General features: G+C 38.4%; 4 protein-coding genes and 2 pseudogenes across 4 annotated transcripts; 3 read left to right on the top strand and 3 right to left on the bottom strand.

Moving 5' to 3' along the window:
- The first annotated feature begins 13,175 nt into the window (after positions 1 to 13,175).
- LOC131843089 (uncharacterized) lies at positions 13,176 to 14,852 on the top strand. Its single transcript, XM_059191683.1, has one exon. The coding sequence runs from the start codon at positions 13,176 to 13,178 to the stop codon at positions 14,850 to 14,852; it is 1,677 nt and encodes a 558-aa protein (XP_059047666.1).
- A 2,017-nt stretch (positions 14,853 to 16,869) lies between these two features.
- LOC131843088 (uncharacterized) lies at positions 16,870 to 17,852 on the bottom strand (annotated as a pseudogene).
- Positions 17,853 to 30,112: 12,260 nt separating this feature from the next.
- Positions 30,113 to 34,524, bottom strand: LOC131843090 (uncharacterized protein K02A2.6-like; annotated as a pseudogene).
- A 1,914-nt stretch (positions 34,525 to 36,438) lies between these two features.
- Positions 36,439 to 38,817, bottom strand: LOC131843086 (uncharacterized). Its single transcript, XM_059191682.1, has one exon. It carries the CDS (start codon positions 38,815 to 38,817, stop codon positions 36,439 to 36,441), a length of 2,379 nt encoding a protein of 792 aa, XP_059047665.1.
- Positions 38,818 to 43,284: 4,467 nt separating this feature from the next.
- On the top strand, positions 43,285 to 44,076 carry LOC131843085 (uncharacterized protein K02A2.6-like). Its single transcript, XM_059191681.1, has one exon. The coding sequence runs from the start codon at positions 43,285 to 43,287 to the stop codon at positions 44,074 to 44,076; it is 792 nt and encodes a 263-aa protein (XP_059047664.1).
- Positions 44,077 to 44,194: 118 nt separating this feature from the next.
- On the top strand, positions 44,195 to 45,325 carry LOC131843084 (uncharacterized protein K02A2.6-like). Its single transcript, XM_059191680.1, has one exon. It carries the CDS (start codon positions 44,195 to 44,197, stop codon positions 45,323 to 45,325), a length of 1,131 nt encoding a protein of 376 aa, XP_059047663.1.
- Positions 45,326 to 50,808: the final 5,483 nt, after the last annotated feature.

The raw sequence follows: 50,808 nt of genomic DNA, 5'->3' as shown, positions 1-50,808 counted from the left end.
CTCTCAAACTGAATTTCCTAAATTGCCAGACAGTTTTCTTGGTTCCTTATCCTACCAGACCCATTGAAACCGTATATTGGGTAACAACGGTGTATACAATTTCATATCAAATACGTTATTTTAAGATGCTCCATTTTTTCACATATTGCTCATAACAGTATTATAACTTGCTCTGCTCGTTGCCAGACCCTTAGTGTGGTTCCAACCCCCCGCCGGACCCCCCTAAACTATACTATTTTAGAAATAAACTTAAGTCATTTTAATAAAGCTGAAATTTATATATATTATTGAGTGTTCTCTCAAACTGAGTTTCCTAAATTGCCAGACAGTTTTCTTGGTTCCTTATCCTACCAGACTCATTGAAACCGTATATTGGGTAACAACGGTGTATACAATTTCATATCAAATTCGTTATTTTAAGATGCTCCATTTTTTCACATATTGCTCGTAACAGTATTATAACTTGCTCTGCTCATTGCCAGACACTTAGTATGGTTCCAACACCCCGCCGGACCCCCCCAAACTATATTATTTTATAAATAAACTTACGTTATTTTGATAAAGCTGAAATTTATATATATTATTGAGAGAACTATTAAACTGAGTTTCCTAAATTGCCAGACAGTTTTCTTGGTTCCTTATCCTACCAGACTCATTGAAACCGTATATTGGGTAACAACGGTGTATACAATTTCATATCAAATTCGTTATTTTAAGATGCTCCATTTTTTCACATATTGCTCGTAACAGTATTATAACTTGCTCTGCTCGTTGCCAGACCTTTGTGTGGTTCCAACACTCCGCCGGACCCCCCTAAACTATACTATTTTAGAATTAAACTTACGTCATTCTATTATATTGGGTAACAATGGTGTATACAATTTCATATCAAATTCGTCATTTTAATAAAGCTGAAATTTATATATATTATTGAGAGTTCTCTCAAACTGAGTTTCCTAAATTGCCAGACAGTTTTCTTGGTTCCTTATCCTACCACACTCATTGAAACCGTATATTGGGTAACAACGGTGTATACAATTTCATATCAAATTCGTTATTTTAAGATGCTCCATTTTTTCACGTATTGCTTGTAACAGTATTATAACTTGCTCTGCTCGTTGCCAGACACTTAGTGTGGTTCGAACCCCCGCCGGACCCCCTAAACTACACTATTTTAGAAATAAACTTACGTCATTTTAATAAAGCTGAAATTTATATATATTATTGAGAGTTCTCTCAAACTGAGTTTCCTAAATTGTCAGACAGTTTTCTTGGTTCCTTATCCTACCAGACTCATTGAAACCGTATATTGGGTAACAACGGTGTATACAATTTCATATCAAATTCGTTATTTTAAGATGCTCCATTTTTTCATATATTGCTCGTAACAGTATTATAACATGCGCTGCTCATTGCCAGACACTTAGTATGGTTCCAACCCCCCGCCGGACCCCCCTAAACTATACTATTTTATAAATAAACTTACGTCATTTTAATAAAGCTGAAAGTTAATATATATTATTGAGAGTGCTCTCAAACTGAGTTTCCTAAATTGCCAGACAGTTTTTCTTGGTTCCTTATCCTACCACACATTGAAACCGTATATTGGGTAACAACGGTGTATATTGCTTGTAACAGTATTATAACTTGCTCTGCTCGTTGCCAGACCCTTAGTGTGGTTCGAACCCCCGCCGGACCCCCTAAACTATACTATTTTAGAAATAAACTTACGTCATTTTAATAAAGCTGAAATTTATATATATTATTGAGAGTTCCCTCAAACTGAGTTTCCTAAATTGCCGGACGTATTGAAAGCGTATATTGGGTAACAACGGTGTATACAATTTCATATCAAATTCGTTATTTTAAGATGCTCCATTTTTTCACATATTGCTCGTAACAGTATTATAACTTGCTCTGCTCATTGCCAGACACTTAGTGTGGTTCCAACCCCCCGCCGGACCCCCCTAAACGATACTATTTTAGAAATAAACTTACGTCATTTTAATAAAGCTGATCTTTATATATATTATTGAGAGAACTATTAAACTGAGTTTCCTAAATTGCCAGACAGTTTTCTTGGTTCCTTATCCTACCAGACTCATTGAAACCGTATATTGGGTAACAACGGTGTATACAATTTCATATCAAATTCGTTATTTTAAGATGCTCCATTTTTTCACATATTGCTCGTAACAGTATTATAACTTGCTCTGCTCGTTGCCAGACCTTTGTGTGGTTCCAACACTCCGCCGGACCCCCTAAACTATACTATTTTAGAAATAAACCTACGTCATTTTAATAAAGCTGAAATTTATATATATTATTGAGAGTTCTCTCAAACTGAGTTTCCTAAATTGCCAGACAGTTTTCTTGGTTCCTTATCCTACCAGAGTCATTGAAACCGTATATTGGGTAACAACGGTGTATACAATTTCATATCAAATTCGTTATTTTAAGATGCTCCATTTTTTCACATATTTCCCGTAACAGTATTATAACTTGCTCTGCTCGTTGCCAGATCCTTAGTGTGGTTCGAACCCCCCGCCGGACCCCCTAAACTACACTATTTTAGAAATAAACTTACGTCATTTTAATAAAGCTGAAATTTATATATATTATTGAGAGTTCTCTCAAACTGAGTTTCCTAAATTGCCAGACAGTTTTCTTGGTTCCTTATCCTACCAGCTCATTGAACCCGTATATTGGGTAGCAATGGTGTATACAATTTCATATCAAATTCGTTATTTTAAGATGCTCCATTTTTTCACATATTGCTCGTAACAGTATTATAACTTGCTCTGCTCATTGCCAGACACTTAGTGTGGTTCCAACCCCCCGCCGGACCCCCCTAAACTACACTATTTTAGAAAGAAACTTACGTCATTTTAATAAAGCTGAAATTTATATATATTATTGAGAGTTCTCTCAAACTGAGTTTCCTAAATTGCCAGACAGTTTTCTTGGTTCCTTATCCTACCAGACTCATTGAACCCGTATATTGAGTAACAACGGTGTATACAATTTCATATCAAATTCATTATTTTAAGATGCTCCATTTTTTCACATATTGCTCATAACAGTATTATAACTTGCTCTGCTCGTTGCCAGACCCTTAGTGTGGTTCCAAACCCCCGCCGGACCCCCCTAAACTATACTATTTTAGAAATAAACTTACGTCATTTTAATAAAGCTGAAATTTATATATATTATTGAGAGTTCTCTCAAACTGAGTTTCCTAAATTGTCAGACAGTTTTCTTGGTTCCTTATCCTACCAGACTCATTGAAACCGTATATTGGGTAACAACGGTGTATACAATTTCATATCAAATTCGTTATTTTAAGATGCTCCATTTTTTCACATATTGCTCGTAACAGTATTATAACTTGCTCTGCTCATTGCCAGACACTTAGTGTGGTTCGAACCCCCCGCCGGACCCCCCTAAACTATACTATTTTAGAAATAAACTTACGTCATTTTAATAAAGCTGAACTTTATATATATTATTGAGAGAACTATTAAACTGAGTTTCCTAAATTGCCAGACAGTTTTCTTGGTTCCTTATCCTACCAGACTCCTTGAAACTGTATATTGGGTAACAACGGTGTATACAATTTCATATCAAATTCGTTATTTTAAGATGCTCCATTTTTCACATATTGCTCGTAACAGTATTATAACTTGCTCTGCTCGTTGCCAGACCCTTAGTGTGGTTCCAACCCCCGCCGGACCCCCCTAAATTATACTACTTTAGAAATAAACTTACGTCATTTTAATAAAGCTGAACTTTATATATATTATTGATAGTTCTCTCAAACTGAGTTTCCTAACTTGCCAGACAGTTTTCTTGGTTCCTTATCATACCAGACTCATTGAAACCGTATATTGGGTAACAACGGTGTATACAATTTCATATCAAATTCGTTATTGTAAGATGCTCCATTTTTTCACATATTGCTCGTAACAGTATTATAACTTGCTCTGCTCGTTGCCAGACCCTTAGTGTGGTATCCAACCCCCCGCCGGACCCCCCTAAACTATACTATTTTATAAATAAACTTACGTCATTTTAATAAAGCTGAACTTTATATATATTATTGAGAGAACTATTAAACTGAGTATCCTAAATTACCAGACAGTTTTCTTGGTTCCTTATCCTACCAGACTCATTGAAACCGTATATTGGGTAACAACGGTGTATACAATTTCATATCAAATTCGTTATTTTAAGATGCTCCATTTTTTCACATATTGCTCGTAACAGTATTATAACTTGCTCTGCTCTTTGCCAGACACTTAGTGTGGTTCCAACCCCCCGCCGGACCCCCCTAAACTATACTATTTTAGAAATAAACTTACGTCATTTTAATAAAGCTGAAATTTATATATATTATTGATAGTTCTCTCAAACTGAGTTTCCTAAATTGCCAGACAGTTTTCTTGGTTCCTTATCCTACCAGACTCATTGAAACCGTATATTGGGTAACAACGGTGTATACAATTTCATATCAAATTCGTTATTTTAAGATGCTCCATTTTTTCACATATTGCTCGTAACAGTATTATAACTTGCTCTGCTCGTTGCCAGACACTTAGTGTGGTTCCAACCCCCCGCCGGACCCCCCTAAACTATACTATTTTAGAAATAAACTTACGTCATTTTAATAAATCTGAACTTTATATATATTGTTGAGATAACTATTAAACTGAGTTTCCTAAATTTCCAGACAGTTTTCTTGGTTCCTTATGCTACCAGATTCATTGAAACCGTATATTGGGTAACAACGGTGTATACAATTTCATATCAAATTCGTTATTTTAAGATGCTCCAATTTTTCACATATTGCTCGTAACAGTATTATAACTTGCTCTGCTCGTTGCCAGACACTTAGTCTGGTTCCAACCCCCCGCCGGACCCCCCTAAACTATACTATTTTAGAAATAAACTTACGTCATTTTAATAAAGCTGAACTTTATATATATTATTGAGAGTTCTCTCAAACTGAGTTTCCTAAATTGCCAGACAGTTTTCTTGGTTCCTTATCCTACCAGGCTCATTTAAACCGTATATTGGGTAACAACGGTGTATACAATTTCATATCAAATTCGTTATTTTTAGTTGCTCCTTTTTTTCACTTATTGCTCGTATCAGTATTATAACTTGCTCTGCTCGTTGCCAGACCCTTAGTGTGGTTCCAACCCCCCGCCGGACCCCCCTAAACTATACTATTTTAGAAATAAACTTACGTCATTTTAATAAACCTGAAATTTATATATATTATTGAGAGTTCTATCAAACTGAGTTTCCTAAATTGTCAGACAGTTTTCTTGGTTCCTTATCCTACCAGACTCATTGAAACCGTATATTGGGTAACAACGTTGTATACAATTTCATATCAAATTCGTTATTTTAAGATGCTCCATTTTTTCACATATTGCTCGTAACAGTATTATAACTTGCTCTGCTCGTTGCCAGACCCTTAGTGTGGTTCCAACCCCCGCCTATTTTATAAATAAACTTACGTCATTTTAATAAAGCTGAAATTTATATATATTATTGAGAGTTCTCTCAAACTGGGTTTCCTAAATTGTCAGACAGTTTTCTTGGTTCCTTCTCCTACCAGACTCATTGAAACCGTATATTGGGTAACAACGGTGTATACAATTTCATATCAAATTCGTTATTTTAAGATGCTCCATTTTTTCACATATTGCTTGTAACAGTATTATAACTTGCTCTGCTCGTTGCCAGACCCTTAGTGTGGTTCCAACCCCCCGCCGGACCCCCCTAAACTATACTATTTTAGAAATAAACTTACGTCATTTTAATAAAGCTGAAATTTATGTATATTATTGAGAGTTCTCTCAAACTGAGTTTCCTAAATTGTCAGACAGTTTTCTTGGTTCCTTATCCTACCACACATTGAAACCGTATATTGGGTAACAACGGTGTATACAATTTCATATCAAATACGTTATTTTAAGATGCTCCATTTTTTCACGTGTTGCTCGTAACAGTATTATAACTTGCTCTGCTCGTTGCCAGACACTTAGTGTGGTTCGAACCCCCGCCGGACCCCCCTAAACTATACTATTTTAGAAATAAACTTACGTCATTTTAATAAAGCTGAAATTTATATATATTATTGATAGTTCTCTCAAAATGAGTTTCCTAAATTGCCAGACAGTTTTCTTGATTCCTTATCCTACCACACATTGAAACCGTATATTGGGTAACAACGGTGTATACAATTTCATATCAAATTCGTTATTTTAAGATTCTCCATTTTTTCACATATTGCTCGTAACAGTATTATAACTTGCTCTGCTCGTTGCCAGACTCTTAGAGTGGTTCCAACCCCCGCCGGACCCCCCTAAACTATACTATTTTAGAAATAAACTTACGTCATTTTAATAAAGCTGAAATTTATATATATTATTGAGAGTTCTCTCAAACTGAGTTTCCTAAATTGCCAGACAGTTTTCTTGGTTCCTTATCCTACCAGAGTCATTGAAACCGTATATTGGGTAACAACGGTGTATACAATTTCATATCAAATTCGTTATTTTAAGATTCTCCATTTTTTCACATATTGATCGTAACAGTATTATAACTTGCTCTGCTCGTTGCCAGACCTTTGTGTGGTTCCAACACTCCGCCGGACCCCCTAAACTATAGTATTTTAGAAATAAACTTACATCATTTTAATAAAGCTGAAATTTATATATATTATTGAGAGTTCTCTCAAACTGAGTTTCCTAAATTGCCAGACAGTTTTCTTGGTTCCTTATCCTACCAGACTCATTGAAACCGTATATTGGGTAACAACGGTGTATACAATTTCATATCAAATTAGTTATTTTAAGATGCTCCATTTTTTCACATATTGCTCGTATCATTATTATAACTTGCTCTGCTCATTGCCAGACACTTAGTGTGGTTCCAACCCCCCGCCGGACCCCCCTAAACTATACTATTTTATAAATAAACTTACGTCATTTTAATAAAGCTGAAAGGTATAGACATTAGTGAGAGTTCTCTCAAACTGAGTTTCCTAAATTGCCAGACAGTTTTCTTGGTTCCTTATCCTACCAGACCCATTGAAACCGTATATTGGGTAACAACGGTGTATACAATTTCATATCAAATTCGTTATTTTAAGATGCTCCATTTTTTCACATATTGCTTGTAACAGTATTATAACTTGCTCTGCTCGTTGCCAGACCCTTAGTGTGGTTCCAACCCCCGCCTATTTTAGAAATAAACTTACGTCATTTTAATAAAGCTGAAATTTGTATATATTATTGAGAGTTCTCTCAAACTGAGTTTCCTAAATTGTCAGACAGTTTTCTTGGTTCCTTATCCTACCAGACTCATTGAAACCGTATATTGGGTAACAACGGTGTATACAATTTCATATCAAATTCGTTATTTTAAGATGCTCCATTTTTTCACATATTGCTCGTAACAGTATTATAACTTGCTCTGCTCATTGCCAGACACTTAGTGTGGTTCGAACCCCCCGCCGGACCCCCTAAACTATACTATTTTAGAAATAAACTTACGTCATTTTAATAAAGCTGAACTTTATATATATTATTGAGAGAACTATTAAACTGAGTTTCCTAAATTGCCAGACAGTTTTCTTGGTTCCTTATCCTACCAGACTCATTGAAACCGTATATTGGGTAACAACGGTGTATACAATTTCATATCAAATTCGTTATTTTAAGATGCTCCAATTTTTCACATATTGCTCGTAACAGTATTATAACTTGCTCTGCTCGTTGCCAGACTCTTAGAGTGGTTCCAACCCCCGCCGGACCCCCCTAAACTATACTATTTTAGAAATAAACTTACGTCATTTTAATAAAGCTGAAATTTATATATGTTATTGAGAGTTCTCTCAAACTGAGTTTCCTAAATTGCCAGACAGTTTTCTTGGTTCCTTATCCTACCAGACCCATTGAAACCGTATATTGGGTAACAACGGTGTATACAATTTCATATCAAATTCGTTATTTTAAGATTCTCCATTTTTTCACATATTGCTCGTAACAGTATTATAACTTGCTCTGCTCGTTGCCAGACACTTAGTCTGTTTCCAACCCCCCGCCGGACCCCCCTAAACTAAACTATTTTAGAAATAAACTTACGTCATTTTAATAAAGCTGAAATTTATATATATTATTGAGAGTTCTATCAAACTGAGTTTCCTAAATTGTCAGACAGTTTTCTTGGTTCCTTATTCCACCAGAATCATTGAAACCGTATATTGGGTAACAACGGTGTATATAATTTCATATCAAATTCGTTATTTCAAGATGCTCCATTTTTTCACATATTGCTCGTAACAGTATTATAACTTGCTCTGCTCATTGCCAGACCCTTAGTGTGGTTCCAACCCCCCGCCGGACCCCCTAAACTATACTATTTTAGAAATAAACTTACGTCATTTTAATAAAGCTGAAATTTATATATATTATTGAGAGTTCTATCAAACTGAGTTTCCTAAATTGTCAGACAGTTTTCTTGGTTCCTTATCCTACCAGACTCATTGAAACCGTATATTGGGTAACAACGGTGTATACAATTTCATATCAAATTCGTTATTTTAAGATTCTCCATTTTTTCACATATTGCTCGTAACAGTATTATAACTTGCTCTGCTCGTTGCCAGACCCTTAGTGTGGTTCCAACCCCCCGCCGGACCCCCCTAAACTATACTATTTTAGAAATAAACTTACGTCATTTTAATAAAGCTGAACTTTATATATATTATTGAGAGAACTATTAATCTGAGTTGCCTAAATTGCCAGACAGTTTTCTTGGTTCCTTATCCTACCAGACCCATTGAAACCGTATATTGGGTAACAACGGTGTATACAGGTTCATATCAAATTCGTTATTTTAAGGTGCTCAATTTTTTCACATATTGCTCTGAACAGTATTTTAACTTGCTCTGCTCGTTGCCAGACCCTTAGTGTGGTTCCAACCCCCCGCCGGACCCCCCTAAACTATACTATTGTATAAATAAACTTACGTAATTTTAATAAAGCTGAAATTTATATATATTATTGAGAGTTCTCTCAAACTGAGTTTCCTAAATTGCCAGACAGTTTTCTTGGTTCCTTATCCTACCAGACCCTTTGAAACCGTATATTGGGTAACAAGGGTGTATACAATTTCATATCAAATTCGTTATTTTAAGATGCTCCATTTTTTCACATATTGCTCGTAACAGTATTTGTCGGGAATAATTCTGTGTTTTTTCGCTAGATGGCGCTAATTGTACTTTTGTTTAATAGTTTCCTAGATTCAGCGGTGTTTCATTTTATAATAAGAAAAATCAGTAATTAGAAGGTCATAGTGGTCTTTCGAGAGGGATGTTCTTGTGTGATTAATTAAAAAATCTCCTATATTCAAGCAAGTGTCAGTCATAATTAGTGTCAAAGAGAAAAAACAATATCGAACTAAGTTGACATGCGTTTTTCCTAACCTAAAAAACTATAGTGAAAAAAGATTACAAAAAATAAACAATTTGGACATTGAACAGTTCTGTGATTTAATAGTGTATTCATATTAAAACATTTAAAACCGTTTACTACAAAAACAAATTACAATTTAGTGTAACTGGGACTTGTGAACAATTTGTGTTCTTAATATCGAACTTAGTAAATTTATCTAAAACTTTAACTTGTGTACTTAGTGATACTTATCTTTTGCGTCTCATTTATTTGATAACAATGGAGAAAATATCACAATTACTTAACGTACAAGAAGAAAGATGTGAACAAATTTCTAAGGGACAACGAAATTATCACAAAAGTCCAAAACAAAGAATTACATTGAGCTACTTAGAAACGCGTTTGGAAAGTTTAGACAAGACATGGCAATCATTTAAAACCGATCATGATCAACTAATTGCAGAAATTAAAAGGGAAAAACGTAATGAAATTGAATACTTTAAGAATGATATTTACAACCAATGTGAAGAAATATATATCGAATACAAGGGAGATTTACGAAATGAAATACAAAAATTGTCACCTAAGAATGAAAAACAACCAGCAGAAAAACAACTTAAAACTACCGAAATTACCTTACCGACTATCAAAATTCCTATATTTTCAAGCAAATACACGGATTGGCAATCCTTCCATGATTTATTCAATACATTAATCCATTCAAATAAGAACCTAGACAATGTTCAAAAACTTCATTATCTCAAAACATCTGTGACGGGTGAAGCCGAACAGTTACTTAGAAGTATACCTATAACAAGTCAAAACTATGAACAAGCTTGGACTACATTGAAAAATAGATATAATAACAAGAAGTATTTATCAAATTGTATTTTCAAGAAACTCTTTAATTTAAAAAATATATCATTTGAATCTGCATTTAATATAAAACAACTGAGTGATACAACCATTGAATGTTTATACTCATTGAAACATCTCGGTTTGCCTACCGAGTCATGGGATAGCATTATGGTCTATATGACAGTCACTAAATTAGACCCTGAAAGTCGTCGGCTATGGAAGCAACATACTTCACCAGACCAAGAGTTTACAACATTTAACCAATTGCAATTATTTCTTGAAACAAGATTCAGATCATTAGAAATGTTAGAACAATCAAATAAAATATTGAAACCAAGGACATTTTATTCAACAATAGATAACAAAACAATAATTTGTTCATTTTGTAAAGGTGATCACTACATATATATGTGTAAACAGTTTGCAAAATTATCTTAAAAAGAGAGAACAGACTTTGTACAAACTAACAAACTTTGCTTCAATTGTTTGATTCCAAATCATTCTGTAAATAAATGTTTACGGAAAACATCATGTCGTGTTTGCCAGAAGAAACATCATTCATTGTTACACCCTGAAAGAAAGGAACCTGTAAGAGGTGAAAGTCATGAAGATCAGACAAACATAGTGTCACATTTTGTAAAACAACCTGGTCAAATCTTATTAGCAACTGCACTGGTGGATGTGACTTCATGTCATAGTAATATACACACCTACCGTGCTCTCATTGATCAAGGCTCTCAAGCCACGTTTGTGTCAGAAGATCTTGTTCAGACCTTGGGTTTGAAAAGAGAGAAACCCAGCGGCGTGGTATCAGGATTGAGTGGAGGAATAAAATTACAAACCAAATATACAGTACAGCTTGAACTTCGATCAAGACAGAAAACAAACTTCACTATCCTTATTAGAGCGTATGTATTACGCAATATCACAAACTACTTACCTACACAGCAAGTTACGATGTCTAGTTGGCCTGCCCTTGAAAACATAACACTAGCAGATCCAGGGTTTAATATTCCGAACAAAATACACCTACTGCTAGGAGCTGAAGTCTATAGCAAAATCATAGATGTCGGATTGCTGAAGAGTCCATCTGGGTCCATTATAGCACAATCTACACATCTGGGCTGGATTCTATCTGGTGATACTAGCAACACACAACCTGAAACACAAAAACAATTAACTAATTTACATGTATGTATATGTGATAATGATATACTGGAAAAATTTTGGGAGATTGAAAACGAAGTACTTACCTCTGAAAGAAAAAATACCCAAGAAGAAAAGAAATGTGAGGAGTTATACAAACAAACTACAATAAGAACGGAATCTGGTAGATATAAAGTGCATTTACCTTTTAGAGAAGATGTAGAGCCAGCAGAAAAGTGTGGTAAAACTAAAGAAATAGCTACTTCTAGATTTTTACAACTGGAAAGACGATTCAAATACAACAATAAATTAAAACAAGAATAGTACTGTGATCAATGAGTATCTCAAACTAGGACATATGATAGAAGCTTCCGAAGATATTGATGATGCAATTTACCTACCGCATCACGCTGTACTTAGAGAAGACAAAGATACTATAAAACTGCGTGTCGTCTTCGATGCGTCGGCTAAGGGATCCAAGGGATACTCACTTAATGATACCATGATGACTGGTCCTGTAATTCAAAGAGACTTACGAACACTATTAATGGAGTGGAGAACATTTAAAATAGTACTCATAAGTGATATTGTGAAGATGTACCGTCAAGTGCTGGTGACAGACAAACATACAAATTATCAAAGAATAGTGTGGCGGGAAAGCCCTCATAAAGATATAGCCTCATACAAACTACTTACTGTAACCTTTGGTACAGCTGCAGCACCATTTTTGGCAGTCCGTACTCTCATACAAATAGCAGAAGATGAAGGACATCGATTTCCTTTAGCCGCTGAAATTGTTAAAAAATCATTTTATATGGATGACCTGATGAGTGGAGCTAATGATATTCATCAAGCGATGGAAATTTATAGACAACTGGATGAGTTGCTGAAATGTGCTGGATTTGAATTACAAAAGTGGTCCAGTAACTGTGACAAATTATTAGATAAAATCATACAAAATAAAGAAAGAAATATAAAACCATTGGAGATTAAATTTGATAAAATTATTAAAATACTGGGACTTTCTTGGGACAGATTAGATGACAAATTCAAAGTTTACATTAACTTACCTCATGTACCAGATACAATAACAAAACGAAGCATTCTGTCTGAGGTGGCACGCCTATTTGATCCCTTCGGGTGGCTATCTCCAATTATAGTAAAGGTTAAGATATTAATTCAAAAATTATGGCTCTGTACATATGGTGGGATGAAGATATACCAACAAACCTGAAAGAAGAATGGTTATGTTTCAGAAAACAACTCCCAGAATTAGAAGTGATACACATAGAAAGATGGATTCATACTTACCAAGAAAGTGAAAGAGTCGAACTACATGGATTTGCAGATGCTTCCACAGTTGCATATGCAGCTGTGGTCTATGTAAGGGTAGTTAGCAGAGATAATATTTTTGTAACTATACTAGAAAGTAAAACTAAAGTGGCACCACTTTAGTTTTAAACAAAACAGATTTCCATTGCTCGTCTGGAGTTGTGTGCAGCCGTTCTACTTTCAAAACTACTGGCAGAAGCCGCAAATACTTTAAAAATATCCAGTAGTAACATATTTGCTTATACAGACTCGATGGTAGTATTAGCTTGGATTGCATCTCAGCCAACAAAGTGGCAAACATTTGTAGGTAATAGGGTTACAGAAATTCAAACCAGATTAAACAATAATTGTTGGAGTCACGTAAATTCTATGGAGAACCCTGCTGATATCGCGTCACGTGGTGTTAATCCATCTGAATTAAAAGAAAAACAAACCTGGTGGAAGGGTCCCACTTGGTTAAGCCAAGAAATTTCACAGAAGTCAATGACAACAATACCTGAAACAAAGTTAGAAGAAAGAAAACAACATACAAAGGTTTTCATATGTGAAAAAGATGAACCGATCTGGAACAGATTTTCAACACTTACCAGAATGATTCGGGTACTCAGCTATTGTCGTCGTTTACTGCACCTGAAAACAAAAAAAGATATTAGAATGAAATTAAACACTTATTTAACTAGTGAAGAGTTAAGAATAACTTTAGATACATTAATAAAAATGGTACAACAAGAAGAATTTTTAGAAGAAATTAATGATTTAAAACAAAATAGAAAAATCAAAAAACGAAGTAAACTCTATTTCTTATCACCTTACCTTGATACTGATGGTCTTCTACGAGTAGGTGGAAGAATACAAGCTTCTCAGTTATCACAACAACACAAACATCCAATTATTATACCCAATAATACTCACCTTACAATTTTAATTATACGAGATGCTCACTTAAAATTATTACATGGTGGTGTTGCCCTTACCATAAATTATTTGAGAAGTCGCTACTGGATTATTAGTTTAAAACAATTAGTAAAAAAATGTTACCGAGAATGCACAGTTTGTTTAAGATATAGAGGCAAGACAATACAACCTAAGATGGGTCAACTACCTGCCGTTCGCGTTCAACCAGGACGCGCCTTTAAGACCAGCGGAGTAGATTTTGCTGGACCAATACAAATGAGAGCATCCAAGGGTAGAGGCCAAAAAGCTTACAAGGGATATTTGTGTCTTTTTATTTGCATGAAAACAAAAGCAGTCCACATTGAAGCTGTAAGTGACCTTACTTCACAGGGTTTTATCGCTGCCTTTAGAAGATTTGTGTCACGTCGAGGTCACTGTTCCGATTTATACAGTGACAATGGCTTGAATTTCGTTGGAGCTGCAAGAGAACTTACACAGATATTGAACCAAGCCATGATTGGCGTATTACAAGAGGTTGCCGAATTACTCAGTAATGATGGCACTACGTGGCATTTTATACCCCCGAGAGCACCAAATTTCGGTGGGCTTTGGGAAGCAGGAATTAAAATACGTAAGACAAATATTATTAAAATAATCGGCGATTCAAAACTGACCTTCGAGGAAATGACAACCTTGTTACATCAAATCGAAGCTTGTCTCAATTCGCGACCTATTTGTTTGCTCAACGATTATCCTGATGATCTTGCACCACTTACACCTGGACATTTTCTTGTTGGTGAACCATTAATTAGCATACCTGAGAAGAATGATGAGGATGAAAAATGTATTAGTCCTTTGAATAGATGGAGATTAACACAAAGATTAATGTTACAATTCTGGCGCAGATGGTCCAGAGAATATTTACACACCATGCAACAACGTCATAAATGGCAAAATTCGAACCAAATTCCGGAGATAGATGATGTCGTCATTATAAAGGATGACTTGCCCCCAACTAAGTGGCTACTGGGGCGTATATTACACAAGCACACTGGTCCAGATGGACATGTGAGAGTTGTGACACTCAAATGTAAAAATTCAACGCTAAAACGCCCTATTTCAAAACTTATTCCGTTGCCAAAATTCCAATAAATAATTCTGCTATGGTGGGCGGCCCACAGATGAAGAACAGAGTTCTTGGTGGGCGGAATGTCGGGAACAATTCTGTGTTTTTTCGCTAGATGGCGCTAATTGTACTTTTGTTTAATACACCAACACTCCGCCGGACCCCCCTAAACTATACTACTTTATGAATAAACTTACGTCATTTTAATAAAGCTGAAGTTTATATATATTATTGAGAGTTCTCTCAAACTGAGTTTCCTAAATTGCCAGACAGTTTTCTTGGTTCCTTATCCTACCAGACTCATTGAAACCGTATATTGGGTAACAACGGTGTATACAATTTCATATCAAATTCGTTATTTTAAGATGCTCCATTTTTTCACATATTGCTCGTAACAGTATTATAACTTGCTCTGCTCGTTGCCAGACACTTAGTGTGGTTCCAACCCCCCGCCGGACCCCCCTAAACTATACTATTTTAGAAATAAACTTACGTCATTTTAATAAAGCTGAACTTTATATATATTATTGAGAGAATTATTAAACTGAGTTTCCTAAATTGCCAGACAGTTTTCTTGGATCGTTATAGCACCAGTCTCAAATACAGACACCGCAGGCTAACTAGGGTGGATACAATTTCATATCAAATTCGTCAAATTTTAAGATGCTCCACTTTTTCACATATTGCTCGTAACAGTATTATAACTTGCTCTGCTCATTGCCAGACTCTTAGTGTGGTTCCAACCCCCCGCCGGACCCCCCTAAACTATACTATTTTAGAAATAAACTTACGTCATTTTAATAAAGCTGAAATTTATATATATTATTGAGAGTTCTCTCAAACTGAGTTTCCTAAATTGTCAGACAGTTTTCTTGGTTCCTTATCCTACCACACATTGAAACCGTATATTGGGTAACAACGGTGTATACAATTTCATATCAAATTCGTTATTTTAAGATGCTCCATTTTTTCACATATTGCTCGTAACAGTATTATAACTTGCTCTGCTCGTTGTCAGACTCTTAGTGTGGTTCCACCCTCCCGCCGGACCCCCCTAAACTATACTATTTTAGAAATAAACTTACGTCATTTTAATAAAGCTGAACTTTATATATATTATTGAGAGAACTATTAAACTGAGTTTCCTAAATTGCCAGACAGTTTTCTTGGTTCCTTATCCTACCAGATTCATTGAAACCGTATATTGGGTAACAACGGTGTATACAATTTCATATCAAATTCGTTATTTTAAGATGCTCCATTTTTTCACATATTGCTCGTAACAGTATTATAACTTGCTCTGCTCGTTGCCAGACCCTTAGTGTGGTTCGAACCCCCCGCCGGACCCCCTAAACTATACTATTTTAGAAATAAACTTACGTCATTTTAATAAAGCTGAACTTTATATATATTATTGAGAGAACTATTAAACTGAGTTTCCTAAATTGCCAGACAGTTTTCTTGGTTCCTTATCCTACCAGACCCATTGAAACCGTATATTGGGTAACAACGGTGTATACAATTTCATATCAAATTCGTTATTTTAAGATGCTCCATTTTTTCACATATTGCTCGTAACAGTATTATAACTTGCTCTGCTCGTTGCCAGACCCTTAGTGTGGTTCCAACCCCCCGCCGGACCCCCCTAAACTATACTATTTTAGAAATAAACTTACGTCATTTTAATAAAGCTGAAATTTATATATATTATTGAGAGAACTATTAGACTGTGTTTCTTAAATTGCCAGACAGTTTTGTAGGTTTTATCATCCTACCAGACTCATCAATTTTTCTTTTGATATTTCTATAATTTATCAATAAATATAATTTAAAAATTATATAGCCTGCAATATTTTTTTCAAATTATATAGCAATCATATCAGCGTTAGTATATAATCACTTAGTTCATATTATTTAAAATGTTTGTGGAGTTTATTAAAATTAAATCAATTAAAATTTCAAAGTTATTAATATTTATTGTTTATTATACGAAAGATATTTTTATTCCTAATAAATAATTCGCAGAAAAATAAAATCAAATATTCAATCATCTTCATCATCGCGGTCGATATCTTCGTTTTCGTCGTCACTGCAACTCCAGTCGGAGGATTGATCGTCATCAATTTTGCCTTGTCTGTCTGCTCCTACAATAGTAATATAAAACCTAGTTAATTCAGTTTTAAACAGTCATAAATGTATGTAAAATAATTAAAAATTATTATTACATACCTGGTAACGTTTTTAGAGATTCACTAACATCATTCGGTAGTTGATCCCCTTCAAACCATTTAAAATGGTATTTGTCATTTTCCAGAATCCAACCATTGTTTACTGGTTCATAAGTTGTTGGGTTTTTCACGTGGGCAGTGTTCCATATACTACATATATAATTAGCTCGCAAAAATTGTTGTAGTAGCTCACTTTTGCAAGGTGGTAAGCTACTAGCATCGAAATTTCGTAACTTTTTTTTATTGAAAGCTTCGTTTACATCCGACACCGAGTAGGAATCAATAAACATTTGCAACCTAGCAGCATCAACATCACTTAAGTTGCCGACGTTGTATAAATAGCACATAAAACTTTGTATAATATTAAAAATACGTTCTTGCTCTTCATGATCTTCGATAATTTTATTGTCACCAAACTTCATGAAAGCGTGCTGAAATTCTTCATATTTTTTTAATAAATTAAACGGTTTCAATTTTGCTTTCCTGTAATGTAGGATTGTAATCACACCCTGTAATTGCATGTAATCCAGGTAAGCTTTTACAAACTGATTCTCCCAATTTTTCATGTATTTTGGTTAAGTCCACATACCTTAAGTTATTTCCAGTTCCTGCAAGCATCCAGATATGTAATTCATCATTTAGGCGGTGCATATGACCCAGCATTATAACAGCAATATCGGTATCAACAGTTCTGATTACAATATTTGCTCTATAGTTGATTTTACACACATGGTATATTATTTTGGTATCAGCTTCTTCATGATTCGGGCAAGACAATTCGTCAATGATACTTGACATAATTTTGTTAGTTTCATTAATAATAAAAGAATGGCACTTTTTGAAATTAATATGTATAATTTTGTTACCAATAAATGGCACCATTTCATCAGTAGCCCAATGTGAAATGAAAAAATTAACTAAAGCTTCTTTAAATTTTGAATTTTTCAACTCTTTGGAGAAATCACTAGGACGAACTTGTTCAGGTCCAGCTATGGTATACTCTAATTCTGCAGATTCGAATCGTTGAGAATGTTCATAATCTTTTATCGATGGTGTAAAATACTGATCAAAGATAACATCGATTCTGGACGTTTTTAATTGAGTTACCATTTGCAACATTTTTTTAGAAATGCCTCCAAATGTTTTGGGAACATTTTTCATTGTATGTAACAAGAAAAAACCGTCAATTATTGAAACATCAATTCGAGGTGGCTCCTCGTGCTCAACTTCTTTCTCTAAGTATTTCATTAAAGCAGACTTGTCGGTCTTGCAAATGGTTCCATCCAAATGGCACATTGACAATGGTACTGAAGTAATTGGGTAAGACAATATTTTTGCAAAGTCAAACTTATAATCTAAAGAGATTCCCAGCATACGTCCAAACAAATCTTTTTGAATTTTTATTTATTGAATTTTTCCACCGACTTTAATTTTATTTTTTTTTTCATAATCTTTAGAAAAATTATCAATAGAAATTTTCTTAATAGCTTTTTCAAATCTTTCTACATCAGATTGACACTCAGAAATAAATGTCTTTCGAAGGCTATCACCATAAGCTTCTATATTTAACAAAAAAATTCTACTGATGGTGATGCGATTTCCCTGATGAAATATTAACTAATTGGTCTTTAGGCACTTCTAAACTAAATGGATTAATAAACTGATCGAAAGTAGCAACAAATTTTTGCAGTTGTTTATTATTTTTGCGGATATTATGGGGTTTTAAGTCAGCTGAAACATCTTGATGACATTGGAGTCCTAGTTCAAAATAAACTTGGCTAATTATTGGAGATCTTACGTCATGATTCCGAGCCCAGCGTTGTCGTGCCGAAATTGATTTTGTGAAGTGTATGATACCTGTTAGCCTTCTCGCAGCATCTGCATTTATGGTTTGTTCAAGTACCAGGTCAATTGGTTGTCTTGAAAATGGCTTGGTGGTTCTTTTAATTCCAAAGCAACCTTTTTTGAATCCTTCATATAAATCAGGATGAGTTTCGGCAACTGTTTGTAAATTATCCGAGTACTTGACCATCCACCTCGAATAATTTTGTTGATTGCATATGAAAAATATATTTGTAATTTTTGGTAAGACTGATTTAAATAGTTGAAAATTTCCAGTACGAATACTTCGAGATAAGTCCAAGTAGTGATGTAGAAGATTTATGTAAATTAAATAGAATTGTGATGTTTTACCATGCTCCCCGTTAAGGGTTTGTTGCTTGTAAATATTGTAATTATTCATCAGCTCTTTCAGGTTTTCATTTTCAATTTCAAATGAAGATATTTCACACTTTTGAAGCCTTTTAACTTCTTCTATTACATCGTTTCTCAAAGTTATATTACCATTTTGTAAAAATGATTTAAAATGTAGTATTTCTAGTCCTAATGCTATTAAAGGATGCAGTCTTTTGCAGCGATTAAAGTGTTTCCCGTCTAAAAATCCATTAACTGAACCATTTGCTAACAAATTGCTCTCAACCATTACATTAGTTAACCCACAATCACTAATTATTTTACCAATTGCTTTAAAATAAGCCATCATAATGTGAAACGGCCCTAAATGAATAAATAAATTGTCAAATGTTGGTTTTTCCGTAGCTTGTATTTGTAAAGCAATTTTTGCAATAGCAAGGTCATAGGTTACTTGTATGCTGGGCTGCTGTAAATCTTCAGCTATTTTTTTACTTTGGTTCATAGTTTGTAATACAATTGATGTATTAGTTGGTGATGCGTTTATTGGAGTCAAGTAAGATATTATTTGTTCTGGACTGTCATGATTATCAACACGACTATTAAAACCAACCCACATAGGTACATCGAGTAATCCCAAAGCATGACTGACCATCCATATGTCGTCAAGCTCAGTGTTTTTTCGGAAGTCTATGTCTTCTAAATCGTCGACCGATAATTGCAATTCACTCGTCATTTTGGGCTTTTTAGGATATGGAATTTCATCAATACTTATTTCATCAAATGTTCTTCTTCTTCTTTTTTCTTTCGGCGCAATGTTTTCACTTGGAACTCCAGACATCTCAGATTCTTTAATTAATTTTCTTCTTTCGTTTTGTGAAATATTTTCAATGTTTTCTACCAGACCTTCGGACATCTCTGATTCTTCAGTTATGTTTCCGTTTTTATTAAGTGAAATGTTTTCAATGTTTTCACTTGGAGCTATGGACATCTCTTGTTCGTCAGTTGTGTCTGAATCTATATTTTGGTATATGATTCCGACGGTGTCGTATAAAGTATCTTTACCACCACTCGTTTCGACATAACGGTCAAAATTATCATGTGCTACACCAGTAAAAAGCCCTGGCTTCTTTATAATTTTTTCTGGACATAAGCTAGATTTTTCCATTGATGTAAATATAATTTCAGTTTCTAATTTTTCAACTCCTTGATAACTAATGCAGTGTCCATATCTATTTATTATATCGATTATTTTTCTGCTGCTTGTTAAACTCTTTAGAGTCATAGCTAACATGATATGCTTTGATGTTTTAATTTGACCATTATGAACTCCATAAATAACATCTTGATAGTAAGAACGAACTTGACGAACACATTTGAAGCTATTTTTTCGTTTGTTGTTACATCCACCAAGAAGTGTAAAATAAAAGTCCAACAATTCTTGTGGTATTGAAACTTCTCCTGATATTAACTGCTGTGTCGTTATATTTTTAGTTGGTAATTTATTTTTTTCTATTTTGAGTATTAGTTTTCTCAGGATTAAGGCAGATTTTAGTAATATGTTTTCTGTTTTTAAATTTTCTAGTACCGAATTATCTATTGCTTGTAAATATTTTGGAGCAATTATTTTCTTATTATGAAGCCAAAAGAATTTTATTTCCTTAGAGAATACTTTTAGAATTTTTTCTTCAAGGTGATGTGCTTTAAAGGTGGCTGTTATCTCACTAGAATTTTCTTTAAACAAATTTTCTAATGATTCAACGTATAAGTCATGTAAATAAACCAATAAAAAGCAGCGCCCTTTTCTAATCACCTCTTCATTAATAATTTTACTGATTTCATTAAAAACTTTTTGATGATATTCTCGGTGATAGTGCCACTCCGTTTTTTTAGGTTTTACTTTTAAAGATGATAACTTATTATTAAATTCACCTCGGCATTTTTTATGATAAAAAAATTTTGGGCCAGTAAAATTATCCAATTTACTTAAAAAATCTGTGTACTCATAATGACCATTAATTTTGGACTTGACACTAACTTTAAATTGATAAACATCAGCTGTATGAAGTTGAAGCATACTAGATCGCACTTTTTTCTTCCGTCTATTACAAAATAGACAAAGGATCTCGTCATTATTACTGAGTAAAATATTGTCGTCCAGGGTTACAGTATCAGTATTACTAATATCTGACTCTAAAATATCTGAATTATCTTGAGAAGTTGAACATTGTGGACCCAATGATTCAGAAATCGATGATAACTGTGATGTCGTGGAGGATTCTGTAAGTATAGGTTTTAAGTAAGATTTATCTTGAGATGTTGTAGGTTGTGCATCGATCAGTTGCGACTGTAAAATTGGTTGTGATGCTGTTACTGGAAATTGTGAATCAGGTGCTTCTGAACATAACTCTGGTATTGACGACGAGATTGGAGTTGAGTTGCCAATAACTACACTACATACTTGACTTTTTCCTATTTTTTTTTCTGCATTTGAAGGTTCAGATCTAAAATATTTTTTCATAAGACCTGAAAAAGCTTTATAACATGCCCGGTGATAACCACTGTCCGTATATTCATCAGGCAAAATTATGTTCTTGTATTTCAGGTTGTGCATTTTTCTTAATTTTAGAATAGTCTGACAATTTTTAAAAGTTTCCACGGAAAATAATATTAAATCTTCACCACTTTTTTTACAGACAAAACAAACTGATTTTACGTTTTCACTCATGATAACACTTTATTATTATAACTAAATCACATATAACACAAAAATAATACAACGTTTACTACGAACATCGAATGGGTACTGAATGTTTCAACAAATAATACAATAATGTGACTGTCGAAGCACAGCAAAAGATAGCAATAGACCGAACGCTCTGTCTCACTCGCACCATTCGCTTGCATATGACCTCCACTCTCTCAATACGTTTTTAATGTGGCGTTGGGTAGAATAATAGAACCCTCAAAACTGGGATGGGGGAACTTATGGAACTAAATTTTTTCACATATTGCTCGTAACACGCTTACAAGCAATATATAAAAAAACTGAGTTTCATAAATTAACGAATTTGATATGAAATTGTATACACCGTTGTTACCCAATATACGGTTTCAATGAGTCTGGTAGGATAAGGAACCAAGAAAACTGTCTGGCAATTTAGGAAACTCAGTTTAATAGTTCTCTCAATAATATATATAAAGTTCATCTTTATTAAAATGACGCAAGTTTATTTCTAAAATAGTATAATTTAGGGGGGTCCGGCGGGGGGTTGGAACCACACTATTTTTTTTTTTTTTTTATTGGGTTGTTTGGGCTATTGTCAGATGTGTAGCACCTGTAGCACTGCGACCTACATAGATCTATTGTGCTCGCCCTTTTCAGAGTTCGCTACCTAGACCCGTCAGGGACAAGAATTGAAGGATATTCTTAGGAGCGATCGTTTTTATCTCCTCGGGAAAGAGTGTAAACTTTCCAAAGGAGATATTTCGTTTATGCATGAGTGGGCTACAACCACATAGGATGTGAAGCGGCGTTTCCTCTTCAGTTTGGCAGAATCTGCAGATACTTGTCGTGCATAGGCCTAGCTTAGCCATATGCTTGTTCAATTTGCAGTGTCCTGTGAGGGCCCTAGTCATCATGCATATGTTGTTTTTACTCAATAGCAGTAATCTATTGGAGTATTTGGTCGAGAAGCCCGATATAAGGTCTTTTGAGTGTATTAATCCTGGCATTTCTTGCCAGTGATTCAGTGCTTCTCGTTTGGTTATTAATTTGAGATGTCCCAGTTTTAGGCAACGAGGCACACCACAGAAGGGTTCGGGGCCCAGTTGGACGGTTTTTGCCCCTAACTTTGCCAGATGGTCGGCATTCTCATTGCCTTCAATATTTGAATGCCCGGGGACCCATCTCAGTATAATATTATTTCTGCTTCCTACTTCATTTAGTAGCAGGATACAGTTTCTAATAAGTTTAGAACGGATTTCGTACGAGTTAAGTGCTAGTAGAGCAGCTTGACTGTCCGAATAAATGTATATGTTCTGATTGATGTAGTTGAGGCTTAGGATTACTTCCAGACATCTAATTAAGGCGTAAGTCTCTGCCTGAAAGATTGAGGCGTATTTTCCTAAGCCTATATAGTTGCAGATTTTGGGTTTTACACCACATATTCCACATCCTACATCATCTCCTATTTTGGACCCGTCTGTAAACCAGACTAGGTCATGCTCTGAGTGAGACGGTGTATGGTTATTTTGCCATTCGTCTCTTCCAGATATTTCGATTTTGTAATATTGTACAAAGTTACACTCTGGTGCCATGTTGTCTTCAGGCATTCCCAGAATAGGATCACTCATAATCGAGTCTTGTATAGTTTTTATGGCCAGGGAATGCCAAGATATCCTCCTTTGGGAACTTATTCTGAGCATATTGGCTTTCGCCTTTTCCTGTATGAATAAAGGAAGGGGCGTCAAGTTCAATAATGCGTCTAGAGCTGCTCCCGGCGTGGTGCTCATGGCTCCTGTAATAATCAGACAAGCAATTCTCTGTAGGCTGTTTAGCTTGGTGGCGGCTGTGGATTGGAGGGTTTTCCTCCACCAGATAGCGCAGGCATAGGTGGTAAGCGGTCTCACCACTGCTGTGTAAAGCCATAGGGCAATTTTGGGGTTGATTCCCCATCTGGGCCCCGCTACCCGTCGGCTTATACCTAAGGATGTTTTCGCCTTTTGAGTTATGTTGTCTATGTGTGTGTTCCATGTCAGTTTTTGGTCGAAGGTTACGCCCAGGTACTTGACTTCTTTGGAGCACTCTAATATTCTTCCATTTACTGTAGGCATGACAAGTTTGTCAAGTTTCTTCCTTTTTGTAAACGGAACAATTACTGTTTTATCAGGATTTACTGATAATTCATTTTCCTTACACCATTTAACTATGATGTTTAGTGCTCTTTGGATGCGGTCTGATATTGTTGTTGCACAGAACCCTCTGACCATGACTACTAAATCGTCTGCGTAGCCTTGTACCTCAAATTGGTTTTTGGTCATAACATCTAAGAGCTGGTCTACCGTTAGTAGCCACAGCAGTGGCGATAAAACGCCTCCTTGAGGGCATCCTTTGGTAGGTCGGATTTCTAACGTACTGTTGTGAAGAGTAGTTTTAATGGTTCGATTTGAGAGCATTGCTTTGATCCATTGAGTGGTGGTTTCATCCACTTTCTTGCGGATGAGTCCCTGTGAGATGGTCTCTATGGGCGTGTTATCAAAAGCACCCTCAATATCGAGAAATGCACATAGAGCTATTTGTTTGTCCTCAAAGGCCTTCTCGACCTTGTCGGTGAGTTCGAGCAAGGCGGTCTCTGTGGAATGTCCCTTGCGGTAGGCATGTTGATTCCTGTGCAGGGGAGCATTTTCGAGGATTGTAGCTCTAATGTGTTGGTCCAGAACCTTTTCCATGGTTTTTATTATGAAAGAGGTTAGGCTTATAGGTCTGTGAGACTTTGGCTGCGAGTAGTCTCTTCGACCGGTTTTCGGTACGTAGGTAACTTTGACCTTCGTTAATGGTTCTGGTATAAAACCCCAGGCAAAGCTGGCTCTAAATATTCTTACCAGATAGGGAGATAGGATGTCAAGCCCTTGTTGTAACAGGGCCGGGAAAATTCCATCTTCTCCCGATGATTTATATGGCTTGAAAGATTTTATAGCCCATATAATTTGTTTTGGTCGAAAAATCCTCGCAGCTCTGTTCCACGCCTCATGGTTGGGCTTTTGTAGCTGTGAGCTTGGAGGATTCTCCTTATCTCTTGAGATATGAACCGAACCAGGGAAGTGGGTTGTAGATAGCAGCTGTAGAGTTTCTTCCTCTGATGTCGTATAGGTACCATTGGGCCTTTTCATAAGTCCAATTTGGTTATTTGGCGCCTTGGCAAGCATTTTGTGTAATCTGGATCCTTGGGGAGTCTGAGTTATCTCCTCGCAGAAAGCACGCCATGATGCTCTTTTGGCTTTCCTAATTTCGCAGTAGTATTCCGTTTGGGCTTTACTATATTGGGCCCATTCGAAAGGTCCCTTTTTAGCCCTGTTGGATAATTTGCGAGTTTTCTTCCTCAGCTTTTCTAGACTCTTATTCCACCAGGGTGTTTTACATTTGGCGGTTTTGGTTTTGATGGGACAGTTGTTCTGGTAGGCACTTATTATGCCACTTAGAAGTATGTCCACAGCGAGTTCTAGTTCTAGAGGAGATTTGATACTCTTCGGAAGGTCCGCAATTAGGCTTGTAAGACTGTCTCTGTATTTAGGCCAATCTGTAGCCTTTGGGTTTCTGTAGAGTATGGGGTTTGAGTCTGTTGCAGCCTCAATTGTGAATCTGATGTGCTTGTGATCAGACATGGAGTTCTCATTGCTGACATGCCAATGAGTGATATATTCGGCCAGTTTGTCGGTCGCAAGTGTTATATCTAGTACCTCTTGTCTTGTGGCAGTGACGAACGTCGGTGTGCACCCTGTATTTAGGATTTGAAGGCAGTTGGTTAGTATAAAATCATCAAGTGACTTACCTCTGGTGTTGATGTCAGAGCTTCCCCAGTTTGTGTGATGGGCGTTTGCATCGCAGCCCACGAGGAGTTCGGCCTTGTGCTTACGGGCATATTCCACCACAGGCTGTAGGCCGGTTGTCGGGTCTTTGATGATTTTGTTGTTTTCATCATGTCCAGGTAGGTATGCAGAGCAGACCAGTACTTTTGACCCTGTGCATCCAGGGAAATTGACGAAGGCTGTCACTAGGTCATCTGTACATAGTTCTGGAACAGTCAGAAAATCTAGTTTCTTATTAAAAAGAATGCATGCTCTAGGTTTAGTGCCAGTGGTATTAAAAAGAATATTACCTGAGGCATTGAGGCCTAAAGGCGTGGCTTTGTTGAGCCATGGCTCTTGTACCAGAGCAAGGTCCAGGTCGTTTTTGCGGAAGAGGTTTTCTATGACCGCTGTTGCTGCCATAGCATGATGTAAGTTGACCTGGACAATGTTGGCTCTGATACATTTCTTGCGTGTGGGCGTGTTAGCAGCTTCCTTTCGCCTTCCCTGTGGGACGTGGGCGTCCCTTTGGGTTGCGATTGGAAGCTGTGGCGCTCCTGCCGCGATCTTTCCGTCCCGTCTTGAAACTGGGGATCCTCGTCTGCGAGGTCCCCTTTGGCTGGGGAAAGCTGCCTCTGGCGGGTTTGGCGTTGGTGTCTACGCCCTTCGCCGCTTCGGATGGTGTGGGTATTTCTGTGGCAGATCTTCCATTACCGTCCGAAGTAGGCTGCTGTGTAGGCGTGGATATCCCCTTGACCCGGAACAGGACCTTTTTAAAGCCAAGGTTGACTTTATAGTCCTGTGTTTTGAGGAAGTCAACCGAAGGCTCGTCCAGAGATACGGTCAGGACTGTACCGTTCTCTTCAGCCTTACGGTTGAGTATTTTCCACAGTTCGGAATTTAGGCAGTCATTTTGGGACTTCAGCATTCTGAGTGCCTCATCGACCGACCTTGTCTCCGAACTGGGGATGAAGGCCGTTCCAATGGCTGGTTTGGGCATCGCTCTCTCGTCCAACACAGAGAGTTCTGCGTCGGCCCAGGGTTTTAGGGAGGGCGTTATGCTCTCCAGCCATATTTTGGTCGGCTCATTCTGGCAAGTGATAAGTAGCCAACCAGGTTTGAAACTGCAACCTACAAATCGAGGGCCCTTCCCAGCTTCCGTGATCTTGCCAACTTCCCGGAGAACTGAGGAGCGCACCATGCTCATCATTTCGTCCGTCATTGGGGCCGTGTGTCGGATCCCCACTCGGAACGATTTGAGAGCATCCTTATAGGTTGCAGTTTCCTCCTTTGCGTTTACGTTCGTCCCTGTAGTCGTTACGCGCTGCTTGGGTGCAGGCGTTCGCAACTGGTGGGCCGTATTCGTAGAGCGCTTAGTTGAGCTACTAGTGACACTTGTTGGTGCAAACACCATTGGGCTTGAAGAGCCACCTGGTGTCGCAAGTGCCTGGTATGTGACTCTAGGTGTCTGAGGTACAGTAGGCGCTGGTGACTTTGCAGTCTCCGCTGCCTGGGTACCTTTCCCGGTGGGCGTCGGCTGCGCCACGCGAGGCGCTTTGTGCGTATGCTCCTTTGGGGACACCTCCTCTGACCGTGGGCGCTTGATGGATCTTACCTCTGAGGGCTGGTCTCGCATTGGCTTCCGGCAGAGTTCTAAGGCTTCATCAGCCTTGATGTTGGCGGCTATTAACAGTTTTAGGCGTTTCCGCGCTGCTCCTGTTAACCTCCTTCGTTTTGGTTTTGGCTTTGAGTCCTTTTTGGGCGTTAGACCTAGGTCATCCGTCCCTGTAGGCTCAACAACCATCTCCAAACAGTTTCCGTCATCGGATGAAAGTTCTTGGCGTTCATTTTCGTCCAAGGTACTTCCTTCAAGCAGTTTCTCAATGTCATCGATGATGTCCATATTGTGAGAATATTTAAAAGTCATCCACTCGATGTCCCACCCTCCTCGGAGCCCGCAAATGGGGATGCCGCAATGGCACCAGGATCTTCTCGAGTGGATCTAGGAGCAGAAAGGTGGCGTCTTTGCGCGACATCGGGAGTTCGGACAACTGCGGCTAGAGAACTTCCACAGTGCCTTACCCCGTCAGCATGGCCGACTACCTTCTCCGAAGAGACCTTCCCACTCCTCGCCGTGCTCCTGTGACGGTAAAGCACTGGACCATTTCCCGAGCAGTGGCTGGCTGCTCAGGCGACCGTTTCGCCAGAAATATGGGCCAAAGGAGGCGTGTTGTCGCCCGGAAGTAACTGCTCCGACCTCCGATTGACTCAACCTCCCAGGATCCCGTCTTCCCCGCTTACGGCGCTCAACTGCGCAGGCCTTAGCGCAGGTAGGTGCAGGAAGCTATTTAAATTTAATAGTATATAGGTAAATATATATAAGTAGGCTATAATTAGTTCTGGTGCTTGCCCAGGCACATTTTATTTATAAATACACTATTGATACAATATATATACATATGTGCTGCAGACTCACCTACTAGGTGCAGCTGATTGAAATAAATATGATAGTTTGAGAGAGAAGAAGGATATATTAATATAAATATGACACTACTTGTAAGTTATTTTATAATATACATACATATACTGTATACAAAGACCCTCGCTATTTATCCGGGCTTGGGACCGGCAACTTTGGAGGAGCGGATTTTGTGGTCCTCTCCAGCCGAAAGCAGGCTAGGTTTCTAGGCTAGGTTTGGAACCACACTAAGTGTCTGGCAACGAGCAGAGCAAGTTATAATACTGTTACGAGCAATATGTGAAAAAATGGAGCATCTTAAAATAACGAATTTGATATGAAATTGTATACACCGTTGTTACCCAATATACGGTTTCAATGAGTCTGGTAGGATAAGGAACCAAGAAAACTGTCTGGCAATTTAGGAAACTCAGTTTAATAGTTCTCTCAATAATATATATAAAGTTCAGCTTTGTTAAAATGACGTAAGTTTATTTCTAAAATAGTATAGTTTCGGGGGGTCCGGCGGGGGGTTGGAACCACACTAAGTGTCTGGCAATGAGCAGCGCAAGTTATAATAATGCTACGAACAATATATGAAAATATGGAGTTTCTTAAAATAACGAATTTGATATGAATTTTTTTACACCTTTGTTACCTGGTACCTGCCAAAGGAACCACGATCCAGGTTTCATGTTTGGGGATCGTTCTTACCTGTGTTGGGGACACACATACAAGAACTTTCACGTTTACTAAAATGACATGTCTGGCCGTCGTGGGCTCTTGCTCTATAATAAGAAACAAAATCTAGAGACTAGTATATCACAGCATCCCAGAACCTTGTATTTAAGTCATATAAGGACTTAGTACCTACCTAATACTTGCTACTTTTTTAATCAATTAATTAATTTGATCTCAATCATCATGATGAACAATTATTTTCGGTTTTACATATTGCCAGTTTACCATAATTAACTACATATATATTGAGAAATAATTATACACCGAAAATTATATGAGGTACCCATATGTACATCAATTGATTATAGCTAAAATCTATCACTATCACATAACAATTTAAATTAAAAAAACCGTATTAGTGCAGACGCGTTACGACATATCTTCGTCGGGAGAAAAAAAGTAGGCATGTAAAAAAGTAACTGTAACATAGTACATAGATACATAGGTACATTAGCCGTGTCTGGAGACTGTCAGCGAACAATATTATACCTACATTGAATTTTCGATTGTACCCAATCAGGAGTTCGATACAGTTATATATCTATTATGTACGTATCTTTGCAAAACAGATGTCATGTAGACCGAATTCTCTGCCATCTATTTTCAAGCTTTATTACTAATCACCCACTAGTAATCCGAACTGCTTCAGATATAGCGACATCTATCGCCTACGGCGGCGAAATAAAATAGCCCGAAGAATAGCCCGAGTTAGGAAGGAACCATTTTCTTGTATGGGATGGGGTATCTGTATGTAATATTATATTATCTGTGATAATAGATATCTAGACACGCGGGAGCGTGTCAAAGCCGAGTTCAAGTAAGAGAACTGGCGAGCAGTACCGAGTGTAGTTTTACACGCACCATTTGTAGCCACTTTTGACGCCCTCATAAGTCAAAAATTCTTTCACATAAACCTGTCAAATTAGGTGAATATAAAGGAAAAAATCTGAATCTAGTAAATTGTTATAATTTTATTATAATTTTTCACTTTAATTAATTCTATTTCAACTTACATTGGACGACTACTAAAATTCTATGAAAACGTCGATTGCCACTAATATATATGCGGACAGGGACAAGTGAAACGCAAGGCTGCTGTTAACGCATTGACTTATATTGTCCTTGAAACAGTATTATAAGTGCGTGGCGCAGCACGCACACATATACATACATAACAATTCCTCCCCCATAACTAAAGTTATTAATTAAATACATAAAACAACTTTTTATAATCAACCCTGGGACGATTACGTTTTGACCTCCGATTGGATTCGACTGGCGTAATAACTTCCACTTCCGTTGGCTGCTGAGTACTTTCTGCCTCTTGGAAGTCATCCTCATCATCTGATTGTTCCGGATGGCGAACACCTCTAGTGGTCGTCACCCACGCTGGTGACGTCTCCGTTGCTCCGTCATGGAGCTGTTGCGTTGTGGCTGTGGTAGCGGCAGTAACTACTTGAGGAGTACTTGCTACTTGTTCCATGTCTCCTCCTTCCCCAGATATTAGGTCGCTGGAATCAATCGGGCTGAGGGATGATGGTCTGAATGTCGGACCCGTAAATTGGGATTCCATGTCTTCCTCATTCCTCAAATCCACATCAGGTAGAGACGATTCCGTGCAGTCCCAGAGCTGTTTGCTATCATTTACATTTTTATACAACCATATCTGGTTTTTATGTTTTACAGTTGCGGCTGTCTTACAGTCCTTCAACAAATATAAACGCCTACCTAAACGTTGTAACACAATTGCTTTACACCATGAAAACTTGTCCATACTACTATATTTCTTATACAATACATACTGTCCGGATGATAAGGGTATGTTTTTCCCACCTCTTTCTTTAACCTGAGAACACTGTTTCGATTTGACCTTAGCAGCTGGTGAGGTCGACGAAGGCAACGCTACAGCTGGATTCAGTACGTCCAATCGCGTTTTCAGTTTACGACCAAAAACTAGTTGTGCCGGTGATGTGGTTGTCATGGAATGTATGGAATTACGATAATCAAACAGATATCTCAATAAATTTATTTTACTGTCTTTTGCGTTTTTTGATTTCAAAATACTTAACTTAATACCTTTTTTTACAATTTTGACGTAACTTTCGGCCTGGCCGTTGCTCGCCGGGTGGTATGGCGGCGACGTCACGTGAGAAATTCCATTTAATTTACAAAAATATTCAAATTCTTGTGAACAAAAAGCCGTGCCATTATCCGTTACCAATGTTCGGGGTAATCCAAACCTTGACATAAACTCGCATAATTTCTCTATAACCGCTATTGAAGTACACATATTCATTTCGTATACTTCTACCCACTTAGAATACGCATCAACGATGACTAAAAATGTACGACCGTGTAACGGCCCCAGAAAATCTAAATGAACTCTATGGAAGGGGTGCGGGGGGTACGGCCACGGTGATATAGTGGCTCGTGGTGGGGACGGCCGCATTTGGAGACATATGTCGCAGGAACCTATCATTTCCTCGAGGGTCTTATCAATGCCCGGAAACCACAGACGAGCACGGGTTTCTGCTTTCGTTTTCACGATACCCATATGTGAACTGTGTAGTTCTGTAAGAACACGTTGACGTAAGGATTCGGGTATCACCGCTTTGTGCCCTCTCATTAAACAACCATTCTCGTAAGCCAATTGTTCTTTACACAAATAGAATGGTTTAAACCTTTTATCTATCATTTTCTTAGGCCATCCATTTAATACGTAATTAACAACCCGTAGTAATACCGGGTCGCTCTCAGTTGCACCGCGCAACTCCCGCACCGACACCGGCAGCGCGCCGTCTGTCACGAAGTGAATGTATGAGGCGCGATCGCCGACCTCCAACGCGGCCGCTTCTCGCCCCGCCGCCGGCGGCGGTGGCGGCGGTGGCGGCGGTAGGCTAGCCCGCGACAAGTAATCGGCGCTGTTATCTTTGCTCTTTACGTATTCTATTTCGTAATTATAACCGCTTAAAAATAATGCGTACCTTTGTAATCTATTCGCTGATACTTCTGGAATGCCTTTATTTTGACCAAAAATAGATAACAAAGGCTTGTGATCCGTACGAAGAATGAAGGGTACTGACCTACCATACAAATACTGATGAAAACGCCGCACGCCAAATATTATTGCTGTCGCCTCTTTGTGAATTTGCGAATATCGTTTCTCAGCATTATTCAACGTACGCGATGCGTAGGCGACCGGTTTTTCGTTCTGTTCGCTACCTACTTGAGATAATATCGCTCCCAACCCGCTAGGGGATGCGTCAACTGTCAATATTATTTTTGCGATTGGATTATAGTGGGCGAGAACTTCATCTGACGTTAATATTTTTTTTATTTTATTAAACGCCTCATTCTCTAATTTTGACCATCTCCATTTAGTAGTCTTTTTTAACAACTCATATAATGGACTAAGAATTGTTGATGCATTTGGCACAAAACATCTATAATAATTTACTAATCCCAGAAAGGACTGCAGTTGACTTACGTTCGTGGGTACTGGGGATCGTATAATAGCCTCGACTTTATCCGTAGATTTTTTTAATCCATTTTTATTTATTACATACCCTAGATAACTAATCTCATCTTTAAAATATTCACATTTCTCTTTTTGTAACACTAACCGCCTGCGTCTTGCAGTCGGCGTAAAACTTGATGCAGCCGTTGCAGGTGTTCAGTACGGTCCTGGCCCGTTACCAGGACATCGTCGAGTAGACAAAGGACTCCATTCAATCCTGATAACAAATTTTCCATAGCTCGCTGGAATATGGCGGGTGCGCACGATAATCCAAAGACTAATCTAGTATAGGCAAATATACCGCGGTGTGTATTTATGCAAGTATACTTTTGTGAGTCCTCATTTAACATAATTTGGTTGTACGCCATTGAAAGGTCCAATTTTGTGAACTGTTCACCACCATGAAGTTTCGAAAATAGCTCGTTAATAGTTGGTAAAGGGTACTGTTCAATAACTAATTGTTTATTTATACTAACGGAATAGTCGACGCACAGACGGACTGACCCGTCTCGTTTTAATACGGGTACGATTAGGGACGCATACTCCGCATGTTCTACCGGCCGTAATACTCCTAATCCTACCAGACGATCTATCTCCTTATCTACTTTATCCTTAAGCGCGAACGGCATAGGACGCGGCTTGAAAAATACCGGTTTTGCGTCTTCTTTTAACGTTAATTTTACCGTATATTTATTGAACCGTCCTAATTTATCAGAAAATGTATCCGGGTAAAGTGTATGTAAAGACTCGATTTCATTGTTTGCAGTCTTACACGTGTACACTGGCGCTAACTATAATTGAAATTTAGCTATAAAATCACGCCCGAGTAAAGACGGGCCGCCATTGCAGACTACATACAGCTGCAGATCGATTGAGCGTCCCCTCCACTCAAGAGTGATATTCACTAGTCCTACGCACCTAAGTATCTCACCCGAATAGCCTATTAATTTTTTATTACTACTAGATAATGGCACATTAGAGAAATACCGATAGTAAGTTTTATCTGAAATAACAGACACCGCCGACCCACTATCTATTTCAAATGGCAATTTTGTTCCATTGACACACACCGACTCAACCAATGGCTCACCTTTCACGGATCTTATATTATGAATCGAATTTATGTGCAACTCACCATCATCGCCCTCGTTTACCTCGTCCATTGCCAGGTGTTTCACCGATTTACACATCCTACGTAAATGACCTTTTACGTTACACTTTTTACAGGCGGAGTGGCGTTTTGCTAAAACGACACTCCGCGGTTTTATGACTCGTATAGCCACAAACACTGCACTTATCTCCACTTTTCTTGAAGTTTCGTGACCTTCCTTTGTCGATTTTGTACAATTCCTGTTCCGTCGTAACCGTAACGGCTGAGCTGGCAGCAGCGGCGGTACGAGCACACCGTAGGTTTTCCACTAGCTCCACCGCCTTTACTAGCGTTAGTCCAGCTAAGTCTTGCACGTAAAGTTTTTCTTTTTCCGCACCCGGCAGCATTCCCATTATAAATCGGTCCCGTAACGCTTCTTCTATGTTGCTAAAACTACAATGAGCCGTGAGACCGCGTAGTCGCGCAGCCCACTGCGACGCAGATTCGCTTGGTAACTGCGTAGATGCATAAAACTTATGCCGCTCTCCAAACCCAACTTGTTTCGGTATGAAATGCGTATCCAATAGGGCTACGATATCTTCATATGGCACCTCCTCTAGTGCTTTTGGTAACGCGAGGTCGGCAGCAAGCTTGTAAGTCCCGTCTGCGAGTGCGCTAAGTAATATAGCACGCCGTTTCACTCCTGTTGGATCTCTCACCGCGTCGATCTCATTTGCGATGAACCACTGTGTAATCCTTCCTTTAAAGGTCTTCCAAGTGTGCTCCTTGTGATCGAAATTAGAAAGCAGACCGAAATTTAACGCCATTTTGTTTTTTTTTCTATTGTAAATGAGTAAGCCTCGTCGCCATTAATATATATGCGGACAGGGACAAGTGAAACGCAAGGCTGCTGTTAACGCACTGACTTATATTGTCCTTGAAACAGTATTATAAGTGCGTGGCGCAGCACGCACACATATACATACATAACAGCCACCAATTAACGTTGATCCCTGGCTACCAAGTAGCTCATCTTGTACTGGACGGTAAGTAATATTGTATAAAAACGTCGATAGCCACCAATTAACTTTGATCCAACCCTGGCTACCAGGTAGATCATCTTATACTGGACCTATAGTAATATTGTATGAAAACGTCGTTATTACCAATTAAGGTTGATCCCTGGCTACCAAATAGGTCATTTTGTACTGGACGTTAAGTAATATTGTATGAAAACGTCGATAGTTACCAATTAACGTTGATCCCTTGCTACCAAATAGGTCATCTTGTACTGGACGCAAGTAATATTGTATGAAAACGGTGATCTCGACCAATTTACGTTAACCCCCATCAATGTCGGTAACTAGCAAATTTCAAATATTGCATTGAGCGGTAAACACTAGTTGCTATAATTTAGATTCTGTCTAAAATATACTCGTACTTATAACTAGGAGTATAGTCGAATTTCGTATTTATTACGTTATTAACTGAGATTTGGTATTAATTATTGTTTCAATATTTAGCGCACATCGATAGTGTAAAATCATTATTTTTATAAATAATTATTAATTAATAGGCATTTCGATATAGGGCGCGCGGCCGTGTGGGAGCGGTGCGATAAAACGTTGACGTTAACCTTTCCGAGCGATCCGATCCTCATAAGCGCGAGCGCCGTCTCAATGTTCTGTTGTCTCTCGATATCTAACCTATAAGGTTGCGATTTATGCTACGAAATTCATAGTTTTCTTAAATTGTACTTACATATTTATGGTTATATTATTATTACATTCTTTTAGTAATATATACGTATGGTATAGACAATAGTTTAAATAAAAAATTAGTAACAATTTTAGTATAGTTATAAGTAGGTATGTATAGTTAACTCGAGAATGAGAACTCATTGGTAACAAATTGTTTTTCATGAGAATTCAATAGATAACAGTCAATTTGTTACATAATCGACTTTACGAACTAGAACGAGTCAATACCAAGTTTCAGATATTAAATAATGTATATGTTGAAAGAGAACAATTCCGTATTTGGTTAACATATGCTATTACTAACCACAAATTCCAAGGCCTTAGTCTTGACAGTCCTCTTCTCAACATAGGCTCCTATATATTTAATAAAGAGCAGGCTTACGTTGGACTCTCCAGTGTTAAAACATTAGATGGAGTAAGTACATCTTAACAATTTAGATCCAAGTCACAAGAGCTCTATTGTAGAGTACAACCATCTACGCACTTTGTACCGCCCCTATTTGGCCAAAAATTGCTGATACTGAATGGGCTCGAACATTTCAAAGGTACAAGAAAATATAGAAAATAAAAAAAAGACAATTATACCCCATAAACGTATGAAAATGCTAGTTTATCAAAAATAATTTGGTATTAATTTAGTTATAAATAAGTACCTATTAATAATTTATCTACAAAAAGTAATGATATCCCGTCAAAAACATAAATGTGAAATGATAGCCGAGTTCAATGGTCTGTCCTAAAATGTTTTTATAACAACATAAAATATCATTTCTTCTTATAACTTAGGATAATATATTGTAGCCTAAGGTCTGACTTGGCTAGTTCTCATATCCTTTTTTCCTCTTTTTTTTACAAGGAGAAATCCATCAAGGAGATCCGCCCTGGGGAATACTGCCGGACTCCTACCAGCTAAAACCCCTTGGTGTCCTCCGAGCGCTTTGTTGCCAGGGTTACGGGATCGAGACATTCAACCGTAAACCCCGGCAGCGCGGGCTCTTCAGCCCAACTCCTGAGTGGCGCGCGCGGACACCACGCGCGCCTACTCCTGGCCTCATCCCGCCTTAGGTGACAGCTGACGCCCCCGCATCAGCTGCCGCGAGGCCCGTGGTGGGAGGTGACGGACGCTGCTCCTCAGCATCCATCTCCTCCACTCTCACCGCCTGTTTGGGCGGACGGCACCCTTTGGTGCTCCCAATCTTGTGGTCCGCCTTCCTCTTCGCCGCCGCACAATACGGGCAATGCGGCGAAGGGGCGGTGCACGATGCGGCCTTGTGGCCGTCTTGTCCGCAGCGGAAGCAGGCTCCGCCGCGGTTCTCCTTGGCGGTGCACCGCTGGCCCACGTGACCCGTGAGCAAACAGCGGTAACACCGCATCGGCCGGGGATCCAAAGACCGCACCCGTGCCATAGTCCACCCTACTCGAAGTTTGCCGGCGTCCACCAGCTTCTTCACTGCCCCTATTGGGCCTCGGACCCAGACGGAGCCACTCCCGGAGGGAGAGCGCCGGATTTCCCCCGTTTTTACGGAGGCCTCGGCGCAGTCTCCCTCACGCGCTACGGCTGCCACCACGTCTGCTACTGTTGTGGCGTCGTCCAGGTCCAAGACGCGGAACTCCGCGGACTTGACCGGCCTGGTGACGGCAACTACATCTGCCGGGAGCACCTCCGACAGTTTAGCGGCGAGGGCGTCTGCCTTCCCGCCGCTTTCCTCTACTGGTCCCGGTACTTCTAGTATACGGGACCCTGTTATAGCCAGCCTGAAGCCCAGCTCGGTGATTCCGAGGGCGTCCAACTGGATCTTCTGTTGGGCCTCTCGGAGCACCGAGGTGTAGCTTGATCCCGCCTCCGCGGCTCCTGGCTGCAGCGTCAGCACTATCGCCGAGGATCGCGGAGGACGGAATTGTCTCTTCCGTGCCTTAACCCTTTTGGTGGCCTCATTCTGGGCCTCTGTTGTAGCCTGCTTTTGGGTTGGTTTACCCCCACCAGTAGGCGCCTGTATAGCTGGAGCCGACTCCTGGCTCCTCGCCGTTTTGGCGCTCTTTCCACGGCGGACGACCGTCGTCCACTTTTCCTTGGTCGCAGGCGGCGGCTGAGAAGCGCTCACTACTGCCCCACTTGTGCTGGCTATTGGAGCCGCTGTCCCTCCCTTTTTGACCGCCCCAGGTGTTCGGGGTGCAGCCGTGGCCCGTTTGGGCGGCGAGGTGTTCTGCCTGCCCACGAGTTCCTCAATTTTCTCAAATCGGGCATTAAAGATATCCCCGATTTGACGGACAATCCTAGCTTCGACAGTCTCGGTGATCACCGGTGGTACACACGGTTCAGCACCTTGACTGTCGGAGGCCACATCCATTGCCGCACTGTCCGGCGGTTTCGCCAGTGCAGCTTTGGCTGTAGCCAGTTCCGTCTGCAGCGTAGTGAGCGCCATACGGTCCTCCGTACTCCTTTGCAGTAATTCCTGATAGGAATTCCGGGTCGCAACAATCTCCCGCTGCCACTCCTCCCTCTCGGCCTTAAGTATCGCCAGCTCGCTCGCGTCCTGGCCGGTGGACCCCATGGTTTTCTTTTTGAGGTCCCTTAATTCTATGTAATATTTCGCGGATTCCTCCCTGATGCCCGTCATTAGTTCGCGCATGTCTGCCATGTCGCGTGCCAACCGAGAGTTCTCACGACGCAATGCTGCGCACTCCGTTGACGAGGTCCTCCCTTCCAGCGATTCAGACGCCGCGCGGATGGAAGCGACGGCGTCCTTAATTTCTTTCACCACTGTGCCCTTCAAGTGGCCGGATTTCCTCACGGCATCTAATACCTTGAGGGCACTCTCCTGTATATCCGATACCAACACGTCGGCGCGCTGCGCATCCTCAGCTGAGGGTCTGCGGGTGGTAGGGCGCGCCGGCGGTTTCGGAGCACTCGCCTTCTTCACTACGGTTGCTGCCTCCGTTTCCAATTCCCTTCGAGTGGCGGCGGCCAATTCGGCCTTCGCCTGTTCCAAATCCAGGTCTTTCGGTGGTGGCCTTTGTTTAGGCCTTGGCTTTGGGGTCGCGACCACTTCCACGACCTCCACCTCCTCATCGAATGTCATATCCGGGTAAACTTCCACCTCAATCATTCTCCGTTTGCGCAGCGAAGCCCGAGATGTGCTGGGCTCGCTTCCTACCGCAGCGCCGTCCTCTGAGTATAGTGAGAGTGACGAGTCAGAGCGCTCCATGTAGTACTCCGCCTCGTCACACTCACTTCGACTCCTCCGATCTAACTCCACGTCCCTCATCATCACCACTTTCATCTCTCCTCTTCCCTTCACTCCCACTCCTCTGGCCTCAGTTGCCCCCTCCAGATACACGGGGCTGACCGCCCCCGGCTTACCCGGTGCGACGGTGGAGGATTCTCCACCCGATTTACGGGTGGTACCTCCCTGGAGTATTTTGTTGTTCCTGTCGGCCATTTCATCTGTTTCCTTTTTTACCCGGGTCAGGTCCCGCATACAAAATAGAAAAGGAAAACGAAGAACAAAATAAAACTATAGAAAAGAAGAAAGGACAGAAAAGAACAGACAAAACAAAACAACAAAAAGAACAAAATATAAAACGAAGAGAAAATAAAAGAAGACTCGGCTAGTTCTCATATCCTAACCTAATCTCGCCCGGACGACGTCCTCCTCGTCGACAGCCGCGCCGACCGCCAGAGGTTTTTTATAGAGGTTGTCTCCTCGCAGCCCCGGGCGAACCCAGGGCCCCCGCTCTCACACTGGGCGGACGACCTCCTGTCATCACACCCAGTGCAAGTTTACGAATGCTTCGCTCACGGCCTGGACGGGTCCCGGTTGGGGTCAGGACTTGTCCTAGCCGCTCGCATCGCCCTCTCGCCGAAATCGGCCTAGGTGGCACGCCACCATAATTGGACGGGCGCCGTTAAACAGCGCCCACCCCCTACTCGCCGGGCTACTGGCCGACATAGTAGCAGTATCCCGAAGGAACGTCTACTATCCCGCCCGGGGCGTACCAGAACCAAACCATTGCTCGGCCACCGTTCCCCGCGGACGTATCCACGAGGATGGGGAAGTCTCCCAATGGCAGGCCCATACTAGGAGGTTGCCCGACCACACGCCCCATTAAACTCTTTTTTCTTTTAACGTGTGGAAAATCTTTAAAAGACCGTCACCCCGCCGGAGGGAGGGCGGGGCGGTGTGTGAGATTTGTACTCACCAAAAACCACACGGTGTACCTACAAGCGCCTATGCCGGAGCCAGGGGATTCGCATGTGCATTTCCACCCCAGCTCCGACGGCGACGGCCCGCCCTGTAGATGTTGTAGGGCAGGCCCCATCTCGTTACGGTTAGGGCGACCTATTTCGCCCTACTCCATTGTGGAGGCGTGTGGGTACACGCGCACACCTCCGGGGCCTTTGGATTGGGGGACTGCCTCCCTCAAGGCAGTCACCCCGGCCCCAGTGGGGGATAGAGGGGGGCGGAGTTGGATACGTCCCCACCTCTAGGCCTGGCTCTTCTGCGGCGGAGGGAAGCGGGACGAGCTGACTCCCGCTCCCTTTCCGCCGCCTCCTTCCGCGAGATAACTTCCTCGCAGAAGGAGCTCACCGCCAGCCACGATCTCTCGCTACTGATCATCCTCCGAACTAAATTCGGCAGCGAGAGATCGTCCCCCACTATTCGTGTGAGGACACGGCGCTCACTCTCGAACGCTGGACATATTTCCAGCGTGTGTTGCGCCGTGTCCTCCACACCTCCGCACTCGTGGCAGCCGGTCGTCGGCTCCTTCCTCGCCACATGACACAGATAGCGCCCGAAGCAACCGTGTTCGGACAATATCTGTGTCATGCGGTACGTCAGTGGCCATCACCTATCCATCCATCATTTGAGGATGGGACGGACAGCCTCGACGGTCCTCAGGCCGGCTGACGGGCTCATTAGCCTTGCCCGCCATTCGATCCTGAGGATCCGTCGTAGTAGAAATAGAAAATCATTTATTAAAAAAAACTTAATTTAAGCACTTTTGAATAGTCATAACAATTTGTTTTTTATCTACCACTCGTTCGGAAAGCTGTCTCATCACAAGAAGAACGAGCAAGAAACTTGTGTGTTGCTCTTTTAAATAATCCTTGTAAGTTTACATTTACAAGTCGAAACGTGTGAATACAAACCACCAACAAGCACTAATTTTTTGGGTCAAATATAATCATGCAATAAGATTAAATCAGTCGTAGTGATAAGAGCAGACCAGTCCCTACAAGCAGCACTCGTTCACGAGTATGACGGATGAGCCAGCCATCACTGCGCTCGACCATATTTTAGGGAGCCCATTGACCCGGCCCACCACGCCGCCACATGTCTGGACATTTTAGTGAGCATGACTACTCATTCCACACGACCACGTCACAGCTACAAAAATTACTATATGGTAGTTACAGTATTCGCACTTTACATAAGGATGCATGCGGCAATCAATACAAAAGCCGCTACGCTATCATATATCAAGAAAGCAGTATGAAAATTAAAATTATAACGTTGTCCGCAAATAAACTTATTCTTGCTATATATTGCTATCATCTATAAATTCATCTATCTTATAATAGGCTTTTTTACATAACATTTGTTTAATATAAGATTTGAATTGCCTCTCTGTAAGATTTAGCGTAGACTCTGGCAGTTTATTATAGAATCTTACGCAATTACCATAAAATGAATTACTAACTTTGTGTAGACGGCATTTCGGTAAAATTAGCTTATTTTTATTGCGTAAGTTTCTACTTGTACAGTCTTTAAGTTTCTTGAAACTATCTAAGTTTTTCCTTGTATACATAATATTTTCATAAATGTACTGTGAGGCAACGGTGAGGATATTTGATTGTTTAAAGCATTGACGTAATGACTCTCTAGAACCCATACCATAAATAGAACGTATGGCTCTCTTTTGTAAAATAAATATAGTATTTATATCGGCAGCTTTACCCCATAGCAGTATGCCATATGACATAATGCTATGGAAATAACTAAAATATACAAGTTTTGCCGTCGCCACGTCTGTTAATTGCCTTATCCTTCTAATTGCATAAGCAGCAGAACTAAGTCTACTGGCTAATTTTGAAATATGGGGCCCCCATTGTAACTTCGAGTCCACTGTTATTCCTAAAAAAACTGTATCATTAACAAAATTTACTATTTCATCATTAAGCAATAGCTGCGTATTTACTTGTTTTACATTAGGCAGCGTGAATTTAATGCACTTAGTTTTGTTGGAGTTCAGTAATAGATTATTACATGTGAACCAATTTAGTATAGCAGAGATAGCATAATTTACATCGTCTAATTGATTACATTGGCGACCAATTTTAAACACTAACGAAGTATCATCCGCAAATAACACTATGTCTGCAACTTTCTCTACCATGTAGGGAAGGTCATTTATATAAATTAAAAAGAGAAATGGGCCTAATATTGAACCTTGAGGAACGCCCATTTTTATATTAGTTCCCTTAGACTTTACACCATCAATATCTACAGTTTGCACTCTATCCTCTAGATAAGTTTTCATTAGACTTAGGTCATTATCTCTAATACCATAGTGTTTGAGCTTGTACAAAAGTGTTTCATGATCTACGCAATCAAACGCCTTCGACAAGTCACAAAAAAGCGCCGAGAGCATCCTGTGATTTTTCCCATGATTCGAATATATGTGTAATAAGCGCCACACCTGCATCAGTAGTAGACTTGCCGGCAGTGAAACCATATTGCTGACTGTGAAGCAGTCCGTTATCCCTGAAGTATTTTAACATTTGGTTAAACATAATCTTTTCAAATACTTTACTTAGAACTGGCAAAATAGAAATTGGTCTATAGTTGCCTAGCTCAAATCTATCTCCAGATTTAAAGAGTGGAATTAATTTGCTAAATTTCATTAATTGAGGAAACACGCCATTATCAACACATTTATTGAAAATAGTAGCTAGATAAGGAGCAACAATATCTATGAATGAACTAACTACTTTAACTGACATGTCCCAGAGATCTTCCGTATTTTTTAAATTTAACTGTTTGAATATTTTTATGACATGAAAAGGGCTGACATGTGAAAATTTAAATGTTAAAGAGCAAGGGCTGACATTAGCCTCCAGTAATGTTTTTGCCCGAATTGGAGATGAGTCTAGAGAAGATGTAATATCAATTGGAATATTAGCAAAAAAATCTTGAAAAATATGAACTATATCTTTTGTTGCTGTTATTAACTTATTGTCACAATTTAATGAGAATTGATTGCAGGCTTTTTCAGACCGTCCAGTTTCTTTGTTTATAATTCCCCAGATGGTCTTAATTTTGTCAGAGGACTGATTAATTTGTTTATTTATAAAATTAGATTTAGCTGCAATACAACTTGTTTGAAAATTTTAGAGTAGTATGTATAGATGTGATCGGTGTGGTGAAAAAGGACACTTGAAGTCAGTGTGTAAGCATTCGCAAAGAGATAAAAGTCAGTTTTTTTTAAATGAATCTAATTCAGACTCTGAGATTGATTTGGATTTTTTTAATTTATCTTGTAGTGGCAAAGATGCACCTTATTATGTCAGCGTTAAGGTTGAAAATTGTAAAATTAAGTTCGAGATTGACACAGGTAGTAAAATATCGGCGATTTCGAAGGTATGTTATGATAAGTTGTTTTCACATCTTACATTAATAAATCAATCTCTTAGATTAAAATCGTACACAGGTAATATAATCAAACCCTTAGGCTATATTTTAGTGAATGTTATCCATGATAAATTTTCAGATAAGTTGCAACTATTTGTATTCGAAAATGGCGGTCCCCCGTTGCTTGGTCGAACATGGATAAGACGCTTACAGCTAAATACATTAGAATGTCATAATAATATAGCTGAAGTCAATCATAATAGTATTGTTAAAATGCTACGTGTTGAATTTCCCGAAGTATTTGCTGATGGGTTGGGAACCTATAATAAATCTTGCATACAATTACATTTAACTGATAAGACGCCCGTGTTTGTTAAGGCGCGTCCCCTGCCGCTTGCTTTACGCGAGCCAGTGGAACGAGAACTAGAACGATTACAGCGGGATGACGTTATTTATAAAGTAGAACGTTCGGATTACGGGACACCTATTGTCCCCATTGTAAAAAAAAATGGTAGTATCCGTATATGTGGTGATTACAAAATCACTCTAAATCCACTGTTAAAAGATTTTCACTACCCGCTTCCGCGCATTGAAGATATATTTGCTAACCTAGCGTGTGGTGAGCAGTATTCAAAATTAGATTTATCTCATGCCTATCAGCAGGCACTTTTGTCTGAGGAGTCACAGCCCATGACAGCAATCACAACACATATAGGGACTTTCGTTTACAAAAGAGTACCCTTTGGTTTAAAGTGTATACCAGAAAATTTCCAAAAATTAATTGAAGAAATCTTGAGTGGATTGTCCTCAGTGGTAGCATTCCAAGACGACATTTGTGTGACAGGAGTAGATAGGGTAACGCATCTTAAAAATCTGAGAGCTGTATTGTCTAGATTAAAAGATGCCGGGTTACATGTAAATTGGTCTAAATGCGAGTTTTTTCAATCTAGTGTCACCTATCTAGGCTATCGTATCGATAAGGCAGGCCTTCATACAGATAAAAAAATAGAAGCTATATTTTCAGCGCCCACCCCTAAAAACGTTACGCAACTAAAAAGTTTTTAGGTTTAGTAAATTTTTGTGCTAAATTTTGTGCAAACATTAGTGATATATTGCATCCATTGTATACATTATTAAAAAAAATATCAAGTGGCATTGGAGCGATCAGTGTGAACAGGCATTTATGGAAATTAAAAATACATTAAGTAAAAGTCCTGTGTTGGCGCATTACAATGCTAAGTTACCACTCGTGTTGTCGGTAGACAGCAGCGCGTATGGACTGGGCGCGGTACTCCCACACAAGTATAACGATGGCTCCGAGCGGCCGATCAGCTGTGCCTCGCGTACGCTCAACGAAGCGGAACGTAACTACTCACAAATAGATAAGGAGGCGCTGGCGATTGTTTTCGGTGTTACGAAGCACCACCAGTACATTTATGGCAGACGTTTTATTATACGTAGTGACCACCGTGCTCTCAGTTACATATTCGGTAAAAATAAAGGTATACCGCAAACAGCAGCGAGTCGTTTACAAAGATATGCTGTACGGTTAGCGGCGTACAATTTTGATATTGAGTTTGTACCATCGAATAAAAACTGTGTTGCCGACGCGCTGTCTCGTTTACCTTTAGAATATACAAAACAGGTTTATGAGCAGGATTGTTATAGTTATTTGAATTTTGTAGAAGATAAATTACCAGTTACATTTAATCAGATAAAAAAAAATACGAGAACTGATACACAATTAAATAGAATTATAGGATTTGTTAAATTTGGTTGGCCAGACAGTTTACAAATTGTTAATGATAAAATATATTTTTCTAAAAAGGACAGTTTGTTTTTAGAACATGGCTGTTTGGTTTGGGGATATCGGGTGGTTATACCGAGCAGTTTACGAGCAACAGTACTGAATGAATTACATTCTGGACATATAGGTGTGGTAAAAATGAAGCAATTAGCTAGAAACTACTTATGGTGGGAGGGACTGGACGCGGACATAGAACGTGTGTGTCGTGACTGTTCAGCATGTGCTTCACAGCGAGATCAACCTCCCCCAGCGCCCTTACATTCGTGGGCCTGGCCCACAGAACCTTGGGAACGCCTTAATATTGATTTCTTGGGACCATTTCGCAATAAGTATTACTTAGTTATCATTGACGCTCATTCTAAGTGGCTTGAAGTGGACAACGTTTCAAGCACTTCAGCAGCCGCGGTTATACACAGCTTGCGTAAGATTTTTGCACGTTTCGGTCTTCCAAAGTCCATCGTGAGACCTGTGAGAATGGACCTCCATTTTCATCCGCAGAATATCTAAATTATTTAAACAGGAACGGTATTAAGCGTATATTAGTAGCTCCATATCATCCGTCTAGCAATGGAGCAGCTGAAAATGCTGTAAAATTAGTAAAACAGGTACTTAGAAAGGCGACTATGGAGCGGGAAGACTATGATACCGCGTTATGTAAATTTTTATTTACGTATCGAAACACGGAGCACTGTACGACACAAAAGGAGCCTTCGTTAGCGTTGTTGGGACATAGATTGAGAGGTAGACTGGATTTATTGAGGCCGGTTAACAAAGACTTAGTTCAGGCACGGCAAAATCGGCAGGCGACAGGTCGCGACAGAGTTTTGCGGGAAGTACTTCCTGGGGAGTCGGTGTTAGTACGGAATTATGGTAATAAAGATATTAAATGGAAGGATGCTACTGTGATAGAGAAAACAGGCCCCGTTTCTTATGTTGTTAAAACAAAAGATGATCATTTACACAAACGCCATATTGATCAAATTATAGGTAAAATTGTTAGAAAGTCTAGACATTCTCTACCTAATAGCAATAGCGACCCTGGTGTTCTAAAGGATTTGCCACGTAAGCATGATGCATCTATTATGGTATATTACAATAAAGCGGATAGTTGGTCTACACCTTTAAGTCAAACTAATAATGACAGTCCCAGTGTCTCCCCTTCTAAAGATATCGATCAGTCAGAGAGCGAGTACGATCCGCAGCAGTCCATACCGATAGCACAGCCGATAGCAAACACAGATAATGATAGAGCAATTGGTAAATATCAAATTGATGCTGTTACTCACGGTATGACCTTACGGCCAAGAAAAAAATGATGTTGTTTTAGCGTTAAAATGTTATATTATAATATACATACATGTATAATAACTACATATAGACATAAATTACTTTATAAGTTACATGTTTATATAATGTAAAAGTACACTTGTCATAATTAGCATGTTATTACTCCTTAAGATGTCTGTTTATTATAGAAATAAGTTAGTATATAATTTAAAGATTTAAGGCGAGAAAAATGTAGTATTTGATGCGGGTATTTGGGTTATTTCTTATGTCGCGGGTACATAATAAATACACTTGTACTTTTATCTTAATAAACCAGTTAGCGATAGACCGTCTTTCATTCAATACACTAAAGACTCATTAGATTGGTCTCGATGAATAGAGTTTAAAAAACTTAAAATAAATGGTAAATTAGAAATAACGTATAAAAACACTCTACGCAAAATTCAACCACTTTAAAACTTAATAATAATAATTAGGAAAAGATCAAAGCTATAAGTGCACTGAAAGTAATTGATGGCTTCCACACAATATTTTCAGTACTAAACAACTCTGTTTGTTCAGTAAAAGTGTAAATACACTGGTAACCTTTAATCATATTTTATATGCAAACATTACATATGCAAACCCTAAAGTTTTATTTCAGAATGGCCAGTAGTTTTAAAGAAATAAGCCTTTGAAATTGTACGTGTAACTTATATATATGTATACTAGTTTTTTCACAAGAATGAACAAAAGCAGAATGGCCTAGTTGGTAGTTTGCCTATGTACCAACTTACACACCCCGGGTTCGATTCCCACCGTTGACTATTGTTATTCATTTCTTTTTGATTTTTTTTAATTTAATATTTTAATAATTAAATTAATTTATACGAGAAAAACGTAGTTAAGTATTAAATTAATTTTACTAGTTAGGAGTGTACCTGTGTACCAACTTACCACACAGACACCCCGGGTTCGATTCCCACCATTGACTATTGTTATTTACTTCTTTTTGTTATTTTTAAATTTAATATTTTAATAATTAAATTAATTTATACGAGAAAAACGTAGTTAAGTATTAAATTAATTTTACTAGTTAGGAGTGTACCTGTGTACCAACTTACCACACAGACACCCCGGGTTCGATTCCCACCATTGACTATTGTTATTTACTTCCTTTTGTTTTTTTTTTAATTTAATATTTTAATAATTTAATCAATTTATACGAGAAAAACGTAGTTAAGTATTTAATTAATTTTACTAGTTAGGAGTGTACCTGTGTACCAACTTACCACACAGACACCCCGGGTTCGATTCCCACCATTGACTTTTTTTTTATTTTTTTTTTAAAGTAATATTTAAAATTAACTATTTTAATAATTAAATGAGTTTAATCGATAAAAACGTTGTTAAATATTAAATAAATTTTAAGTGACATTAACTATTATAGCATGCACAAAAAATATTTTGTAATAATAAAGAAAATACATTTGAAATGTTGTTGTGTTAATTATTTATAAGATCTTACTATAATTGTTAGCTGCTTTACAATTTAGAAAGTATAATAGTTAATGTAAATTAAAATTAATTTAATACTTGACAACTTTTTGTTCGATTAAATTCATTTAATTATTAAAATAGTTAATTTAAAATATAAAATAAAGTCAAAACAAAAAAAAAATAATAAAAAAAATTCTATGGCGGGAATCGAATCTTGAGCGTCCGTTTGGTAAGTTGATTTGAAATTCAAAGGCTTATTTCTTCGAAATTACTGGTCATTTTGAAATAATACTTAGGGTTCGCATACCCTTATCGGATACTACTACTACACGGAGTTTCGTCAAAATAAAATATCTAGGTTAGGTATAATAAATTCATAATTAATAGACCGTTACGGTATCTGTATATATTCGGATCAAAACAAGTACTATGAAATAAGAACGAGTATATAAATTGATTAACACAAGTAATTGATTTTTGAAATATATTCAGAGCCAAAAAGTCTTCTTTCTTTATTTATGTACTTGTTAGATGCGACAGCGACTTTGTTTTATACTATACTATACTATACTACCTAAAATAAATAAAATATCTGAGGTTTGGACAAAAACTCAAAGGGTAATTTATTTTGATAAAGTATTTTGAAAATACCTATTTTGCTTTTAGTGTTATAGTACTTTAACTGTTATATTTTAAGTAACAATGTTTAATTATAATTAATACTACTGCACCAACACTCCGATCGTGCAAAAAATTTGCTGTTTCATTATTTTTTAGTTCAATTAGTGGTCTACCTAAGTCCTGGGCTAAGGGGGGAGAGTCATGACGCCCCCATGACTCCCATTACCTCCATGACGCTCCCCCCTGGATCCGCCGTTGCGTCTTCTCTTTATTCGCTCAGTAACGTTGTTACAAAAGAAAAGATTCCCGTCCAAAAAATAACAAGTATTGAGGTTTGATCTGGAGTCACGTTACTCCAGACAGATTTCTATAAATATTTAGATTAGATAGACTATTATTCTTGAAATACTAGCTAGACATTATTAAGTTACTGTAGCCATAATGTAGTAGCCCAAACGTGCCAATGAGGAAGCCCTTGGCAAATGCTGCACCCTGATTGGCCCGTTTGAATTGGATCAAGAACTGCTCGTATGCCAAAAAAGGTGGATTTGTATAAAATCGTGTATAAATCGCGTAATTATTATTATTACTCGTCGTGACAGTTGTGGCTCAAAACGGATCAACATTTATATATGGTCAGCTGGCATTAGATCAACAAAAGGCCTCCGGATCAACAAGTGAAAATGGATCAACAAAAAACTACCTATACGGCACGTCTGAGCCACAAAGTGCCCAAGGGGATATTTATATATATATATATATATATATATATAACAAAGCGGAATTTTAGACTCTACTAGGTCCTGTCACGACGAGTAATAATAATAATTAAGCGATTTATACACGATTTTATACAAATCCACCTTTTTGGCATACGAGCAGTTCTTGATCCAATTCAAACGGGCCAATCAGGGTGCAGCATTTGCCAAGGGCTTCCTCATTGGCACGTTTGGGCTACTACATTATGGCTACAGTAACTTAATAATGTCTAGCTAGTATTTCAAGAATAATAGTCTATCTAATCTAAATATTTATAGAAATCTGTCTGGAGTAACGTGACTCCGATCAAACCTCAATACTTATTATTTTTTGGACGCGAATCTTTTCTTTTGTAACAACGTTACTGAGCGAATAAAGAGAAGACGCAACGGCGGATCCAGGGGGGAGCGTCATGGAGGTCATGGGAGTCATGGGGGCGTCATGGCTCTCCCCCCTTAGCCCAGGACTTAGGTAGACCACTAATTGAACTAAAAATAATGAAACAGCAAATTTTTTGCACGATCGGAGTGTTGGTGCAGTAGTATTAATTATAATTAAACATTGTTACTTAAAACATAACAGTTAAAGTACTATAACACTAAAAGCAAAATAGGTATTTTCAAAATACTTTTTCAAAATAAATTACCTTTTGAGTTTTTGTCCAAACCTCAGATATTTTATTTATTTTAGGTATATAAATCATTACATAGTAATATAAAAACAAAGTCGCTGTCGCATCTAACAAGTACATAAATAAAGAAAGAAGAATTTTTGGCTCTGAATATATTTCAAAATCAATTACTTGTGTTAATCAATTTATATACTCGTTCTTATTTCATAGTACTTGTTTTGATCCGAATATATACAGATACCGTAACGGTCTATTAATTATGAATTTATTATACCTAACCTAGATATTTTATTTTGACGAAACTCCGTGTAGTAGTAGTATCCGATAAGGGTATGCGAACCCTAAGTATTATTACAAAATGACCAGTAATTTCGAAGAAATAAGCCTTTGAATTTCAAATCAACTTACCAAACGGACGCTCAAGGTTCGATTCCCGCCATAGAATTTTTTTTGTTTTGACTTTATGTTATATTTTAAATTAACTATTTTAATAATTAAATGAATTTAATCGAACAAAAAGTTGTCGTATTAAATTAATTTTAATTTACATTAACTATTATACTTTCTAAATTGTAAAGCAGCTAACAATTATAGTAAGATCTTATAAATAATTAACACAACAACATTTCAAATGTATTTTCTTTTTTGTGCATGCTATAATAGTTAATGTTACTTAAAATTTATTTAATATTAAACAACGTTTTTTTCGATTAAATTCATTTAATTATTAAAATAGTTAATTTTAAATATTACTTTAAAAAAAAAAACAAAAAAAAAGTCAATGGTGGGAATCGAACCCGGGGTGTCTGTGTGGTAAGTTGGTACACAGGTACACTCCTAACTAGTAAAATTAATTTAATACTTAACTACGTTTTTCTCGTATAAATTAATTTAATTATTAAAATATTAAATTAAAAATTAAAACAAAAAGAAGTAAATAACAATAGTCAATGGTGGGAATCGAACCGGGGGTGTCTGTGTGGTAAGTTGCTACACAGGTACACTCCTAACTAGTAAAATTAATTTATTACTTAACTACGTTTTCTTCGTATAAATTAATGTAATTATTAAAATATTAAATTAAAAAAAAACAAAAGAAGTAAATAACAATAGTCAATGGTGGGAATCGAACCCGGGGTGTCTGTGTGGTAAGTTGGTACACAGGTACACTCCTAACTAGTAAAATTAATTTAATACTTAACTACGTTTTTAT

The sequence above is a fragment of the Achroia grisella genome, unplaced genomic scaffold, assembly GCF_030625045.1.
Source record: "Achroia grisella isolate CSIRO2021 unplaced genomic scaffold, CSIRO_AGI_Agris_v1 utg27741, whole genome shotgun sequence".
Taxonomy (NCBI): domain Eukaryota; kingdom Metazoa; phylum Arthropoda; class Insecta; order Lepidoptera; family Pyralidae; genus Achroia; species Achroia grisella.
The sequence above is the reverse complement of the archived record's forward strand: the minus strand, read 5'-3'. Positions and strand labels throughout refer to the sequence as shown.

Excerpts from the sequence above, each read along its gene's own strand:
- LOC131843084 (XM_059191680.1), top strand. The coding sequence starts at position 44,195 with ATGGAAATTAAAAATACATTAAGTAAAAGTCCTGTGTTGGCGCATTAC.
- LOC131843086 (XM_059191682.1), bottom strand. The coding sequence starts at position 38,817 with ATGGCCGACAGGAACAACAAAATACTCCAGGGAGGTACCACCCGTAAA.
- LOC131843089 (XM_059191683.1), top strand. The coding sequence starts at position 13,176 with ATGGAGAACCCTGCTGATATCGCGTCACGTGGTGTTAATCCATCTGAA.
- LOC131843085 (XM_059191681.1), top strand. The coding sequence starts at position 43,285 with ATGCTACGTGTTGAATTTCCCGAAGTATTTGCTGATGGGTTGGGAACC.